Genomic DNA, 69,914 nt, shown 5'->3' with positions numbered 1-69,914 from the left:
ATCACTTGCAATGGTCAGAATCGTGTCTTTTCAAGCTTCCCCACCGTTTCCCAAGAATTATTCCTTCGCCCCATCATTATTTTATTCATCCATATTTCCTCCATGGCAACGTTACCTGGAAGCACAGTATTCATTTTCATATAGACGCCACTTCACCGCCATCTCCTCTACAGTTGCTAAATTTTCACGCGGCTATTCAGACATCCAGGACTGGATGAGCATAAATGTCCTCCAATTAAATATTGGAAAAGCTGAAGTCATTGTTTCTTACCCCTGCCCCATCTTTATCGGCATCCTCTCTCTTCCTAGGAACAATCTAGCATTATGGTAGTCTCATAAAAGCCTTGCTGTCACAGTTAGTCCTGAGATGATCACATAATCGGTGAGCTTTTAATCTTTTATGTGCAGCAAAACCATCTAATTCCATCCTCATAACTAAGAGTCATAGCATCAAAGAGATTTACAGCGTGGAAACAGGCCCTTCGGCCCAACTTGCCCATGCCACCCAGTTTTTACCATTAAGCTAGTCCCAATTGCCCGCGTTTGGCCCATATCTTACCCATGTAACTGTCTGAATGCTTTTTAAAAGACAAAGTTGTACTCGCCTCTACTACCATCTCTGGCAGCTCGTTCCAAACACTCACCACATTCTGTGTGAAAACGTCGCTCGAATTCGCCCCTGTCTCAGCTCATCTGCTGTTGCCACCCACACCCATGCCTTACTTTCCATTCGATTCGACTATTTCGACACATTCGTGGCTGGTCTTTGCTGTGGTTCTTTATCAGCTGCATTTAGAGAGGCATTTCATGCAACAACAACAACTGCACCCTTATCTAGTCTTTCTGTCATTACATCAAAGACTCAACCAAGTTAGTCAAATCTAATCTTTATAGATAGGTTCTATTCCTTGTGTATTAATGTAGGTCCCATCATAGAACCATTTAATAGTTGCAGCACAGAGGAGGCCATTCAACCCGTTAAGTCCGTGCTGCATCTCTGCAAGAGCAATTCCACAAATCTAATATTCCGTAATTTCCCTGTAATCCTGTATATTTTCTCTTCAACTGTTTGTTGAAGTGCCATTGCAAAGACAAGGTTGTACCTGCCTCCGTCACACTCCCAACTTGCCCTTTGCACGTTTCCATTCACATTAACTTCGTGTTCTCTGGTTCTTGACCCTTCCGCCAATCGTAATGGCTGTACACTATGGGGATGGAAGAGAGGAGGGGGCATTGCATTATTACTGAGAGAGACCCTGACTACATGAGGGAGGCTGTCTTAGAAGACTCTTCTAATGAGGGCAGATGAGTTTAGAAATAAAAAAGGGCGATTAATTTGCTGGGATTATACTACAGGCCTCCCGACCGTCAGAAGGAGGTTAGAGGAGCAGATATGCAGGTAAATCACAGGGAGGTGTGAGAAGAATAGGGTTATTGTAGTAGGGGATTTCAACTTCACGAGCGACTGGATAAATTGGGTTTGTTTTTCCTGGAGCAGAGGAGGTTGACGGGGGGATATGATAGAGGTCTACAAAACTATGAGAGGCATAGGTAGCGTCGTTCTTTTCCCCATTGCAGAGGTGTCTGAGAACAGAGGGCATAGATTTAAAGTGAGAAGTAAATGCTTTAGAGGGGATTTGAGGAAAAGCATTTCACCCTGACGGTGGTGGAAATATGGAACGCGCTGTCCGAGAGGGTGGGGGAGGCAGGTACCCTTGCAACATTTAAGAAGCATCTGGACGAGCACTTAAATCTCTAAGGCATAGTAGGCTATAGACCAAGTGCTGATAAATGGGATAGTTTGGATTGGAATTAGATGGTCGGTATAGACATGGTGGGTCAAATGGCCTGATTCTGTTCTCTATGACTCTATAAACAAAACCATACTCTGGCAAAATGTATAGATGTCGGCGTTGGACTGGGGTGGGCACAATAAGTATTCTCACAATGGCAGGTTAAAGTCCTGATGTGGAGATGCCGGCGTTGGACTGGCGTAAGCACAGTAAGAAGTCTCACAACACCAGGTTAAAGTCCAACAGGTTTATTTGGTAGCAAATTCCATAAGCTTTCGGAGCACAGCTCCTTCGTCAGATGGAGTGGATATCTGTTCTCAAACAGTGCAAACAGACACAGAAATCAAATTACAGAATACTGATTAGAATGCAAATCTCTACAGCCAGCCAGGTCTTAAATGTACAGACAATGTGGGTGGAGGGAGCATGCTCCCTCCACCCACATTGTCTGTACATTTAAGACCTGGCTGGCTGTAGAGATTTGCATTCTAATCAGTATTCTGTAATTTGATTTCTGTGTCTGTTTGCACTGTTTGAGAACAGATATCCACTCCATCTGACGAAGGAGCTGTGCTCTGAAAGCTTATGGCATTTGCTACCAAATAAACCTGTTGGACTTTAACCTGGTGTTGTGAGACTTCTTACTGAGGTTAAAGTCCAACAGGTTTATTTGAAGTCAACCTATTCCAAATAAGGTGATTCCAAATAAACTGTTGGACTTTAACCTGGTGTCGTGGGACGTCTTACTATACTCTGGCAAAGCAGTTGTCTCAACAAAATACATTGCTACGTGTCTGTTCAGCGAAGTTCCACAGGACGTGCTGGTACATATCGATCAAATAGTCCTTTGGACAGATGAATCCATGTTCCCCGTCACTGCAGACATAGAGCAGACATTGAAATCATTCTAGACGATTTTAAACACTGATTATGTCCATACCTTTAAATTCTATACACACACTGTATAACCTTTAAGTACTTCTCATTTTGTACTCCCCTTTTAAGGTTATAAACAACTTTATCACTCTATCCTTTGTTTTGGAAGTAAAACAACTCTGTGCGCATTCCAGAAGCATAGACAGGAATACATTTTTGCTGCAAATCGACTGTAAAATACTGTCAGATGGAGTTTAATTTAATGATGCAGTTACACCAAGTAAGAAACGTTTGAAACAATGGGTTCACTATATCATTCATGAGCGGATAACAGCACATTTCGCGTATACTGAAGTAGTGGGCAGGGAAGATACCATAAAACATTCTTTAATCTTAGCAAGAAGTTCTAAAAGTGACAAAAACTTTGATGAGAGGAATGGTCCCACGACCTTAGAGGGCCAGTCAGGGGACAAGAAAAAATACACCAACAGATGAACATCAAACTCGAGACACTATTCAGAAACTGATCGTGCGCCGTGCATACCAATCACAGATGGATCACGGGCCGCTCAAGCCAATTAGAAGCGACCCATGTCTCGTCTAAGCCAATCAGAATGCAATGATCGGGGCGGCACGGTGGCACAGTGGTTGGCACTGCTGCCTCAGAGTGCCGGGAACCCGAGTTCGATTCCTGGCTTGGGTCACTGTCTGTGTGGAGCTTGCAAGTTGTCCCCGTCTCTGCGTGGGTTTCCTCCGGGTGCTCTGGTTTCCTCCCACAGTCTGAAAGACGTGCTGGTTAGGGTGCATTGACCCGAACAGGTGCCAGAATGTGGCGACTCGGGGAATTTTACAGTAACTTCATTGCAATGTTAATGCAAGCCTTACCTGTGGCGAATAAATAAACTTTAACTTTATAATGTAATTACTCGCGCTGTGCGTTGTGTCTTGAAAAGAGTTAGTAAGGAACAGTTTTCACTCTTCAAGGAGGGTTCCAAGTTTGAAACAGGAGTTTTCAGTGCCTGCTGTCCACAGGGAAGCAGAAGTACTGGCGAGAGCACAGACCAAGTATCGACCTGCGCCTAAAGCTGAATCGGGAAGCAAGAACTGTAGTGCACCTGTGAAGTCGCTGCCCTATTTTCATAACTATTAGATTACAACTTATTTAAATTTACTGCGTTACTTCACGAACCTGTCTCATGATGATTGTATGGTTAAGTCTCAAGTGAACACAATTCGAATTTACATACGCTAAGTTACCTTAGCCAAGAACAGCATCATACGTGTTATCAATTTCGCCACGGGCGCAGTAACGAGTAGAGGCCCCTACGGCGGTTCTAGGGAGGGCCGGGCTGAAGTGTCACTCGAGTGTGACTCAACATGAAGAATCATGAAATAGCGCCTGCCACTGGAATATCAGAAGAACACGTTTTCTGTGGGATTAATCAGCAGTAGCCAGGAGTATCTCATCAATGTGGCCACATAGTCTGCAGTTATGTACAATAGCGCCATCGCGTGGGGAAGTTTAGAGCTGCTCGAAGCACTGCAATAGGTGCCAAAATCATTTGCACATGCAACCGGTACATGAGACTCAGGTCAGACCGAGATGGAATTTCTTGAGGCTTTGGCTGACAAGGTGGAGACTCGACGAATTTTGGCTTTTAGGTGCCTACTGAGGTATTGCGAGATCTGGAAGCTCCCAAAATTAAAGCAACCAGGCCGGTCACCAGAAACATAGGTCACGACAGCAACGAGGCATTAAAGGGGCAGACCAAATACGATATCCTGTCATCTTTCTGGACAAGAATACAGCTTTCCAGCAGTAAGCATTGAGTTGTCGCTATGTGTGAGACTGCGTGAGATCTCCACCCTAAGATGCGAGCAGTTAAACCTGGTTCAGAATTACACAGCAATCAGCAAGGACATACCAAAGTACCCCTACGCACCGGCCTGGAAGGTTTGCAGCAGGCAATATTTTCTGGGTTTACTGAGACACGCCGTGTTGGAGCATCTGAATGAGCGACTTGGGCAGGATTAGAGTTCAAATATCCAGACTCTTTCTTCTGAAAAAGTATGTTGTTTATTATGATTCATCCGACCGTTCATCCTTTTATCCATTCGTCCATCCAGCTGTCCATCCCTCTATTCGTCCATCCTTCTGTCTTTCCGTCCGTCCATCCGTCTGTCCAGCCGACCATCCGTCCCTCCATCCAATCATCCATCCGCCCATCTATCAATCCGTCCATCCATCCGTCCATCGGTCCATCAGTCCATCAATTTATCCATCTATTCATCTGATTGTCCTTTCATTCATCCATCTGTCCATACATCCATCTATCCATCCGTCCATCCATGTATTTGTTAGGTTTAGGCTGCACTCCAATATGGAGGTGGATTTACAGAGGAAGAAGTTTCAGTTCTGGCAGGTAGGACACTGTTTAAATAAAGTGGGCCTTGCTGTTCTTCGCTAATGGTCTTTTAGCTGCCTTTGCTGACTGTATTACATCCTGTTTTCAAGGTCAAAGTTAATTTCTAGGGAACGGAAGCGTTAAAATTTCAGCTCCCCAATATCAACAACGGACATTACACGAGCAGAAACCTTTTAGGTTGATTATAGTAGAATTTCCATTTTCAGTTCTGTAATGCTTAACCCCTATCCCGAAGCAGTTAAGTCTGACAATTTCATCTGCCTCATCAAAGCATCTTGTCCTTTCACTAAGGAGGATTACATGCTCATTGCCAATTACATGGGTGTCACTGGAGAGGGAGCAAGCGGAGCAATTGGCACCATCATGGCCTGACATGCTCCATGGGAACCGAGAGGTCTGGGCTGCATTGCCAACCCTCTTAATCATGTTACTTTAGCTTTCATTTATGATTTAATGTTTGTTTAATGTAGTATCCCTTTAAGGGACATTCACTTTAATTTGTCCCTCAGTTTATTTGGTTTCGTTTATTTGGTTATTTGATTTGCTGCAAAATAATAAACCACTTACCTCAAAAGTCACATTTAATCTCACCTTGGCAATTTCCCAAAAAGAGATAGCATTAATCTTACTTTCTGTTTGTTTCTCCATATTGCCATACACTATTGGAGTTTCAGATTAATTGCAACGCTTGATGGCAGAGTGGCACAATGGTTAGCACTGCTGCCTCACAACGCCAGGGACCCGGGTTCGTTTCCCGGCCTCGGGTTACTGTGTGGAGTTTGCACATCCTCCCCGTGTTTGCGTGGGTTTCCTCCGGGTGCTCCGGTTTCCTCCCATATTCCAAAGATGTGCGTACTACATGGATTGGCCATACGTCAGGGGGACTAGCTAGGCTAAATGCATGGGGTTGAGCGGATAGGGCCTGGGTGGTATTCTGGCTGGTGCAGATTCGATGGACCGAATGGCCCCCTTCTGCACTTTCGGGCTCTATGACCCAAATGCATTATGTATGGCATGGAGGACGGTGGGGTCAAAAATCACCATATTGCTTCAACCACTGAACGATTTCCATGCTTATTGTCCAATGCGAACCTCTAGCTCCTTTTACACTAGTCTTCCCAGCTCTTTATTTCCCACATCAAACTACTTTTCTGAATAGAGCGAATTGATGATTATTCCTCATTAAGACTGCAAGATTCGCTTGCTAATGCATTCGGTTTGACTTGGTTGAGCGTTATTGTTCGCACGTTTTCCCTGGCTACGGAACTCCCTCTAAATTAACTATTGGGGGATGTTTTATAGTATGTTTCTAAGCATAGCAGACATGGAGCGGTAAGTGACAATTTATGATTATTTCACTCTTTGTAGGTTTTAGTCAAGAAAGTGCGTGCAGATTCATTGATGGAGTTTTACTTGATAGTCATCTATCTAAAGTAAGAATGATCAGTATTGTTGATGTCTGAGTAGAAATCAGACCATTTCCTTCCCTATATCTGGGTCATCACTTGCCGACTGCTTTCCACATTCCACTAGAAATTTATTTAGCCCAGCTATGCCTACTTGCTTATCCAATAACTGCTTCCTGCAACAACATGGGCTCATTACCCTAAAGGATACTTCGCAGCTTAATAAGTTAACGTTGTTTTACTTAACCTGTCAGTGTGTTGTGGTGATAAACTGTTAGTTTTAACTACCCGATTTTAGTTGCCCGTGGTGATGTTTTAACAACAAAAGAAATTTCATTCTTCCGTGTCTGATTTGCCTTGCAGGTGTCTAACTCATTGACATTTGTTTTTGCCTTTGGATACTTGCTCCCCTTTGCGATTACAATGGCACTGTGGCATTGCCGCTGGATTAGTAATCTAGAGACCCAGGGCAATTCTCTGAGGACCCGGGTTCGAATCCCACCACGACAGATGGTGAAATTTGAATTGAATAAAACTCTGGAATTCAAAGTCCAATGATGACCATGAGATCATTGTTTATTGTTGGAAAAACCCATCTGGTACACTAATGTCTTTTGGGGAAGGAAATCTGCCGTCCTTACCTGGTCTCAGTAAAAAGTTTCACAACAAAGTCCAACAGGTTTATTTGGTACCATGAGCTTACAGAGCGCTGCTCCTTCATCAGGTGAGTGGCTTACCTGGTCTGGCCTACATATGACTCCAGCCCACAACAATGTAGTTGACACTTAAATGCCCTCAGTGATGGGCAATAAATGCTGGCCCAGCCGGCGACGCCCATGTCCTATAAACGAACGAATATTAAAAAATGCAGGAAATAGAGGGGAGAGTTCTCAACTATTTTCAAATATAAAGCTCCCTTGGTGATGTGAGTGCAACTTAAGGAGAGCGTTTATACGCTTTTGCTTTTGAAGTTTCTTTCCCTTGTTAAAGAAATCAAAAACGCTTGTATTGTAACACATGTATTTTTCTTCGGCATAAAAATGAGTTATACAACCAGACATGTACAGATAGTTTTGCTTCAGGTGCGCAATATGATCCTTGTTGCAAGTCCTGGGCAATAATTCAATCAAAATTTGGGCATCTAATCCACTCGAAATTTCATCTCCTTGGGGCCACGGCAATGGCTCAGGAGGAGCGATCCCCTCAGAGGCCGATCCCTGATCTGCCTACACGGTGTTCGCCGGCTTCTAGGTCAATCCTGTGGTCTAAGCTAAAAAGTTCTATAGTTCACTATCCCTGCAGCCGCCGCTCGAGTCCCATCGGTTGTCTGGGAAATCCGACAGCGGCTGATGGTGCTCCAACCCCTCAGGGCACCTTCCATGTTGTTATTGTTAACCGAGATAGGAAGATGTCAAACCTAAACAACTCCTGATTGACGCTCACTCGAAGCTTAGGCAGATGAAAAGAGGAGGTGATTGGAGAAGGCAACGAAACGAGAATAGATCTTGGACTTAATGTATAAAGAGAGGGAAGAAAGAATATCGAAAGAACTATCTGATCGAAGTAAAAGTTAATTTATTATTTGGTTTACATTAACACTGCAATGAAGTTGCTGTGAAAGTCCCCTAGGCACCACACCCCGACGGCTGTTCAGGTATACTGAGGGAGAATTTAGCATGGCTAATGCACCCAACCAGCACGTCTTTCGGACTGTGGGAGGAAGCCAGTGCACCCGGGGGAAACCCACACAGACATGGGGAGAACGTGCAGAGTCCGCACAGAGAGTAACCCAAGCCGGGAATCGAACCTGGATCCCTGCCGCTGGCAGGCAGCAGTGCTAACTGTGCCACCGCGCCGCCCCATGCGAAGCAAAGACAACGAAGGAATCTCCACCAAAACCTGCTCGCCCAGAGATCGCAGGCTGAGGTGATCTACCTGGCCTTGAAGCAGTTTGAATCAATTTTGAGAAAATGCTTCACCAGCAGAGAAACGTCTAGCAGGGAATGAACTTGCATTCAATAAATATTAAATTTTCCTTCAAACAAACCATAGCAGGGTTGTCTCTACACACTTTGCCAGATCCACGTCGCAGTCATGAGGCTGTTTCAGTGAAAGAAGGAAACTCCATTCACGGGGATGGGGATGGTAGGGGGTGGAGGAGGTGGAGGTCTCTACCTACCCGCCAATCCCCAAGCTCAGCTCCATACAGAGAGCAGAAGGATTCGATTGTGTACCTAAAGCTCCAGCCCGGCACATCAAAATGACAATTTATGAGTCATTCAGTTTTGTTGTCAAGATATACCTGTGAGGTAAGTACAGAGCCTTCAAACTGTTCAACCTCACAATATGTTTGTGTGGTAAGCCAGGCGGGTGGAGATTGTTTTTGGAGGATTTCTGTAGTAGTGGGGTGGGTGGAATGTCGAGGCAACAGGGACAGCAACGTATAGCTGTCTGCAATAATTTATTAATGTTTACTTAGTAGTGTCACAAGCAGACTTACATTAATACTGCAATGAAGTTATTGTGAAAATTCCCCAGTCGCTACACTCGGGTATACTGAGGGAGAATTTAGCACATCCAATGCACCGAACCAGCACATCTTTTGAACTGTGGGAGGAAACCGGGGCACCCGGGGGAAACGCACGCAGACACGAAGAGAACCTGCAAACTCCGCACACCCGAGGCTGGTATCGAACCTGCGTCTCTGGCGCTGTGAGACAGCCGTGCAGCCACTAGACCACCATGCCTCCCACACCGAGTGGTTGTCTATCGAACTTGGCTGTGCGTTTGCGTATGAATAAACATGAAAATTATTGGCCTCCCGGCTCCTTTTGCAACATTTTAATTCTTCACAGCAATAGATGAGAGAATAACATTATCAGCCTTATCAGCCAACCATACAAATCCGCGAATATTATTTAGAGAAAAGACTTCGTTTAAAGGAAAATAGCTAAGCCAACATCACGAACCCTAAACGAATCACGGACATACTCAACCACCTTCTTACCCGCGAGAGCAACGTATCTGGAGAAAATCTATTCCTCAATATCTCCAGGAAAACTTACGATAGTTAAAGGATTCCTTCATTGGAAAATGATTACGATGACAGGTGTCAAATAGTGAAGACCGTACAAAAAAAGGCAAGCTATCATAATTCGTAGCAGGTTACAATGATCAAAATCAAAATAAAAAGTAAAAGAATAAAAATAAATCGCGTGTTCATGAACTTTTGAGGATAAAAATAACCGCAATATATTGCAAAAATGCGGCTCTCTTTAATTTACAGGAACGGTCTACTGCACCCTACATTTTGTACCAAAGATCATGTTCATTGAAATCTCAACCCTGAACTCACTATTGATGTACTAATTTTCAGCCCTTTCTCTGTCGATCCCATGCCTGAGACATCATTGGCCTACTGGAGGCCGAACCATTCCGTACACTACCGGTTCTTCCATCTGGTTTCGAGATCTCACTGGCGCCCGATTCTTGTTCTTTTTATCAAGACCTGGCCCCACTGCCGCGTACACAACATTGTCTTCGCCTCGGTGAGGCGGGGATCCCGCGACATGATTGTTCGTGCGGTTCCCCGGTCTCTGTGTTTTGGGTTTGGCGATGCGCAGGTCAGCATAAACAACATTGTTTGACGTGTCTCCCTCAAATGAAACAAAATTTAAAAAGAAAGAAACGGAGATGTTAACGCTGCAGTTGCTCAGCATAATAGTGCCATTCCTGACCTAATGTAAAACCGCAGGAAGATGTGTTGAGAAGTTGTGCTCAGAGGTTAGAAGTGCAAGCAGATAGAGTGGCAAAAAATGAAACATTTGTATCAAAGAAAAAGAACAAAGAAAATTACAGCGCAGGAACAGGCCCTTCGACCCTCCAAGCCTGCACCGACCATGCTGCTTGACTTAATTAAAACCCCCTACCCTTCTGGGGACCATATCCCTCTATTCCCATCCTATTCATGTACATGTCAAGACGCCCCTTAAAAGTGACTACCGTATCCGCTTCCACTACCTCCCCCGGCAACGAGTTCCAGGCACCCACTACTCTCTGTGTAAACAATCTGCCTCGTACATCTCCTTTAAACCTGGCCCCTCGCACCTTAAACCTATGCGCCCTAGTAATTGACTCTTCCACCCTGGGAAAAAACTTCTGATTATCCACTCTGTCCATGCCTCTCATAATCTTGTAGACTTCTATCAGGTCTCCCCTCAACCTCCACCACTCCAGTGAGAACAAACCAAGTTTCTCCAACCTCTCTTCATAGCTAATGCCCTCCATAACAGGTAACATCCTGATAAATCTTTTCTGCACCCTCTCCAAAGCCTCCACATCCTTCTGGTAGAGTGGCGACCAGAATTGAACACTATATTCCAAGTGCGGCCTAACTAAGTTTCTATAAAGCTGCAACATGACTTACCAATTTTTAAATTCAATACCCCAGCTGATGAAGGCAAGCATGCCGTATGCCTTCTTGACTACCTTCTCCACCTGCATTGCCACTTTCAGTGACCTGTGTACCAGTACACCCAGATCCCTTTGCCTATCAATACTCTTAAGGGTTCTGCCATTTACTGTATCGAAAGGCCAAACAACAGGGTTACCAAGGCAACAGACTTTCAGGCGTTTGAATCTTTTTGAACCCAGCCAATCAATTTGAATTAGGCAATTAGATGCCAGCAACCTATTAAATTTAAATCTGATGATTTTGGCAACTTAGGACCAATTCCATTGTGAGGGATATTGATATGTCATCACAGGTATAAAAGAAGAGAGCAGCGGGACAAAAGGCAGAGATCAACTGCCGCCTGCTACAGCTCATAGCTCTTAGCTCAACGCCTCATCTCGATAGTAAAAGTACCAAAGAAGAAAGAAGAATAGACAGAGAAGGCCCAGAATTTTCCAAAAGACACAAAAGCTGGTTGTAATTTAGAGAGTGACTAAAATTCTATTTTTTGTTAATGATTGGGAATTGTATTTGATGGAACAATATTCCATTAGCGTCGTGTTTTATTCGGTTTGTTAATTATTTAGCTAATTTGTTCACTGTTATTTGGATAATAAATTGTTACCTGTTGACTTTAGAGAGAGTGTCAGGGAGTTATTTTGACTTAACCACTAAAGGTTGCTGAAGAGCAGGTCACACCACTTCACACCGACTTCGAGTGGTTAGGTGTTAAATTCTCAGATGGGGGCTAAACTTCTGCTTTATAACAGATGTCTTTTGCATCCACTGTTCTCCTGTGTATGGCAGAACAGGAATTCAGAAATAGCTTGAAATCTCAGTAATGAATATTGAAGGGAAGTTCCTTCAAGTTTGCAACTTGCAGTTAAAACGGTTAGTTTTATTGCTATTCTAACGAGGCAGACAGTGGTATTATCCTCGGACTATTAATCCAAAAATACAGCTAATGTTCTGTAGACTATGGTACAAACTTTGTCATCGCAGATGGTGGAATTTGAATTCAATAAAAATAATTATGGAATTAAGAATCTACAGATGACCATGAAAGCATTGTCAATTGTCCGAAAAAGCTATCTGGTTCACTCATGTCTTTTATGGAAGGAAATCTGCCATCCTTACCCGGTCTGGTCTACATGTGACTGCAGAGCCACAGTAGTGTGGTTCACTCTCAGCTGCCCTCAGCAAGCCACCCAGTTGTTCAAGAAGGCAGCTCACCACCACCTTCTCAAGGGGAGCAAGGGATGGGCAATAAATGTTGGCTGGCAAGCGATGCTCATGTCTCACGAGTGAATTAAAAAAATGGCAGTGAGAGAGATCGAGAATATTTTGGATTTTTTAGTCCATCAGTTAGTTGGCCGTGAACGGATTTCTATTGGTTACAAGTATTGTTAAAAGTGCATAGAAACTTTTGACAGTTCTTTATTGATCCCAACCTCTCTTAAATGAGGCCATATATAACCTCTCAGAATTTTTTCGAGTAATCTGTTAGCCAGCGAACTTAGGGTTAGTTTTCTTGAAATAGGGTTTGCTCTTTCGAAACAGAAGGACATGCTACCAGTGCTCCTGTCCTGCAGCATCGCTTCTGCAGCGATTGAAGGTTGGAAAATGAATGTTAGAGCTGATATTTGTTCCTGGCACCCGTTAGAACCCAGGTATACATCTCACCTGGGTCTGGAGACTTATCCACTTACAAGGACTGTAAACAGCTTACTATTTTCTCCCTTACTACGTTTATCTTATCAAATATTTTAGCTCTGTCTCCCTAATTACTTTTTCTGCTCTGTTCCTCTGAGGAAAACAAATGGAAAGTATCCATTTAGAGGCTTGTCCGTGTCACGTCCTTCCAGATGCATTTTAACTTTTTGATCTCTAATTGGCCTTGCTCTTTACTTCGTTGTCCATTTGTTCTTTATGAATAGATAAAACATATTGGGATTTTCCCAGATTCTACTTGCCAATGTTTTGCCGGATCGTTGTTTACCTAAGGTTCATAGAAATCATAGAATCCCGACAGTGCAGAAGGAGGCCACTCGGCCCATCGAGTCTGTATCGACAACAATCCCACCCAGGTCCTATCCCCATCACCCCACACAGTTATCCCACTAATCTCTCTAACCTTGGCATCCCGTGACACTAAGAGTCAATTTAGCATGGCCAATCAACCTGGCCTGCACATCTTTGGAGTGTGGGAGGAAACCAGAGCACACAGAGGAAACTCACGCAGACACAGGGGGAATGTGCAGATTGCACACCTTCAGTGACCCAAGCCAGGAATTGAACCCAGGCCCCTGAAGCTGTGAGGCAGCAGTGCTAACCACTGTGCCACCGTGCCACCCCAAGAGTGTGCAAACGCAGTCCCCTACTACCAGAAATTTTGCAGTCGGGTATCCCGCATTTGGGGACATCACAGGCGTCAGCACACCCGAAGTGCAATGGGCTAACTCGTCCTGGGCGAACCACCTGCTTGATCATAGTTTCACCCCGTCAGGTAAGTATTCTTAAGCATAATCATAGAACTACGGAGTCAATACCGTAAGGAGACAGCCATTAGGCCCATCGAGTCCATGCCTACTCTCTGTAGTGGCATCCAACCATAGGGTTTCTATGATTTCTATGATTTCTATGAGTCCATGCCTACTCTCTGTAGTGGCATCCAACCATTCCCATTCGCCCACTTAAGCCTTGTAGGTTTATTCCCTTCATATTCCTATCCCATTTCCTTTTGAAATCCTTTATCAGCTTTGCTTTCACTTCCCTCCATCTCCCTTAGAGGCTGTGAGTTCCAGGTCATCGTCACTCGCTGCATTAGGAAGTTCTGCCTCATATCCCCTCCCCCTTTCCTGCTCAAGAACTTACATATTCCCTGCAACTTCAGTTGACAGGAACAGCCTTTATTTTCCTCCTTATCTAAATCTGGCAACTCGTGTGCACCTCCATCAAATAGCCCTCTTCAATCACCATGGCTCCAAGGAGAACAACCCCAAATTCTCCAATCTAACCTTGTAACTAAAACCTTTCAACCCTGGAACCATTCCGGTAAATCTCCTTTCTGCATTTCCAAATATCATTTCCGTTCTTGTGAACTATGGTGACCAAAATTGGACACAATTATTATTTATTAGTGTCACAAGTAGGCTTACAATAACACTGAAATGAAGTTACTGTGAGAATCCTCTAGTCGCCACACTCCTGCGCCTGTTCGGGTACACTGAGGGAGAATTATGCATGACCAATGCACCTAACCAGCACGTCTTTCGGACTGTGGAAAGAAACCCATGCAGACATGGGGAGAATATGCAAACTCTGCACAGATAGTGACCCAAGCCGGAAATCGAACCTGGTGCTGTGAGGCAGCAGTGGTAGCCACTGTGCCACCATACTCTAGCATAATCAGAGTGCTATAAAGCTTGACTTCCCTGCTCTCGTATTCAACGCAGCGATACAAGAAGGCCAAAGTCCGATTGCCTTGTCAGTTTCCTCTCAACTTTAACTGCTTATACACATAAACCTGCAATTCTCATTATTTATACTTAATCTCACCCTTGCACTTTCCATGCTCCTGTTTGATTTGTGCAGTACTGGTTTATTGACATCTGAAATTAGCCTTCTTTTTTGCTTCGTCCTACTCTGTATGCTGTGTGTTACACCACTTCAATTTAACTCCCTGTATTCAACGTATCTATTGACAATACTCAATATTGTGTATGCCGTAACAACTGCCCTTTCAACATTTTACACTCCAGTCAAACACCTTTAATATATGTTCTTGTGAAATAGGAGCAGGAATAGGCCATTCGTCCCCTCGAGCCTGATGCGACATTCAATTAGGTCATGGCTGATCTACCTCAGTGCTATTTTCCCGCACGATCCCCACAGCCCTTCGTTTTCTCCAATATACAGACTCTAACCACCTCTGCTGTGCACATACTGAATGACTGAGCCTCCACATTCTTCTGGGGTAGAGAATTGCAAAGTGCAACGCAGTCTGAGGAAAGAAATTCCACCTCATTTTAGTTCGACATGCCCTGCTCCTTACCGCGTACCCTCTGAAACTGAACGATTTAGCTGTAGGCCTCTGCTCAAATTTCTAACCGTAGAGCACCAACTCACTCTTCCACTGGATTGAATTCTATCTGCCTGTGTCCACCCAGTCCACCAGTCTGTTTATGTCCCCTTGAAATCTGAGAACAATCTCTTTCCTGCTCATGTCACCTCTTGTTCTGCAATTTTACCATCGTCATCAATTTGTTTAAAATAATGGTATCAAATAGCAATCAGAAGGATATGTGAGTACCGATTGAATACATTTGCTAATTTTGCTAAATATAATACTCACAAGTGTGATGATGCTGTGCCTTTAAGAAATGTATTTTAATCATGTTCCTAGTAGCATTTTACTGGCACCGTGTTGTCTGCAACCAGTGTCCTTTATTTCTGCTGAGGCAGAATAATAGACATCATGCTAATTTTAATCTGGACCAATGCAGAGTTCTGTGGTTTAGTGGGTCATTTGGGGACTGCTGAGCTTGATTTGAGATTGATCGACAATATATATAATGTGATTAGGGAAAGATATGTTTCAGAAAAAAGTGCAGTTTCAGTTTCGTTTTAGTTGCTGCTCGAAAGAAGGCAATGTCTCTGTCTCTGTCTCTCCCCAGATGCTTGCTGAAAGTTCCAGGACTGGGAAGCCTCAGAGATTTAATCCCACATTTGAAGGACAAATTCACAGTCGGTGTAAAAAGCTTAAAGTCCACTGTTTTTGTGCCAAGTCTAGAGAAATGTGTATGTCTGTGGGGTGATGTTTGACTTGGATCAATATAGATAGCTAGTTGTAAACGTTCATATTGTGCTGTGTTTAACTATTATAATTGGTAAAATTTATGCCAAATATTTTTGTTATATTTTAACTGTGTACTTAAATAAACTTTATTTGACAAAAGCTTCCTAGTGCGTCACTTGAATCATGCCTGGGTTGAAACATCTTATGCTCACCCCACGCCAAAATCAAACGTAAAATTTATTTTCGGGGCTAACTTCATAAAATACTTCGCAGATTCTTGCCTGGGTCTTAACGCAAGAAAGAGACGTCATTCTGGGCATTATGGAGCGGATCCTGCATTTTTCAGAATCAATGTTGTCTTAAAGTTAAGTAGACTTATAAGTCAGATGACTGTGTGATGGAGCTGATAATCTACGGTTTTGATGCAATACTTTCGTCTATGGGCGGCACAGTGGCACAATGGTTAGCACTGCTACCTCACAGTGCCAGGGACCAAGGTTCGATTCCTGGCGTGGGTCACTGCCTGTGTGGAGTTTGCAAATTCTCCCCGTGTCTGCACGGGTTTCCTGTGGGTGCTCTGGTTTCCTCCCACAGTCCAAAGATATGCGGGTTAGGTGGATTTGCCAGGCTAAATTGCCCCTTAGTGTCAGGGGGAGTAGCTAGGGTAAATGCATGGGGTTATGGGGATACGGCGTGGGTGGGATTGTGGTCGGTGCAGACTCGATGGGACGAATAGCCTCCTTCTGTACTGACGGATTCTATGATTCTATGCTGAGATTTCATCCCTGACCTCAATCGAAAGCAAAAGTCTATTAAAAATCTAAATGCTTCTATAATTCTAATGTGGTACATCTTTCTTACCTGTGCTTTATTTCGAGTTCTTGGTGTTCGCTCTGCAAAACGTTTGAAATAAACATATTACATTTATGCGGCGAAGAAGGCAAGTAGAATGAATAGATCAGTTTTTTTCCGGTGAATCAAATAATCGCTCAATAAGGATACGAAGCCAAAATAAAGTTCTACAGTCGGACTTGAATCCTTAACCTTTCACTGCGCAAGCGCGTGTACCATAACGTGAGCTATCGGCTAACTTGAACTGGAGTCCTGAAAATTTTACTGGTCAAGTAATACACAGGCAGAGTTTATTAGCCTGGGAATATGAGTCCACATGTCAATGTGAAATTTAAATTCAGTTAATAAATGGCTATTAAATTGAAAGCTTGTCTCAATAATGATAACCGTGAAACCATCGATTGTGGTAAAAAAAACTCATCTGGTTTGATCATGTCTCTTAGCAATCGTTCTTAGTTCATGTTGTCTTGATGACACCAGACCCACAGCAATGTGTTTGACTCTGAACTGCCACCTGAAATGGCTCGCTGCACTATTCAGATGTACCAAACCGCTGCCAGAAAGTTAATGGACTGCAGTGGTTCACCACCGCCTTCGCAAGGACAATTAGGATGGCCACATGCTGGCCTTACCAGCGACAGCCACATCCCGTGAAAGTATATAAATATATAAAGGAAATAAAACATAATTGCAAGTGCATCTTGATGTTAAACATAAAGTAATCAGTTACAATCTACTTCTTAGCTCGAAAGGCATTGTGGCGCTTTACTGTGCATGCCATGCTACAAACTGGAAACAAATAAACTAGTAGCAGGAATAGGCCATTCGGCCCTTCGAGCCTATTCCACAATTCAATATGATCATGGCTGACCTTCTATCTCAATATTCCTGTTTCTTCCCTACACCTCTTCATCTTCAGCTTCATGCATGTGAACCGTAGCACCGATAGTGCTCTCATAAGCCTATGCCCAAGCATAGAGCATAGTTGTAAACTCATTAATTGTTGCTGATTTTGGAGGTTGTCCTCAAGGTTAGCACTGCCGTCAGCTGCTGTAATATTCAGCAATGAGCAACTGCCCTCTCTCGACAATTTCTCAATGCCAACCGCATTAGAAGGTTGTGAGCTCACGCCCCACTCCACAACTTTCAACACAAAATCTGACACTGCAGAAGGAGCGCTCCAGTGTCGGAGGTGCCGTATTTGGGGATGTGAGGTGAATTGAAGTCTAGGATGACCCTCTTGCTCCAGGATCTTTTAATATGAATGTAAACGATCATTGCCGACGGGCAGAGGAGTTACCACCACCGCTCCCCCACCATCAAACTCACCTCCCACTCCCATTCAGTCCCGCAGCCAATATTGATTACTGAAGCAAAAGCCCATGGCCAAAGTATCTGATCATGATCACATTCTTGTAGTTAACAGCCTGCCTTGTCGACTTCCCCACAGTACATTGTGCAAGATATAGTTCTTGGGGCTAAAGGGACCAAGGGATATGGGGGGGAGGGCGGGGTGAGGATATTAATTTTGATGATCAGCCGTGATCAAAATGAATGGCGGAGCGGGTTCTGAGGGCCGAATGGCCTACTTCAGCTTCTATTTCATTATTATGAAACTATTTCATTAGTTGTAAGGTGCTCATCAGTTCCAGAAATGCTTTGCACGTGAAGATGTCGCTGGCATGGTCACAGGCCATTCGGCCCAAAACGATGCAAGCTCTCTTTTTCTTTGTGAAATTGTGCAATCGATGTGTAGTAGCACCCTCGCATCTCCAGCCAAGGCTGCTTTCAATCCCTAAATATGCCCAATCACTATTCGCCACGATAAGACATATATGAATTACCTTGACACTTGTTGCGGCTCAAGAAGATAAGGATGGCGATTAGGAGAAGCACCAATGTAGTGACCACCAACGCTGAAGACAAAGCGATCAACTTTTGCTTTGAAGCTTCTTCCTTGCTCTCGGCCTGACCTGGGGAATATGAAAGGATTACTAACAATAACATCCTAGTTAGCTTTTCAATGTACTGAGCAACATGTTTGGCTCACTGTAAAGTCAGTTTTTAAAAAGTAAATCATATGTTTTAACTGTTTAGTTCCCTTTTCAATGACAATGTATTTGTTTGATTTGATTTGATTTATCATTGTCACATGTTTTGGGGCACAGTGAAAACTGTTGATTCTTGCACGCTATGGACAAAACATACGTTCATAGGGTGCATAGGGGAGAAGGAAAGGAGAGAGTGCAGAATGTAGTATTACAGTCATAGCTAGGGTGTAGAGAAAGATCAGGTGCCCCTTTGCGTTCTGCCGAGTTATATAAGAACAAAGAACAAAGAACAAAACAGCACAGGATCAGGCCCTTCGGCCCTCCAAGCCCGTGCCGCTCCCTGGTCCAAACTAGACCATTATTTTGTATCCCTCCATTCCCACTCCGTTCATATGGCTGTCTAGATAAGTCTTAAACGTTCCCAGTGTGTCCGCCTCCACCACCATGCCTGGCAGCGCATTCCAGGCCCCCACCACCCTCTGTGTAAAATATGTCCTTCTGATATCTGTGTTAAGCCTCCCCCCCTTCACCTTGAACCTATGACCCCTCGTGAACGTCACCACCGACCTGGGGGAAAGCTTCCCACCGTTCACCTTATCTATGCCTTTCATAATTTTATACACCTCTATTATGTCTCCCCTCATCCTCCGTCTTTCCAGGGAGAACAACCCTAACAAGCCCAAGATTATATGAATAAATCTACCTGTGAGTGTGTGTGAGATGTAGGATCTACAATGTTGTACCAACACGAAGCTAGCCCGAATCCAATTAACTTTGGATAACTGAGTATGCCCCTTGGCGAAGAAGCTGTGATATAGAATACAAATTCATGCACATGCAATGACTGTCCGATATAACTATGGATGAAGAGGTACCTGTGCATGCATGTTTGCGTTTCAACACCAAGTCAAGGTTGTACTATTTGTCGTAATCGGTTTGAAATGGAACAGGGAATTCACATAAACTTTGACCAGTCTGAACAAGAACAATGCTAACAAAAAACATTTCTCTCATTTTGATTCGTGCCAATGCAGGAAACATAGAAAATAGGACCAGGAGTAGGCCATTCAGTTCGGTGAGCCTGCCCTGCTATGAAGTAAGATAATGGCTGACTTTCTATCTCAACGCCTTACTCCAGTGCTCTCCCCATACCCCTGACATCCTTAGAGTCTTGAAATCTATTTCCTTTCTAACGTTTCTCGGTCTCCACTGACCTTCTGTTGTAAAGAGCTCCACAGGTTCATCACCCTCTGAGCGAAGACACTTCTATTCACCTCAGTCCTAAATGACCTATCTCAAATCCTGAGACTGAGATCCCTGCAGCCATAAGAATTATCAAACCTGCAGCCAATCTGTCCAGCCCTGTCAAAATGTTGTACATTTCAATGAGAGCCCCTCTCATTCTTTTCAATTTCAGTGAATACGGGCGCAATTGACCAAATCTTTCCTCATGCGCCAATCCTGTCATCTGAAGAATCAGTCTGATGACCTTTCACTGCACTCCCTCTAAGGCAATTGTATCATTTCTTAAATAAGTACTCATAAACTGCACACAATACTGCAAGTGTGGACTCATTGAGGTCTTGTAAAGCAGCAATACGACATCCTTGCTCCTGTACTCAAAACCTTTTGCAATGAAGGCCAACATGCCATTTGCCTTCATAACCCGTTGCTGTACCTGCAAGCTAGCTTTCAATGGGTGGTGAACTAGGTCGCCCAGGTCTCTGTCATCAACGTTTGCCAATCAGTCACCATTTGAATAATATTCTGCCATTCTGTTTCTTCTTTCGAAGTGAACAACTTCATATTTACGCACGTAATACTGCATTTGCCATGTATTTTCCAATTCACACAACTTGATTAAGTTACCACTAAGCCTCCTAACATCCTCGTCACTACTCAACTTCCCACTACACCTCTCTTTATCAACAAATTATGGAAAGATTACTTTAAGTTTCCGCATTCATACCATTGGTTCCTTCATCCAAATCATTGGTGTACCTAGAGAATAGTTAGGGCCTATGAATTGATCTCGGTGAGTCTTCACTAGTTACTGCCCGCTACATCGAAAAAGACCCATTTATTCCTATTTTCTGTTTCCTTTCTGCGAACGAATTCTCAACAATCCCGTTTCCCCCAATCCCATATGTTTCAATTTTGTACACTAATCCCCTTTGTGGGACTTTACCAGAAGCTTTCTGAAATTTCCTTTTCATAAATCCATATAGAACATAGAACATAGAACATAGAACATTACAGCGCAGAACAGGCCCTTCGGCCCACGATGTTGCACCGACCAGTTAAAAAAAAAAACTGTGACCCTCCAACCTAAACCAATTTCTTTTCGTCCATGAACCTATCTACGGATCTCTTAAACGCCCCCAAACTAGGCGCATTTACTACTGATGCTGGCAGGGCATTCCAATCCCTCACCACCCTCTGGGTAAAGAACCTACCCCTGACATCGGTTCTATAACTACCCCCCCTCAATTTAAAGCCATGCCCCCTCGTGCTGGATTTCTCCATCAGAGGAAAATATTGACATTGTCTAATCCCTTTTATATTCTCCAGCCGTTCTGTTATTGCGTCCTTCATAATAGACTCCAGCATCTTCCCAGTTTCGTACCTGAAACTAACTTGTGTATTTTCTCCCTCGCTCATTTTGTAAATAACAAGGTTACATGTGGGACCCTTCAATCTGCCAGGATTGTCCAGAATCTGCAGAATTTTGGTGATGACAACCAACACATGCATCATTCCCATAGCCAGCACCTTTGTTACCCTAGCATGTAGATTATCAGGTCCTAGGGATTTTTTGGTTTTCTTCCCATTAATTGCTCTGACACTAAATGTTCTAGTATTGCTAATTCCCTCAATGTCTTCCTTCTCACTACAATCTAGATTCCTTAGCATTTCTGGAAGTTTATTTGTGTCTTCCCCCAAGGAGACAAGAAAAATGTACTTGTTTGATTGCTCTACTGTTTCCTTCTTCTCTGTTATAAGTTCTACTCTTTCTGACTGTAAGGGACCTACATTTGTCTTCATTATTCTCTTTCTTTTTATATGCTTGCAGAAGCTTTGAGTGTCCACTTTTATGTTGTCTGCAGGTTTACTTTCATACTCCATTCCCCCTTAGTCAAACTCTTAGACGTCTTTGCGGAATATTGAATTTTTCCTAATCCTCCAGCTTGCTACTTTTTCTAGCAAAGTAATAGGACTCCTGTTTGGATCTAATATTATCCTTGGCAGTGGCATATTTTGGCCACTTTTCTTGTTTTGTTTTTGCACCAGAAAGAGATATATAACGGCTGCAATGCATACCTTATTTCCTTAAGTATTAGCCATTGCCTAGCCACGATCATGTCTTTTAATGAAGTTCCACAATCTACCGAGCCAACTCATAGGAACGATAGAAACCATAGAATCCCTACAGTGCAGAAGGAAGCCATTCGGCCCATCGAATTTGCACCAGCCACAATTGCACATAGCCCCTATCTGCACAGCTTCACTCATTTAGCCTGCTAGTCCCCCTGAAACTGAGAGTCAATTTAGCTTGGCCAATCAACCTAACTCGCACATCTTTCCACCTTAATGAAGAATTCTGTCATGGTACCGATACTGTTCGCTAAATGACCACTCACAAGAAAATGATTAATTAACCGATTGTCACTGTATAATTACAAATCTATGATGACATGTTTCCTTGGTGCTTCCTAGTTGAACATACTGGTCAACAAAACTCGTACACACTCCAGGAATTCATATGCCACAGTATTGTAGCTGATTTGCTTTGCCCAATCAAAGTGTAGATTATTAACATTCGTCCATGTGGTGTAGGCTTCCATCTCATTGCCCTTCTCACATTGCCCTTCAACAGTGTGGTCTGCGGAACCATCTAGAATCATAGAATCCTGGAGAAGGAGGTCATTCGGCCCAGCGAGTCTGCACTGACCATAATCCCACACAGGCCCTCTCCACATAAATCTACTCTAGCTAGTCTCCCTGACGCGAAAGGGAAATTTACCGTGGCCAATCCATCTAACCTGCAAGGGAGGACTATGGCTGGAAACCGGAGCACCCGGAGGAAACCCGTGCAGACACGGGCCGAATGTGCAAACTCCACACAGACAATGACCCAAGCTGGGAATCGAACCCGGGTCCCTGGCGCTGTGAGGCAGCAGCGCTAACCACTGTGCCACCGTCTCGTGTCTTTAGACTTGTCTTTTTAACATTTCTACACATTTTCTGTACCTTCATCTCATGGACTTAGGGAATGGGGTCCAGAAACCTATCAGCCATGATCAAATGGCGGTGCAGACTCGATGGGTCGAATGGCCTAATTCTGCTCCTATACCTTATGGTAATATGGCGCTCTATCTCAGATGCTGCAGGGCCGCAATGGTCAACATCGATAGGGAGGCAGTAAACCATGGAGGAATTTGAATACAGGAATGAAGATTTCAAAATGCTCATGAAGGGCCGTCAATCAAATTTAGCAAGGATAGGAATGAATGGTGAATGGGGTTGTGAGCAAGTTAAGTTAGGAAACGAAATCTATAGGTAACGATGCATGGACGAGGATTTCCGCAGCACGGAGGCTAAGGTAGAGTTAGGGCGTGGGATATAAGGCAGATAGATATGTGCAATCTTCGTGATGGTACGAAAGGATGGTCAGAAACCAAATATGAGGTCCAACACGGCACCCAAGTTGGGAAATGTCTGACTCAGTTTGAGAGAATTACCCCCAATTGAGACAGTGGATATGAAGATGAGATTGTGGCGGGGAGAGAAAACGATGGCATCAACCTTCCCAATGGTCCGTTGCCGAAAATGTCTGGTCATCCAATTTCAGTGATAAGAAACAACTCGCTTGAATAGTAGAAGAAGCGATGACATGTTGCTCCCACCCCGCACACCACCTGGATGGAAAGACGACTGGCTCCACGCCGACCATCCCAACAGCCATAATGCACTGCTGGGCTCTTTACCCAGGGCTGAGTGGGCCACCCGTTCATCATTGTACCCAATACATCCAATTACATTGGCCCTGAGCTCTATCAGTCTCGACAAAGCCAGGAAGGCGTGAATCGCAGCTACCTGGACTGCAGATACGCACACAAACCCCAGTGCCTTCGGAGAAAGTAATTCCAGGGTCTTGGTTCAAAAGGGTTTGGTAGTGTTCGGGGCAGGGGTCACTGTGCGGTAGGGGGGTGGGGGCGGGGGGGAGGGTGGATTTCAGAGAGGGAGCGGGTAGGAGGAAGATGGGCGCAATGTTCAATCTAGGAGGCCGCCCCTGTATTGGCCTTTAGTCCATTTCAGGGTAAAAACCGGACTTTCAGTTCCCGCCCTTCTGCCCACGCCAAACGCATTATTACATAGAACAGTACAGCACAGGACAGGCCCTTCGGCCCACGATGTTGTGCCGACCTTCATCTGAAACCAAGATCAAGCTATCCCACTCCCTATCATCCTGGTGTGCTCCATGTGCCTATCCAATAACCGCTTAAATGTTCCTAAAGTGTCTGACTCCACTATCACTGCAGGCAGTCCATTCCACACCCCAACCACTCTCTGCGTGAAGAACCTACCTCTGATATCCTTCCTATATCTCCCACCATGAACCCTATAGTTATGCCCCCTTGTAATAGCTCCATCCACCCGAGGAAATAGTCTTTGAACGTTCACTCGATCTATCCCCTTCATCATTTTATAAACCTCTATTAAGTCTCCCCTCAGCCTCCTCCGCTCCAGAGAGAACAGCCCCAGCTCCCTCAACCTTTCCTCATAAGACCGACACTCCAAACCAGGCAGCATCCTGGTAAATCTCCTCTGCACTCTTTCCAGCGCTTCCACATCCTTCTTATAGTGAGGTGACCAGAACTGCACGCAATATTCCAAATGCGGTCTCACCAAGGTCCTGTACAGTTGCAGCATAACCCCACGGCTCTTAAACTCCAACCCCCTGTTAATAAAAGCTAACACACTATATGCCTTCTTCACAGCTCTATCCACTTGAGTGGCAACCTTTAGAGATCTGTGGATATGGACCCCATGATCTCTCTGTTCCTCCACAGTCTTCAGAACCCTACCTTTGACCCTGTAATCCACATTTAAATTAGTCCTACCAAAATGAATCACCTCACATTTATCAGGGTTAAACTCCATTTGCCATTTTTCAGCCCAGCTTTGCATCCTATCTATGTCTCTTTGCAGCCTACAACACCCCTCCACCTCATCCACTACTCCACCAATCTTGGTGTCATCAGCAAATTTACTGATCCACCCTTCAGCCCCCTCCTCTAAGTCATTAATAAAAATCACAAAGAGCAGAGGACCAAGCACCGATCCCTGCGGCACTCCGCTAGCAACCTGCCTCCAGTCCGAAAATTTTCCATCCACCACCACCCTCTGTCTTCGATCAGACAGCCAGTTACCTATCCAATCGGCCAACTTTCCCTCTATCCCACACCTCCTTACTTTCATCATAAGCCGACCATGGGGGACCTTATCAAACGCCTTACTAAAATCCATGTATATGACATCAACCGCCCTACCTTCATCAACACACCTAGTTACCTCCTCAAAAAATTCTATCAAATTTGTGAGGCACGATTTGCCCTTCACAAATCCGTGCTGACTATCCCGGATTAATCCGCATCTTTCTAAATGGTCGTAAATCCCATCCCTAAGGACCTTTTCCATCAATTTACCAACCACCGAAGTCAGACTAACCGGTCTATAATTACCAGGGTCATTTCTATTCCCTTTCTTAAACAGAGGAACAACATTTGCCACTCTCCAGTCCTCTGGCACCATCCCCGTGGACAGCGAGGACCCAAAGATCAAAGCCAAAGGCTCTGCAATCTCATCCCTCGCCTCCCAAAGAATCCTAGGATACATTTCATCAGGCCCAGGGGACTTTTCGACCTTCAGTTTATTCAAAACTGCCAATACATCCTCCCTCCGAACATCTATTTCCTCCAGCCTATTAGCCTGTAACACCTTCTCTTCCTGAAAAACATGGCCCCTCTCCTTGGTGAACACTGAAGAAAAGTATTCATTCATCACCTCGCCTATCTCTACTGATTCCATACACAAGTTCCCACCACTGTCCTTGACCGGCCCTAACCTCACCCTGGTCATTCTTTTATTCCTCACATAAGAGTAAAAAGCCTTGGGGTTTTCCTTGATCCGACCCGCCAAGGACTTCTCATGTCCCCTCCTAGCTCTCCTCAGCCCCTTTTTCAGCTCGTTCCTTGCTAACTTGTAACCCTCAGTCGAGCCATCTGAACCTTGTTTCCTCATCCCTACATAAGCTTCCCTCTTCCTTTTCACAAGACATTCCACCTCTTTTGTGAACCACGGTTCCCTCACTCGGCCATTTCCTCCCTGCCTGACAGGGACATACCTATCAAGGACACCCAGTATTTGTTCCTTGAAAAAGTTCCACTTTTCATCAGTGCCTTTCCCTGACAGTTTCTGTTCCCATCTTATGCCCCCTAATTCTTGCCTAATCGCATCATAATTACCTCTCCCCCAATTGTAAGCCTTGCCCTGCCGTCCGGCCCTATCCCTCTCCATTGCAATAACAAAAGACACCGAATTGTGGTCACCATCTCCAAAGTTCTCTCCCACAACCAAATCTAACACTTGGCCCGGTTCATTTCCCAGTACCAAATCCAATGTGGCCTCACCCCTTGTCGGACTATCCACATATTGTGTCAGGAAACCCTCCTGCACACACTGCACAAAAAGTGCCCCATCCAAACTATTTGACCTACAAAGGTTCCAATCAATATTTGGAAAGTTAAAGTCCCCCATGACAGAAAGAAAAATCAGACACTCTCACATACAATTTGCACATTTAACTCTATGCCCCAGGTTAATGTGGAAATAACTTTGAAATATATGCTTTAATGGAGTACAAGTCAAACAAATAATTAATATGGAATTGGATAAATGAGCATTAATCTCCATGTATTCAAAATGAACACATTCCTCATGACTATTATCTCAGAATTACAGAGTGGATATTGTAGGAATAATTAGTTTTATCTGTTATTGAAAAGAATAAATGTAAAGAAAGGCGGATGGGAGCACATAGGAACGTACCTTTAACAGTTACCTGTGTGCCCATTCCGGCTCCTTTGCCAAATTCCGGCGAATCCACTTCACAATAATATATCCCGGAATCATTCCGATTTGCCTCCATGACTGTAATTTGGCTGATGTTTAAAAATTGTCCGTGTTTCTTCAAAACTCGGCCTACAAATTCTTCAGATGTGTTCGTAACGCAACTCTTTTCATGACCTGATGCTTGCTTGTACCAGCTGAATCCAAAGACTGGTGACACGTTTGACGCAGTAAATGTGCAGGACATTTGAAATTGCCCTCCTTCTATTACGTCGATAATACCTGGGCTTTGAGTTACTTTGACGTCGGCAACAGCAACAGCTGTAATGCAGAGACTCCAGTTTTACTTGTTAGACAAACCTACTCCTCTCCTCAAACTACTGTCCTGCCACCTTGCCAATAATTCATCTGCGGCTAATGGCAAAATCAAACAAAGAATCCTTACTCACATCCCTTGACTTTCAGCAGGAAGATGACCATTGAATTTTCTATCATGAACCATTTTGGTGGGAACAATTCATTATTCCTCTGCAGCCTTTAACCCTGAGCAATTTCGTGGGATCAAAATCACATCCAAGTTCGCGTCTGAGCATGCGCATTCTAGATGTTGTCATCTCCTTGATGCCCATTGAGCCAGTCTGAGACTGTTAAAGGCTAATACAAGTACAATACTGCGATTTCTGGAAATCTGACATAAAAGCACAAATGCTGAATAAACTCGGCAGATCTGGCAGCATCTCCGGGGAGGGAAACAGGAGGCATCGTTGCGAGTCCAACGACGCCCCCTACAATGGACTAGAAACGCTTAATGTGTCCATAACCACAGATGCGACCAGACCTGCTCAGTTTATCCAGAGTTTTCTGTTTTTATTTGTGTTACAGGTCAATGTTAAAAGTCCTGTTCGCAGAGACCTCCCGGCACTTCTCTACTCATTTCATGAGAAGTGGTGGTGAACATGTTACGAACAGCACCAGACAACTCTAAATGTCAGGTGCCAACCTGGTGTCGAAACAACACAGGCAAGCTAAACGATAGAAGCAGCATGTTATGAATACTGATCTATCCAAAACTAACGGATCACATCCAACCTCTGCAGAGTTGCCCCAACCACTCGTGAATGGCTGTGAGTGATTAAATAATTAACAGGGGAAGGAGGTTCTCTAAACGTCCCCCATCCTCAATAACAGGGAATCCGGCGAGCGAGTGAGTACAAAGGAAATGGTGGAAGCATTTGTAACCATCTTTAATCAGGCGGCACGGTAGCACAGGGTTAGCACTGCTGCTTCACAGCGCTAGGGACCCGGGTTGGATTCCCGGCGTGGGTCACTGTCTGTGTGGAGTCTGCACATTCTCCCCGCGTCTGCGTGGGTTTGCACCGTGTACTCCGGTTTTATCCCATAGTCTGAAAGGCGTGCTGGTTAGATGCATTGACCTGAGCAGGTGCCGGACTGTGGCGACTAGCTGAATTTCACAGTAACTTCATTGCAGTGTTAATGTAAGCCTTACTTGTGACTAACAAATAAATAAAGTTTAATGAGCTGTTCAGAGTGGATGATCCATCCCGGCTTGTTCCTGACGTTCACGAAATCGGAGATTTTGCTTCAAATTACTCGATTCACTTCACATAACAAGAAATTGCCGAAAGCCCTGAATATGGCACAAGATGTGGGACCTGATCACATTCAGACCGCAGTTCTGTTGAATTGTGTTCCAGAACTGATCATACTACAAGAACACAGGAATCGTGAGCAGGAGTACGCCACTCGGTCTCTTGAACCTTCTCCATCATTCAATAATATCATGGCTAATCTAAGTGTGGACTGAACAGCACGTTATTGTCTGTCCATCGTAGCACTTGACTCACTTAGTGATCAACAATGTGTCAACGTGAGCCTAGAACATAATCAATGACACATACTCTGGAGGGTAGAATTTCACAGATTAGAGGCCCACTGAGAGAAAATGATGTTCCCCTTACTCTTATCGTAGAATCGTAGAATCCCTACAATGCAGAGGAGGCCATTCGGCCCATCGAGTCTACACCGACTCTCCTGCAGAGCATCTTACCCTAGCCCTCCCTCCTGCCCCATCTCCGTAACCCCCCACATTTCCCTTGGCTAATTCATCCTTAAAAGAAAAGGGCATCAGGCGCCTGGTAATTCCAGTACCTTTATATCCCCACCCTGGCTTGGACGTATATACCCATTGTGCTGCTTTGAAAGCCTGGAACACCTTCCTAACAACACAGTGGGTGTTACTAAACTACAAAGAACTGTAGCAGTTCAACTTAACGGTTCGCCAACAACGTCTCAAGGACAATTGGTATGCAATAAATGTTGGCCTTTTTGGTGAAGCCCACTTCCCATTAACAAATGTAACAAGAAATGCAACTAAGTTCAAGACTTACCAGAAATTAGCAGTACACCCATAACTGGATACATGTTTCAATTTTGCCTGTGAATGCAATAAAGAAGACAAGAGTTGCAACAATTTTTATTTGCATTCAGTTTTGCTGCCATAATTAAACGTTCTTTACACGTGACAATGCATGCCTTTGCTCAACGCTTTATCTCCAATTTGGTCGTTCATTTGTTTACAAATTTAGTTTTGCATTTATGGAGGAGACATTTTGCGACGTTCCCGTACTCGTCCGCTTTAGATTAGAGCAAAAGCTGCACAAACCCAGGGAGGAAATGGAAACACGCCAGGAGGGGCACAATCAAACACGAGCTGGATCGGCCCAATGGTTCGTTTCCTAATCATAATATGTACATATTTAGACAAGAAGCTGCCATTCCTAGGATTTCCATCACAGTTAGGATGATGAAAAGAGCACGCAAACTTAACTTTATACCCATATGTTTTTCATGATATTGTATTATCAGATTCTCGACCTGAATGCTCAGTAGTATAATCATAGAATCCCTACAGCACAGAAAGAGGCCATTTGGCCCACCGTGTCTGCACCGACCACAATCCCACCCAGGCCCTACCCCCACACATTTACCCGCTAATCCCTCTAACCTACGCATCTCAGTACAGGAAGGGGCAATTTTAGCATGGCCAATCAACCTAACCCGCACATTTTTGGACTGTGGGAGGAAACCGGAGCACCCGGAGGAAACCCATGCAGACACGAGGAGAATGTGCAAACTCCACACAGACAGTGAGCCAAGCCGGGAATCGAACCCAGGTCCCTGGAACTGTGAAGCAGCAGTACTAACCACTGTGCTACCGTGCCGTATCTATAAGGATGGACAGTTTGAGCCTACACGTAGTGGAGAATGAGAGTTGATCTTCTTGAAACATATACGATCCTGAGGCACCATAATAGGCCACAAAACGGGAAGATGTTTTCACTTCTGGGAGAAACTAGTACTAAAGGACGCAGTTTAAGGATAAAGTGATGTTTGAGACGGAGATACTGAGCATCGCAGCCCCCCCCCCAAAGTATATGAAATTCGCTTGCCAAAGCACAGTGGAGGCTGGGTCGTTGAATCCAATCAAGACACAGTTAGAGGGGTTTTAGATAGATAAGGGAGTCAAGAGCTATGAGGGAAGGTCGGCAATGATAGGGAGTGGGATAGATTGATCTTGGCTTCGGAAAAGGTTCGGCACAACATCGTGGGCAGAAGGGTCTGTACTGTGCTGTACTGTTCTATGTTCTCTGTGGAGTTGAGATCCCTATCAAGATTAGACACGATTTATTGAATGGTGGAGCAGTTTCGAATGACTGAATAGTGTATTTCTGCTCTTGGATCTTATCATAGAATGCCTACAGAGCAGAAGGAGGCCCATTCAGCATACACTGCTTCTCTCACAGGGTATCCTACCAAGGAACTCTCCCCCGCCTATCACCGTAACTCCACACATTTACCATGGCGAATCCACCTAACCTGCACATCTTTGGACTGTGGGAGGAACCCGGAGCACCGAACGGAAACCTACTCAGAAGCACGCACGCTCCACTCAGTCACCCAAGGCCAGAATTGAACCTGGATTCCTAGCGCTGTGAGGCAGCAGTGCAAACCACTGTGCCACTGTGCTAACCGTGTTCTTATGCTTAGTTAACTGGACGAACATTTCATATAGAGCGGTGTTTTCAACATCCAGATCTAGCGTCAGGACAGCAGAAATTGTTCCCCTTGTTATTCTTCCGATAACTTTTTAGCATTCCTCACATTCACCTGAAAGTGCGAATTAGCCGCACATTTAAAAAAAAGGGCACCTTTTTTGATGTGGACATCGCTGGCTGGGCCAGCATTCATTGTCCTTCCCTAACTGTCCAGAATTTCAGGGGACATTTGAGAGTCAACAACATTGCTCTGGGTCTGGAGTGACATGTAGGCCAGACCGGGTAAGGATGGCAGATTTCCTTCCCTAAAGGACATTAGTGAGCCAGATGGGTTGTGGCGACAATGGATATTGGTTTCTCGATCAATATTAGAGTTTTAATTCCAGATTAGTGAATTCAAGTTTCACCATCTAACGTGGTGGGATCTGAGCCCGGGCCCACAAATATCATCCTGAGTTACGAGTCGAGTGACGATACCACTACGCCACTTCCCCCCCCCCCCCCCTACCCCCGACACACGTTCCTGCCTTAGAGTATTTGCCTTGAATTTTGTGGCCAAGTAGGACTTCAACCCATCACCTTCTCATTCAGCGGTGAAAGGTTTCGAAACCATAACTTGTGGCGAATATTCGATTCTAGCGACTTCAGTAGGCCCGACTATCCGGCATGTGGTATATAAGTGAACTTATGTAATTCCGTGTGTTCTGAGTCTCAGATAGTCGTTTATTTCCTTTATTGTAGGTTCGAGTCCAAGGGCGCATTGGAGAAGCTTGGTGAGATGGACGCGAAACCCGGAACTCTTGTAAGACATGTTTTAACAGAGGTCTAAAAGAGAGTCACAACGCTAGAAAGGCGGAAGTGTTTCAGACAGGGAATTTAAAGCCAAGGAGAAAGACACCAACAACTGTGTCCTCGTGCTGAGTTGGGGGCGAAGTGTGGTGCAAATTAGAGACAAGGAAATGATGAGATGGCCACGTAGAGCTAAAGGATCACTTTGGGTTATGGGCAGACTTAGAAATAGGGTGACGAATTTCTGATTCGAGTTATTGGTGAACCGAGGTGCAGTAAAAGTCAATACAGAACGGAACCCGAACAGTCCCTGTCAAAACTGCTGCATAAATGTATGTGTGTGCGCGTACATCTATTCATTTACGGGATATGGGTGACTCTGGCAAGACCAATATTTCTTACCCACTCCTAAATGCCTTTGAGAGGGTGGTAGGATTAATCTGCTCATATACGCATGAGCATTCAGCGTTGACTTAAAACACTAATTAACAGTGTATTAAATGAAAGCACGAACAGTAGAAACACATCAATTAAGGAAGTGGCTGAGTATGAAGGTGACTAGACAAAACATTTCGGAGAAAGCAGCTAATGCTCTGAAGAGGAGGCACACAGACTCGATACGTTAACTGTATTTTTCTCTCTCCACAGATGATGCCACACCCGCTGAATTTTTTCCTGCACTTTCCGTTTCTATTTTATATTTTCAGCATCCGCAGTGTATTGCTTTAATTGTAATGCTCTGGGAACATAGTTACAGCTTATATTCAATAAATTAATTCGAACATTCTGGAATGTAATGTTTTTTCAGTGATGATGACCATGAGTCTATCGTCGTATTGTCGTTAAAATCCATCTACATCACTAATGTCCGTTCGGGAAGAAAATCCACCATCTTTACCCGTTCTGATCTACATGTTGGCCGAAACCCTTCGGGTTTTGGTTGACTCTTAAGTTCCCTTTGACATGGCCTCGTGAGCCTCTCACTCCAACGGAAATTACCGAAGGGCAACAAATGCTCGCCTTACCTTCCATTTCCCCCCATTTTAAAATCGATTTTAACGATAAGAACAGTAAAAAGACATGCAGTTAAATTCTGAACATGACTTCTGCTTTACTAAGGAACAGAACGATAAAAATCTACTTACTGTAACTTGACAGAGAAATGTACAGTCGACTTCTGCAAATATTTTCCCCCTGTACTGTAAAAGAATTACTTGTGGTACAAATACGGGAAGCATGACGTCTTACAGCAATTAAAGAGGCGTGTCAGCATTTTCTTGAAGAACAAGAAAGGAGGATTCGGAACTGAAATTCACGGCAAGTGCAGACAACATGGCACAATAACTCCATATGGAGTATCAATGAACAGAATAGAATAGGATCGGGATCCCCTAGAGCGATTAAGATTATTCCAAGCAATAAATGACACTGACAGTATAACGGAGTACAACGTTGGCAAATGCGAAGTTATTCACTTTGGAAGAAATAATAGCAAATTGGATTATTATTTAAATGGAAAAAAATTACAACATGCTCCTGTGCAAAGGGACCTGGGGGTCCTTGTGCATGAGTCGCAAAAACTCAGTCTGCAAGTACAGCAGGTGATCAAGAAGGCAAATGGGATGTTGGCATTTATCGCGAGGGGGATAGAATATAAAAGCAGATAAGTCTTGCTGCATCTGTACAAGGCATTGGTGAGGCCGCAGCTGGAATACTGTGTGCAGGTTTGGTCCCCTTACTTGCTAAAGGATATATTGGCCTTGGAGGGAGTGCAGAGAAGGTTCACCAGGTTGATACCGGAGATGAGGGGTGTAGATTATGAGGAGAGATTGAGCAGATTAGGTTTGTACTCGTTGGAGTTTAGAAGGCTGAGGGGTGATCTTATAGAGGCATATAAGATAATGAAGGGGCTGGATAGGGTAGAAGTGGAGAGATTCTTTCCACTTAGAAAGGAAACCAGAACTAGAGGGCACAGCCTCAAAATAAAGGGGGGTCAGTTTAGGACAGAGTTGAGGAGGAACTTCTTCTCTCAGAGGGTGGTGAATCTCTGGAATTCTCTGCCCACTGAAGTGGTGGAGGCTACCACGTTGAATATGTTTAAGTCACGGATAGATGGATTTCTGATCGGTAAGGGAATTAAGGGTTATGGGGAGTAGGCGTATAAGTGGAACTGATTCACTTCACATCAGCCATGATCTTACTGAATGGCGGGGTAGGCTCGAGGGGCTAGATGGCCTACTCCTGCTCCTATTTCTTATGTTCTTATGTTCTTATGACACTGACACTGGTTAGGTGCATTGGCCATGCTAAATTGTCCCTCAGTATACTCGAACAGGCTCTGGAGGATGGCGACTAGCGGATTTTCACAATCACTTCATTGCTGATTTTGTCCATATGATCATTTGTTTAATTCATGTTGTTGCTGGATACATATGTATCCATCTACTTGACTATTTAACTACAGTAACAATATAGACTCCCACTCTTAATGACATTTCAAATATTTGTCAATATGTCGTTGCAAGTTTCATTGCTTTGATAGTTCAAGAGTTGACTGAATCCTCGCGGAATGGTCAACGTAGCCAGATACGGAATCAGAAACTGCAGTTACCATGAGAAACAGAGATAGTGCAGATCCTTGTTTAAATTTCATGAAAAGCTGTGCTGTAAAATGGGTAAGCTTAAAACCTCGCCCTCTACAAGCGTACGAATGAAGAGCAGGAGTAGGCCATTCGGTCCCCTTGAGCCTGCTCCATGATTATCTACCTGTAGCCTCAGCTCCACATTCCACCTACAACCGTTAACACTGGTCTGCTTCGTTAACATCGACCTAAATTAGGCTTAAGATTATCCATTACCTCTACCTTCACTGCTCTCCAAGGAAAACAGTTCTAAAGACTGATGAACCTCTGAGAGAATACAAAATCTTCTCCTCCCCAACTGGAATGCGAGACCATTTATTTTTAAACTCTATCCCCTAATTCTGGTCTCTCCCACAAGCAAAACCATCCTTTCAGTCTCCATTTGCTCAAGTCCCCGCATGATCTTATGTGTTTCAATCGGGGCACATTGAAATTGCCACATAGTCTTCTGAATTCGAACTGTCACAGCACTGACACAGTGGATAGTGACAGGGACGCGGGTTCAATTCCGGCCTCGGGTCACCGCCGGTGGCGAGTTTACACGTTCTCTCCCTGTCGGCATGGGTTTCCTCCGGGTGCTCCAGTTTCTTCCCACAGTCCAAAGATGTGCGGGTTAGGTGGATTGGCCATGCTAAATTGCCCCTTGGTGTCAGGGTACTAGCTGGGCAAACGCTTGGTGTTAGCGGGATAGGGCCTGGGTGGGATTGTTGTCGCTGCAGGCTCGATGGGCCGAATGGCCTCCTTCTGCACAGCAGAGATTCTATGGTTCTATGAATAGAGTTCTATTATCCTACACTTTCGTTCCAGAGAACTTCCTTTGCTTTCTATACAACATTAGATTTAGACATGCAGAAAGTCCCGTTCACTCAACCTCAGTCCTGTTCATAAATAGTGCAGAGGTATTTTGCAAACATATGGGATTTCGTTTTCGGGAATCCCATGAAGAGTAAGTAGTTCCCATAAAAAGACAGTCTTGTCTGCAATGTAGTTTTAATACTGTACGCAGAAAAGTTTCACTCAACAGTTCTGGTGTCATTTCCTATTGCTTCATCAAATTGCTTAAAGGGGAATAGAATTAAATCGTGAGGACAAAATGAATCACCATTTCGTGTTGTCGGTAATGTCGTGTTTTCTGATAAGTCATTGCCTAATAAAACACGCGGAAAGATACCACAGAAATCTAGTGAACTGGGTAGAGATTGCAATTCAACCGTACTTGGTTTATACAGATAGCGTTAATAAAAGCGGATGAAAACAAATTGTTGTGATTCTTCTCGCGTCTTTTCCAACCATTACGACTAAATTTTATTACCAGTAACGATGTCTGCATATCTTGCATTGCATGCTTGAGAAAAAAAAAGAAGCAATACGGGGTTCACTTTGATGAACGGTGCTTACAGAGCAAAATGCAGTGCTGGTTGCATGTTGCAGTTCTAGGCCGAGGCGTATCTTGCTAAATTTGGATTATCTTCAAAGTAATTGAACGCGGCAATATGCAATTGCGTTTCATGTTCACAGAGGTCCAATTTCCGTCGCCCTGCACGTAGAGAAGACTCATAGGGTGCATTCACCTTCAGCAGCCAAGGTGAGGAAGTTTAGTTATGCCTCCCAAACAGATAGGGCAGCCGAGAGGCAGCTGTACAATGGGCTATTCTGTACAATTGAACTGGCAAAGACAGCCTTTTTATGAGAACTACTTCAAGGTTCACAAGACCCATCATAAGATGTGGTGGACTGCATGAATGAAGGTTCACGAAGTCACAGGTCTGATATGTTTAAAAACACGAATCTTACTCAATGAATAACATCAGCACAATTGTCCGATATTTATATCAGCTGCTTGGTATATGATGGCAACATTAGATTGGGGTATGATTAGTTTGCTTTAAGTTGACTGTTCTTCTGTATACTTAATCAACAAACTATGCACTGATAATAATAGAAGGCTGCTAATGTTCTTTTCTAAGTCTTCATTGCCGAGGCTGACATAGAAAGGAGCTGATTGTTCATATTTATTACGAGACCTAATCCGGAAATGATCATCACTCACTTATAATCCAGGTTAGAAACTCCAAGGGGTCTTAAAAAGTCATCCGAGATCATTGAAGTTTGGTACAGGTAAGATGTTTCATTCCACGTATGATTAACATGACCCACTGGGGAGCTTTTACCAAACAAAGTTTAGTTAAAAATACAGTCAACACATAGAAGGAAAATTAGCAATTACAATTACAAACAAGAAAAATACAACCATGATGTTGTATAAACCTTAACAGCTACGGATACGGTTCCAACACAACATTCTTACAAACATGCACCCCCGGTTTACGTTTAGCGCAGAAATTGCATATGCTCACGTGATGCTGGATCTTGTGGTTCTAGCAACAATAAAAGATGCCACTACAGGCTTCACAGTGCCAATTGCAAAATAAAAAAAAACAGGCTTGCTTTCAAACTGCACAAACATGTTTAAAAATACACTTCTTAAAGGTACAGCAGCGTGACATGTACCATCGGAATGTTGTCAGATATGGCTAACCTCTGTGTGGCTGCTGGTCCACCGAAACAGTAAACCACTTTTATTTTATGTAAGTTCTTCTGATTAACTTGAATGGAGAACTATAAATTCACTGGTGATGGACAGATTCCAGGAAAATATAGAGCATAGATAGATAGACAGGCAGACCGATTGACAGACAGACAGATTGACAGACAGACAGATTGACAGACAGACAAATAGATAGATAGATAGATAGATAGATAGATAGATAGATAGATAGATAGATAGATAGATAGATAGATAGATAGATAGATAGATAGATAGATAGATAGATAGATAGATAGATAGATAGATAGACAGGCAGTCAGCGAGACAAATAGATAGGTAGATAGATAGCTAGCTAGCTAGCTAGATAGATAGATAGATAGATAGATAGATAGATAGATAGATAGATATATATAGATAGATAGATAGATAGATAGATAGATAGATAGATAGATAGATAGACAGACTGACAGGTAGATAGATAGATAGATAGATAGATAGATAGATAGATAGATAGATAGATAGATAGATAGATAGATAGATAGATAGATAGATAGATGGATAGATAGATGGATAGGAAGGAAATAAAGGAGAGTATTAAAATAAAAACAGCTGCGTACAGAGTGGCCAAAAATAGTGGAGAAACAAGTGATTGGGAAAAATTTAAGAAACAACAAAGAGAGACTAAGAAAGCGATAAAGAAAGGAAGGATAGACTATGAAGCTAGGCTAGCAATTAATATAAAAAATGATAGTAAAAGTTTTTATAAATATATAAAAAGGAATAGAGTGGCTAGAGTGAATGTTGGACCCTTGGAGGACGAGAGGGGGGAGTTAATAGTGGGAAATGAGGATATGGCTGAGTCTTTAAATAAGTTTTTTGTGTCGGTCTTCACGGTGGAGGACACAAATAGTTTGCCAAATATTAACGATAGAGGGTTGGCAGCAGGAGAAATACTTAATACAATTAATGTTACCAGAGAGGCAGTGCTGGGTAGACTAATGGGACTGAAGGTGGACAAGTCCCCGGGTCCGGATGGAATGCATCCCAGGGTATTGAAAGAAATGTCAGAGGTAATAGTGGATGCGTTAGTGATTATTTATCAAAACTCGTTGCATTCTGGGGTAGTGCCGGTTGATTGGAAAACGGCTAATGTTACGCCGCTGTTTAAAAAAGGAAGGAGACAAAAGGCGGGTAACTATAGGCCGGTCAGCTTAACGTCTGTAGTAGGGAAAATGCTGGAATCCATTATTAAAGAGGAGATAGCAGGGCATCTGGATAGAAATGGTTCGATCAATCAGACGCAGCATGGATTCATGAGGGGAAAGTCGTGCTTGACGAACATGTTGGATTTTTATGAAGATGTGACGAGGGCGGTTGATGGAGGAGAACCGGTGGATGCGGTGTTTTTGGATTTCCAAAAGGCGTTTGATAAGGTCCCCCATAAAAGGCTGCTGAAGAAGATTAGGGCACATGGAGTTGGGGGTAGTGTGTTAAAGTGGATTGGGGACTGGCTATCCGACAGGAAGCAAAGAGTCGGAATAAATGGGTGTTTTTCCGGTTGGAGGAAGGTAACTAGTGGCGTGCCGCAGGGATCGGTACTCGGGCCGCAACTATTTACCATTTATATAGATGATCTGGAGGAGGGGACGGAGTGTAGGGTAACGAAGTTTGCAGACGACACAAAGATAAGTGGAAAAGTGAATCGTGTGGAGGACGGAGAAGATCTGCAGAGAGATTTGGACAGGCTGAGTGAGTGGGCGAGGATATGGCAAATGGAGTATAACGTTGATAAATGCGAGGTTATACACTTTGGAGGAAATAATAACAAATGGGATTACTATCTCAATGGAAACAAATTAAAACATGCTACCGTGCAAAGGGACCTGGGGGTCCTTGTGCATGAGACGCAAAAGCCCAGTCTGCAGGTACAACAGGTGATCAAGAAGGCAAATGGGATGTTGGCCTATATTGCGAGGGGGATAGAATATAAAAGCAGGGATGTCTTGATGCACCTGTACAGGGCATTGGTGAGGCCGCAGCTGGAATACTGTGTGCAGTATTGGTCCCCTTATATGAGGAGGGATATATTGGCATTGGAGGGAGTGCAGAGAAGGTTCACCAGGTTGATACCGGAGATGAGGGGTTTGGATTATGAGGAGAGACTGAGGAGATTGGGTTTGTACTCGGTGGAGTTTAGAAGGATGAGGGGGGATCTTATGGAGACTTATAAGATAATGCGGGGGCTGGATAGGGTGGAGGCGGAGTGATTCTTTCCACTTAGTAAGGAAGTTAAAACTAGAGGACACAGCCTCAAAATAAAGGGGGGTCGGTTTAAGACAGAGTTGAGGAGGAACTTCTTCTCCCAGAGGGTGGTGAATCTCTGGAATTCTCTGCCCACTGAGGTGGTGGAGGCTACCTCGCTGAATATGTTTAAAGCGCGGATGGATGGATTCCTGATCGGTAAGGGAATTAAGGGTTATGGAGATCAGGCGGGTAAGTGGTACTGATCCACGTCAGATCAGCCATGATCTTATTGAATGGCGGGGCAGGCTCGAGGGGCTAGATGGCCTACTCCTGCTCCTATTTCTTATGTTCTTATAGATGATTGACTTATTGAATAAACGTATCGCTTCCAATATATGGCGAAGAAAAAATGAATTAAGCATAATCCACAACAAAGCTCAGACAAACATTACAAAGTATGTCTAAGATAGTAAAAGTTACCTCGTGACGTGCAGACATCGTTACTTTATCGAATAGAAGCAAAGGTTGATCTGAACTATGTGCTTTATTTTCAAGTCCATAGTTCCTACATTGCCAGATTGAATTCATTCAGGTTTCAGTCTTTGATTGTAATGAGAGAGTCTGTGACAATACTCGGTCATTTCACTTTAAACGGATTTACTTTAAAAAGCTCCATGTGGCAGTATTCGTTACAATTAGAATTTTGCATATGGCCCAGTTATAATCAGTTTCATGTTGTTTAGTTTTGATTTAAGCTACAGTTTATATCTGTGTGCATATGGGTTAGCAGATCTTTAGAATCATAGAAACCCTACAGTATTCGGCCCCTCTGCATCGACTCTCTGAAAGAGCATCTCACCAAGGCCCAATCCCTATAAACCCGAGTATTTACCAATCCACCTAACCTCCACATCTATGTACATTAAGGGGCAATTTAGCATGACCAATCAACCTAACCTCCACATTTTTGGACTGTGGGAGGATAGCGTGCAAACTCCAGACTGTCACCCAAATTCGGATGACCATCGTGCCACCATGCCACCATGTCAGCATGTCTTTGATAAGTCAAAATGACAAGGGGTAGGGAGCGACAAGCACAACTATTACAAGGTGCTGATCCCGTATCAAATCGCATCAGGAAACATGGTGGCAATACATAAAAGGTTACCTACAAGACACCATTTGCTTCAAAAGGTGTTAAATCTCATTGTTGGCTAACGATAGGACTCCTGTTGCTCATAGACTCTGTCGAACCTCATATAAGGTTTCTTCACTTGCAGAGCGAGCGTGCAAAGCGGAGTAAGTTCAATGCTCATCAGAAAAGTCGACAACAAATACTTAGAGAAAAGGACAAGAAAAATCGAAAATAAATCCATGTTTCATTCTCTGCGATGAAGAGTCATGCTTTGCTAAGTTTGAATTCTCCTTGCTTTTTCTATGAAACTGAATGTCCCTCAATGAAGCATACCTCTTTCCTGTATTGCAGGCTAGCATCGGAATTTGGACTACAGAGCTGCATACATTGTATATTTTATAGCACATATTTACATTTAATGATAATGAAGGAGAAAATACAACAAATGTTCGCTTATAATGAGTGATAGATCTTCCGCTTGTTCCTTCATGTGGTTTTCTGTTCCTTATACGATTGTCATTGTATGACTCTTGTCATCTTTTCCCGTCTTCGCTGGGGGGAAAATACAACATGGTGTAAGAGCGTTAACATGTATCGATGTCAGTTTTTTTTCCAGCAATTAGGAGATAAAATTACTTAAAATGGGAACCCGAGACATATGAAATTGGCAATGACTGCGCCATCTAATGGACTATCGACAATAACACAGAATAGAATGTTTTATTAGTAAACCACTTAAATATAAAAGGGATTGGGGGGGTGGTGGCGGGAGAGATAATGAAGGGCATATGATCGTGCCCGCACACAAGTGACGTTGGGACAGACTGTACATGCTTCTCCACGTTTGCATTTAACAGCTAGAACCATGGGCAGCAGGGTGGCACAGTGGTTAGCACTGCTGCCTCACACAGCCAAGGTCCCGAGTTCGATTCCTGGCTTGGGTCACTGCCTGTGTGGAGCTTTCACGTCCTCCCCGTATCTGCGTGGGTTTTTCTGGGTATTCCAGTTGCCTCCCACAGTCCGAAAGACGCGTTGGTTAGGGGCATTAGCTAAGCTAAATTCGCCCTCAGTGTACCCGACCAGGCACTGGAGTGTGGCGACTAGGGGATTTTCACAGTGGCTTCAATGCAGTGGTGAACCTACTTGTGACGCTGATAAATAAACTAAAAAAGAAATCACTTCTGCTGCCACTTTATAATGAACTGCAAATACAATTTGTCCAAAGTGTCAATCGGTTCAGTTTAACTTTTTACCATGGGATGCCTGCCAGGTGTGGTAGCTTCTTCACGCTCTGTAGTAGGAGAACCTCGAAACTCGCAGCAATATACGAGAGATATCGTTATCATGATTAACACAGCAAACACTGCAAGTCTCACTCCCATCGCAATCAGCTGCCTTTGCAGCGAACATCCAGTGTTGTCGTGCTCCTCCCGGCCTGTAGGGAACGAACAGTCAAATATAGCAATTCTTTTATTCATTTCACTCGATTAACTTATCGAAATAGTCACGAATTGTGTTACCAATTTGGTGCGTATTGGTGCACCGCAGGTTGTTGATAGCTATTGTATTCAAATTTGGATGCCTCGGAAAAGCAGCCAGCACAATTAAGGAACCCAGACACCCCGAACATATTCTCTTCCACCTTCTTCCGTTGGGAGAAAGATTTTAAAAAGTCTAAGATCACGTACAGCAGACTCAAGAACAGTTTCTTCCCTGTTGCCATTGGACTTTTGACCGGAAACAGAAAATGCTGGAAAATATCAGCAGGTCAACGTTTTGAGTCTGGATATCCATTCATCAGAGCTGAAAGGGGAGCAATGAAAATCACACCAGATGTATACTATGAGGATGGGGGGAGGGGGGCTGTAGTTGGACAAAGGAAATGTAAATGATGATGACAAAGGCTGAGAAAGGTGCTAAAAGTGTCCATGAAGGGATTGGAATGTGTAAATGGCAGAACAGGATTAAAGAGATCTCACAGTCTGCGTTTGGTGCCTTCGATGTACTCTCCTGTCTAGTCTACATTAGAGAGATCAAACACGGACTGCGTGAACGCTTTGTAGAACATCTTTGGTCCATCTGCAAGCAGGACCCAGACCTTCCTGTCGCTTGCTATTTCAGCACACCACCCTGCTCTCATGTCCACGTGTCCATCCTCGGCCATTTGCAATGTTCTAGCGAACCCCAACGCAAACTGGAGGAACAGCAGCTCATCTTCCGATTGGGCACTTTATTGCCTTCCGGACTGAAGATTGAGTTCAACAACTTCAAGGCATGAACTTCCTCCTTCACATCCACCCCATTTCCATTTATTTTATTTCATTTTTTCTTTTCATCTCACTCACCCATTTTTATCAGCTTTCATTCGTACTTCTATTTTTCAATTTCTCAAATCCCGCTCCCCACCTTATCTCCAACACCCCCCACCCCTCCCCCACCTCCCTCTCCGCCTTCAGGGCAACTTCCATATTCCTCAAGTGGTCTTTAACAATCTGTGCCTAGTTCTGCCATTCATACATTTCGATTACTTGATGGAAACTTTGAGCATATTTCACCACTTACATTTGCTCCGTCCAACTACCTTCCCCACCTTCATAGTATAAATCTCGCCTGGTTTTCTTTGCTCTCAGCTCTGACGAATGGTCATCCAGACTCGAAACCATCTCGCCCGCTCCGGAATTGGGGCGGGTAAGGCTAGCAGAACGGAATTCTCCGTTGCCTCGGGCGGGACTTTACGAGCCTCGCCGAGCGAGGTCATAAAATCCCGGCCAGGCTCTATTCTGGCTCCACAGATGCCGTCAGACCAAGTGCGATTTTCTTGCATTTTCTATTTTGTTTCCAGTTCCAGCAACCGCAGCAGTTTGCCTTTAGACTTTTGAATGGACCTACCTTATATTAAGTTAATCTTTCTCTATACCCTAGCTATGACTATAACACTACATTCTAAACCCTCTTCTTTCCTTCGCCCCATGTACTATATGAACGACATGCGTTGTCTGTATTCCGCGCAAGAGCCAATACTCTTCACTATATAACCAATATATGTGATAATACAAATCAAATCAAAGCCAACTTTGCGGCAGTGATTCACCTGAGTCCTCCCACTTTGACCTGAACGCTGATGTTAACTTCCCCTCATTTACTCAGTCCTTTAGTGCTATGATCTGATTCAGAGGACTGAGCAATGTTTCCTTCGTCAATAAAGGGTGGTGGGAATTATGAGGTGCATAAGATTATTATAGCTTTGGGTCTGTAGCTTTAAACGTAAGTGAATTGGGTCATGTGACCTGTTCTGCAGTCTGCCCGAGAATCGGCTTCATTGGTTTCATTCTTACAGATCAAAGGGAGGCTTAGATTATAGAAATGAATAGCGAGTGCATTTCTTTTGGAGGAAATTATATCAGTCTCTGAGCTTACAGTCTGCACACTCCGAGACTTCCAATAGCCCAGAAAGGTACTGAAGCACCGAGTTGTAAACAGTTGCGCTGTAAACTGTCTATTTACCGCTAAGATGAAAGGAAGTTGCCGTCCAGAATGACAAGTTAGCATTTCTACCTCGGGACGAAGCTAATGCGTTCCACATTGTCACGGAGAAGAGGGCAGAAAAAATCAATCCTGACACCAATTTAAAGGCTTCCCTACAAATTATCGAATATCACAGGCAGACGGCAGTTCTGTGTGGTCAGCAAAAAAAAAGAGGCTGCTTGGCTTTGTGAGATACTCCAGACAAATGACAGAAGAGATGGTCATTGATTGAATAGACACTTCCTCTTGTCTGATCACCCGTAGTTGCTATTTTAGGACAACCCATTGGAAACAGGAAGCGACCGTGGACTGTGTTGAAGTTTATTTATGAGTCACGAGTAAGACTTACATTAACACTGCAATGAAGTTACGGTGAAATTCCCCGAGTCGCCACAGTCTGGCACCTGTTCGGGTCAATGCGCCTGACTAGCACGTCTTTCAAAATGTGGGAGGAAACCTGCGCACACGGAGGAAACCCACCCAGATACGGGGAGAACGTGCAAACTCCACACAGACAGTGACCCAAGCCGGGAATCGAACCCGGGACTCGGGCCACCAAAAATCCTGTAATTCATTGTAGAGTGTGATGAAGACAAAAAGGGAAACATCAGTTTCTGACATTTAAAGTGTAAGGAGCACACAAAAAGAATAGTGTTCAGTCAATAGTGATTTGTTACAGTCAAAGTTTTAAAACATGAGATGTTGACCTGTTGACCTTTCGGCAATTAACTGGAAATGCGGGATTGTTGGTAAGGATTATCAGCCTCCCCGGGGATCGCAGCAAGAGATAAATTTAGAGCTATGGCTAGGAATAGGATGAGGCAATTGATGTCCTTCTGCACCTTCCGTTTTTCAATGGAATCATGGCAGACATGTGACCGAGCTCCATATATGTGTCTTTGCTCGGTATAGCTGAGGTGAACTGAAATGTACCAAACGTGTGTGTCTGCTTATTCATATGTACCTAACGTATGGGGAAGGCAACCTCAGTTGGCTGGCCGTCCGGTATGTGTGTGTGTGTGCTAGCATAACGCCAAGTGCGTTGGGGTCGATTCTGGTTCCAGCTGAAGTGGGTTTGTGACCTGCCTCCTCTCTCTACTCCTTAGCAAAAATCCAAGGTCAGCCATGATTGTTGACTTTGGAAAAATGGAAGATGCTACTTGATTAGGAAGAATCAGCAATATCGAATACAAACACATGCCCATATTCCTATGGTTGAAGAGATGTATGTGTACACATATTTGCGTGTCAGCATCAAGTCAAGCTCATACTTATGGCCACAATTGATTTTAAATAAAACAGGGATACCCATGAACGTCAGGCTGAACAACAACAATACCAACTAAAGGTATTTCTACCATTTTTGACACGGACCCAACCAAGATGTCAAATAAAGTTGTTCAAAAGGGCGATCAAATATGTCGGTTTATTAAAGTGGAATAAAAGATAAGAGTGGGAGAGAGGGGTAGGAGGGACATAAATCCAGGACCGAGCGACCTTGCAGTGCAAGGCTTCCAATAGTGAAAGGATGTAAATCGGGAGGCCAGTGTTGCAGAATGATAGATACAATGGGGTGAATAATACAAGGGGCGATGACATCCTCCTCCCCGCACATGACGTAGGCCGGAAGCCGACTGGCTCCGCGCCAACCAGCCCCGCATCCATAAAGCATTGCGGGGCTCTTGAACGAGAGCTAAGTGCTCAGTGGGACACCCGTCTCACATTGGATCTGATCAATCCAATTGGAAGGCGTGAATGTTAGCTGCCTGGACTGCAGGTGAAGAGAGGAGTCCAAAGCCCATTATATCCGGGGAAAGTATTCCCGGGGTCTTGGGGCTAGAGGTTTTGGGAGTGTTCGGGGCAATCAGGAGGAATAGGGTCGCTTTAGGAGGGGGAGCGGTAGGAAGGGTGGGGGCTGGTGGTGTTCAGCTTAAGGGGCCCTGTTCCCCCGATCGGCCCTTTTTCCGTTTCAGATTAAAAATCGGGTTTCCTGCCGTTATGCCCACGGCATTATACCCAGAAAAAAATCAAATTGCCAGACACATTGAAATGCGATTCGTCGATTTACACATTTAACTGTATGCTCCGGGCTAATATAGAAACAACGTTGGAATGGATGCTTTGATGGAGTACATCTGAAGCAAATTATTTAGCTATATAATTAAGTAAATGAATGTTCATCTCCAAATGTTCTTCATAACCATTATCTCAGAATTAAAGGATCATAGATTCCCTACAGTGTAGTAGGAGGCCATTCGGCCCATTGCGTCTGCATCGACCACAATCCCACCCAGGCCCTATCCGCGTGACCTCATGCGTTTACCCTAGCTAATCCCCCGACACTAAGGGGCAATTTAGCATGGCCAATCCACCTAACGCGCACATCTTCTGGACTATGGGATGAAATCAGAGCACCCGGAGGAAACCCACCCAGACACCGGGAGAATGTGCAGTCTCCACACAGACAGCACGGCGGCACAGTAGTTTGAGCTGCTGCCTCGCAATGCCAGGAACCCGGTTTCAATTCCGGCCTCGGGTCACTATCTGTGTGGAGTTTGCATAATCTCCCCGTGTCTGTGTGGGTTTCCTCCGGGTGCTCCAGTTTCCTCCCACAGTCCAAATATGTGCAGGTTAGGTGGATTGGCCATGCTAAATTAACCCTTAGTATCAGGGGGATTAGCTAGGGTAAATGCATGGGGTTACAGGAATAGGGCCTGGGTGGGACTCTGGCCGGTGCAGACTCGATGGGCCGAATGGCCTCGTTCTGCACTGTAATGATTCTATGGGATTCTATGGGATAATTTTAGAGTGGATAGTGTAGGAATAATTAGTTTGATTTGTTATTGAAAAGAATAATTGTAAAGAAAGGCAGATGGTAGCACATAGAAACGTACCTTTAACAGTTACCCGTGTGCCCATTCCGGTTCCTCTGCCAACTGCCAGCAAATCCACTTCACAATAATATATGCCGGAATCATTCCGATTTGCCTTTATGACTGTAATTTGTTCGGTGTTTAAATATTGTTCACGTTTCCGCAAAACCCGACCAAAACATCCTTCAGATGTGTTCGAAACAAAACTGTTTTCACGATCTGATGTTTGCTTGTACCAGCTGAATCCAAAGACCGATGACACTTTAGACGCAGTAAATGTACAGGAGATTTGAAACTCCTCTCCTTCTATTACTTCGATAACCTCTGGGCTTTGAGTTACTTTGAAGTCGGCAATAGCAACAGCTGTAAAACAGAGACTCCAATTATCCTTGTTAGACAAACTTACTCCACACTCCAAACTGCTGTCCTGACCACTGGTAAAGAATTCAAATGCGGTTAATCACAAATTCAAACAAAGAACTCCCACTCACATCCCCCAACTTTCAGAGGCTACATGACAATCGAATTTCCTTCAATCGACGATGCGAATTCTCGGGTACATTCAAGTTCCTATCCAAGTGACATATTGTACATTGCCATCCCTTGACCCCCGCTGAGCCAGTGCCAAGAACATCAAACTGTTCACAGAGTGACGGCATTATTTTGCCAGTTCATTGAGGAGTTTAGGAGATCATTCCAGGAACAGTATCAGACAGACCCTATAAGGAGGTGTCAATCTGGCGAAGGTAGTACATCGGAGTACATACAAGCAGAATGTTATAAATAGCGCCAGGCGATCCAAAGCAAGCTGGTCAGCTCAGCTCTCTGCCGTGCTTCCCAGTCAGCAGCTTGAAGGAGGCGACACAGGCATCTCCCATGCTCCCTGGCTGAAGGAGGCTGCACAGGCATTTCCCATGCTCCCTGGCTGAATGTTCAGCCCTTCAGCGCACAGCAAGCTTGAAAGGTTTCTAACCATCTGGGCCTAGAATTGTGAACTGGAGGATCTATCTGGGATTCCTCTTCAGAGCTTCACCTTTACAGACGCCAGTCTTCAGGTAATCCGAATCATAGAATCATACAATCCCTATAATGCAGAAGGAGGCCATTTGGCCCATCGAGTCCAGACCGACCACAATCGCACCCAGCCCCTATCCTCATAACCACACTTATTTACCCTGCTAACACATAGACATTATGGGTCAATTTACGATTGCCATTCAACCTAACCCTCACACCTTCGGACTGTGGGAGGAAAGCAGAGTACCCGGAGCAAACCCACGCAGACACGGGGAGAACGTGCAGACTCCACACAGGCCGAAATCGAACCCAGGTTCCTGGAGCGGTGCGGCAGCAGTCCTAATCATTTTGCCACTGTGCCACCCTCATTTGAGGAACTGATAACATCTCAGCTGTTGGACTGATGGTTTATGCTCCCTAACAAACCATGCCGGAGTCAGACTGTGCTAGTCTAGCTGCAAAACTGGCAGACACCCAAAACGGTGGAATTTGCTTACCTAAGACCTGGTGGGATGCATGCAGATCCAGTTAATGTTGCCCCGAAATTCTAATCTAAACAAGCAGCAAATCGATAGAAGGTTTCGAAAATGTCATCAAGGGACGGTTTAATAACCTGCTCACCTGTGTTGGTTTGGATTTCATCAGGACCTGTTGGGCCCAGTTATCCCTGAGGCCTTTGTCCAGCAATGGTCAAAAGAGCAAATTCCCAGTGATGAGGTGAGAGAAGTTGCTCTTGATATTCAATCAGCATTTTTTAAAGTTTATTTATTGGTGTCACAAGTAGGCTTGCATTAACACCAGAAGGGAGTTACTGTAAAAATCCCCTGGAAACTTTGCTGGTATTCAGTCAAACTTTGACCAGGTGTGACATCGGACTGTACAGGAAAAAACTACTGAAATCTGTAGAAGCACATCATTGGTTGGTGTCACGTCTACTTCGAAAGAGGATGGGCCTAGTTGTGGAATGCCCAACCATTTGAGCCCAGGACAAGCAGCAATATTTACTCAATGCAATGCTGTGGGCCAAACTTTCATTTGCTTTATCACTACATCGTAAGGCCATAAAGAGAGATATGCGCAGATGACTGTTGAATGTTCAGTACCGCTCACAACTCTCAGATCTTGTAGTATTCTGTGTCCATAGTCAGCAAGACTTGACAATGTTTAGCCTTGGGCTGAGAAGTGATAGGCAACATTCGTTCTGAACAAGTGCTTGCCAATCATTATTTTCCCCTCCCCTACCTCTTAGCATTCAACAGCATTATCATCTTAAAGTCCCCACCAAAATATTCTGCTGGTTATCGTTGAGCAGAAATTTAACTGGAGGAGCCGCTTGAATGTTGTTGTTCTGTGGCACATTTCTCATTTCCTGACTCCAGCCTGTTCAGCACCTGCAATGTGCAAGTCAGCAGTGTGATAGAATATTTCCCGCTTGTCTAGTTGACTGTAACATCAGATATTTCCCACTATCTTGGAAACAGCAGCCCACCAGATCAGCAGCCTATTGATCACCTCAAACCTTGGGTCCACCTGCCATTGTTGCACACTGAAATCTACAAGATGCACTACAGCAACTATCCAAGCCTCCTTCTACTGCACTGTCCAAATTCCCAACCTTGGCCACCTCAGAAGAAAAAGACAAATAGCAACCCCAGCACTTTCATTTCACCCTGATTTAGAGCAATATTGGTGTTCCGTCACAACGATGGGTCTAAATCCTGGAACTTCCTCCCATCAGCACTGTGGGTGTAGTTTCATCACAAAGGTTGGGATGGATAAAGATGGCGCCTCACCACCAACTTCCAAAGGTGTGCAATAAATGCTGACCTTGCCAGTGATATCCACATCCCATTACCAAATGTAAAAAATGTGACAAATAAGTTCAACACTTACCAGCAATCAACAGTACACCAATTATAGCATCGGCAAACATTTTTTTCTATTTTTGTCTGTGAAGGCAAAGAAGAGATTTGTAACCACAATTTTAATTGGAGTGGATTTTCTTAACTTTTTGTGAAAGTTTTTAAACGTGATATTTTACCTTTCCAAGTTAGCGAACTGCTGCTCAGGGATAAATTTCGAAATCGGTCGCTCGATTCTGTACAGATTTTCTTTTTACATATATGTAAACGAAACACCGCCAGATCCCACTACTTGTCCTCCAACGTTTGGGGCAGAAAATGGCGGAAATCCAGGGTAAATGCAGAAACACAGCTCAAAGGCAATATCTAATATGAACTGGTTGGGCCGAATACACTGAGTCTTGATCGTAACCTCTAAGTATTTATCTTTAAGGAAAACAAAGACAGTTTTAAGGGGTTTGTATTGAAATTGATCAACATTAGAGATAAGGCATATCTTTAAGTGTGTTTAATTTAGTGTTTCTGTGCCTGGAACGGTAAACATGTAGTGTGATTCATGCTGGGCAAAGACATTTGTATATGTGGGGATTGCTTAAGTTCCAACTGTGCTTCTGGTATGTTTATAGAGGAATACGGCATGAAAAATAAATATAAATACTCATGTGACCATTGCTGAGCAACTGAAGGCACTTGTGAGCATTGCTGGCTCACAGCGCCAGGGACAGGGGTTCAATTCCGGCCTTGGATGGCTGTGTGGGGTTTGTACATTCTCCCTTTATGTACGTGGGTTTCTTCCGGGTCCTCCGGTTTCCTCCTACAGTTCAAAGATGTTAATATCAAGCAAGACGATGGAAGGTGGCTGGGCGCGTAATACAGCGATCGGGCTCATGCTCTGGAGACGTTGATAAGTCAGGAACTTAAAACTGGTCTCAGGAATGGTGATCATGAAACTATCATTGTTGAAAAAAAAACATCAAGGAAGAAATTCTGCGGTCCTTACCCGGTCTGGCCTACACGTGACTCCTGAACCACAGCATAGAACATAGAACATTACAGCGCAGTACAGACTCTTCGGCCCCCGATGTTGCGCCGACCAGTGAAACCAATCTAAAGCCCCTCTAATCTACACTATTCCAATATCATCCATATGTTTATCCAATAACCATTTGAATGCTCTTAATGTTGACGAGTCCACTACTGCTGCAGGCAGGGCGTTCCACGCCCTTACTACTCTCTGAGTAAAGAACCTACCTCTAACATCTGTCCTATATCTCTCACCCCTCAATTTAAAGCTATGTCCCCTCGTGTTAACAGCAGCGTAATCAACTCTGTGTCCTCTGAAATGACCTAGCACGCCATTCAGTTCAAGGGTAATTTGGGATGAGAAACAGGTCCTTGCTAGTAACACCAAGTTTAAATTCAATTAACAATAAAAAATCGGGATTTGAATTGTAGCCTGAGTTATGGTCATCTTGAAACGATCTTCAATTGTAAAACTCATCGGTTTCAGTTGGGGGTGGCACAGTGGTTAGCACTGCTGCCTCACAGGGATCTGGGTTCACTTCCCGGCTTGGGCCACTGTCTGTTTGGAGCTTGCACATTCTCCCTGTGTCTACGTGGGTTTCATCCGGGTGCTTCGGTTTCGTCCCACAGTCCAAAGATGTGCAGGTTAGATGCGTTGGCCATGTTAAATTCTCCCTGGTGTACCCGAACAGGCACCGGAGTGTGGTGACTAGGGGATTTTCACAACAACCTTATTGCAGTGTTAATGTAAGTTTATTTGTGACTAACAAATAAACTTTACTTTTATTTTAATGTCTTTTAGGGAAGGAATCCATGAGAGGTAGGAGCAGAGCTAGGCGGATCGAGTTTGCTCCAACATTCAGTGATATTATGATTGATCTGACGTGATAATCTCAACTCCACTTTCCCACTTTATCCCCATAAACCTTGATCCCCTTACTGGTTAAAAATCTATCTATCGCATCCTTGAATATACTAACGATCCAACCTCTACAGCACTCTGCAGGAAAGAATTCTACAAATTTACTACCCTTTGAGAGAAGAAATTCCTCCTCACCTCTGTTTTATACGGCGACCCCTTATTCTGAGATTATACCCTCTCGTCCTAGGCTCCCCACAAGAGAAAACAACCTTTCAGCATCTACGCTGCCAAGCCCTTTGGGAATCCTATATATCTTAATAAGATTGCCTCATTCTTCTAAACTCCAACGAGTACAGACTCAAAACCTATTCAATCTCTTCTTATAGGAAACTCCCACCATACCTGGGATCAACCTAGTGAACCGTCCCTGGCCTGTCTCCTTATCTGCCAAACTTACCGGTCTGCCCTACATGTGACTGCCGGTCCACAGCAGCGTGGTTATAATTAACTCTGAAATGGTTTAGCAAAGCAACAACAAATGTTCCCTTGCCCAACACCCAGGTCTCATCGATTTTCTTGTTAGACAAAAGCTTGACCTTCCATTTCTCCATACCCTGTCTGATTTGCGAATAAGAATAGTTAAATGTCAGCCAGGGGGACTCAGAAATGTCCGCTGCTTTACTAAAGGTAAAGCTTGACTTACCTTAACTTGGCAGCAACGTGCATTATTTGCATTGAGATCTCTGCATTTTCCTATTGCTTTTGCTGTAACAAAATCATTTATGGAACACGGTTGGAAAACCGGATGCTTCACAGAATCTAAAGGGATGTGTCAGCACTTCCTTGAAGGGCAGGGAAAGGGGGTGTGAAACTGAAGTGCTTTTCTCATGCACACAGAATAGTGTAATATCTCGCTATGAAAGACCAGTAAATATGTGAAAGTGGGAAGCGAATCCCGTTGAACTGCGAACAGTTTTCCAAGTATTCTTGCTTTGGGTGAATATGCAACCATCTGCTTCATTCCTGTCCTTGCAAGATTCGTTCCTAATGGATATTTATCAGCAGAATAACGAAATGGAGTGTCACTCCTGTCGAAATTGCAATCTCCAAATGCTTGCTCTTAAAGTGTTAGAAGTTTCAAGCTTTTGGTAAAACAAAGGTTTCAGAAGAATACTTGTGAAATGTCCACCATGGCCAGACACTCAATCTGAAACTGAAGTTATAATTGGAAGCAAATGTTCCGAGAATCATTGTTCCTAATTTCGCGAAAATTGTGCAAAGGTGGTTTCTGAAAAGGCTGCATTTATTTTCGCTGCAAACCTTTTCCTGCGCAAAATAGTATCAGTCGCAGTGAATCAGTATGTGATCGTATCGTCTGCAACAAGCAGACACCGGAAGCTAAGTCTTCCTGTACAGACTGAAACTTGTGAATTAAAACACAAGTTTGAAGTTCCCTAAAAGTTTTTCTTAATTTGTCAGGCACCATTTTTCAAATTCTCACTAGATATATATATATATATATATATATATATAATATATATATATTTATATATGTATATATAAGCATACGCTTTTGTTAGCAAATGTGTTTGTTCCTTTTGCGACAACTGAATGTTTCCTTTGTTAAATAAATAGTACATGAACAATATTATAAAATACCATCAGCCAGTGTGGGATTCGGGAGCTCCCTTAACTACCAACTGAGCAAATCGGAAATTGCCTCCACAAAGCTTTTCCAACTTGCTCCCGGAGTCTGTGACATAAGAACATAGGAAATAAGGGCAGCAGGAGGCCACTTGACCCATCGAGCCTACTCCTCGATTGAAACAGGTCATGGCTGATTATCTCTATGCCAGACTCCCCCATGATCCTCATGTCCCTTGATATCACTGGCACCCAGATGTTCTCACGATTTCTGTTTTGAACCTGCTCAATGGTTAGGTTTCCACAGCCCCCTGGGGTTGTGATTTCCAAAGAGTCGCCACCCTCCGAGTAAAGAACTTCCTCCACATCTCAATTTTAAATGGACTGCCCCTGATTCCGAGACAATGTCCCCTTGCTCCAGACTCACCAGGCAGGGGAAACATCCCATCCACATTTACCCTGTCATGAGAACATAAGCACTAGGAGCGGGAGTAGGCCATCTGGCCCTTCGAGCCCGCTCCGCCATTCAATAAGATCAGGGCTGATCTTTTTGTGGACTCAGCTCCACTTACCCACCCGCTCACCATGACCCTTAATTCCTTTACTGTTTAAAAATGTATGTATTCTTGCCTTAAAAACATTCAATGAAGTAGCCTCAACTGCTTCACTGGGCAGGGAATTCCACAGATTTACAACCCTTTGTGTGAAGAAGTTCCTCCTCAACTGAGTCCTAAATCTGCTTACCCTTATTTTGAGGCTATGCCCCCTAGTTCTAGTTTCACCCGCCAGTGGAAACAACTTCCCTGTTTCTATTTTGTCTATTCCCTTCATAATCTTATATGTTTTTATAAGATCTCTCCTCATTCTTCCGAATTCCAATGAGTATAGCCCCAGTCTACTCAGTCTCTCCTCATAAGCCAACCCTCTCAACTCTGGAATCAACCTCGTGAATCTCCTCTGCACCCCCCTCCATTGCCAGTATATCCTTTCTCAAGTAAGAGAGGACACAGGTTTAAGATGCTGGGGGTAGGTACAGGGGAGATGTTAGGGGTAAGTTTTTCACATAGAGGGTGGTGGGTGAGTGGAATCGGCTGCCGTCAGGGGTGGTGGAGGCGAACTCAATAGGGTCCTTTAAGAGACTCCTGGATGAGTACATGGAGCTTAATATGATGGAGGGTTATAGGTAAGTCTAGAAGGTAGGGATGTGTTCGGCACAACTTGTGGGCTGAAGGGCCTGTTTGTGCTGTAGTTTTTCTATGTTTCTATGTTTCTAAGTAAGGAGACCAAAACTCTACACAGTACTCCAGGTGTGGCCTCACCAGCACCTTATACAGCTGCAACATAATCTCGCTGTTTTTAAACTCCACCCCTCTAGCAATGAAGGACAAAATTCCATTTGACTTGTTAATTACCTGCTGCACCTGCAAACCAACTCCTTGAGATTCCTCAAGCTTGTCACAGCCTGTAAGAATTTTGTAAGTTCCAGCGATATCAACTCTCATTTCTTGAAAATGTATACAGAGACAATTTATGCAAACATTAATCACAAGGATTAGCCTGATAGGCCTCCGTTGCACTCCTGTGGCAACTATATCCCTCTTTAGATGAGGAGAGAAAAACTGCACTGAATACAATTTGGAAACTTGGTAGGACTGCATTTGCTGTCCACATCCACTTCATTTATATAGACTGAAACAACCTTAGCCCAATTGCGGCACACCAGTAATAGCAGACTGCCATGCTGATAATGATCTGTTTCTTGTTGCTCTCTGCTTTCTATCTGTTAGTCAATTTGTAATCCAGACCTGAAATATTTATTCACTGCATCATTTTGTACTTCTTTGGAGCATCATTTTTTAAATTTGGCTTTCGAACCTGGATATTGAACACCCTGTTTGAATTCAGGGCCAGGAAACAATGGCTGCTGATGTGATTCGATGTCATTGCAGACTATCGCATGAAGAACTAGAACTTATGCTCTGAAATCAGTGAAATATTGACTCCAATCTAGTTAGGGGTGTCAATGTTAAACGAATGCGAGTCACACTGAGTTTCATGATTTAAGATAAAGTTTTACTCCCACTAAAGACGTGAGAAAAATATATAATTTTGTTTCACTGTGCTTTCATTTTAACGGTTGAATAAGTCCTAAACATTTAGGATTTTTGAATCTTATAATCCCTACAGTGCTGAAGGAAGCCATTTGCCCCATCGAGCCTGCACCGACAACAATCCCAGGCAGACTCTATCCCGGTAGCCCCATGTATTTACCCTACTAATCGTCCTGACACTAAGGGGTAATTTAGCATGGCCGATCAACCTAACACACACATCCTTGGAATGTGGGAGGAAAACGAAGCACCTGGAGATAACCCGCACAGACATGGGTAAAAGGTGAAAACTCCACACAGTTACCCAAGATCGGAATTGAACCCAGGTCCCTGGCTCTGTCAGATGACAATGTGAACAACTGTGCCACGCTCACTTACACTCGAAAATTACTTTTCCAAGTGGAGGGTAAGACTCTATCTGCTTTTGATTATTGTTGAGTGCTTGAAAAAGTATTCTTTCCTTATTCTTTCTGCCTTTTGTCGCTGCCACATTAGTTCCATCCGCTTCTTTATTTCCTTTTCTCTGCCTGCTTTGGCTTCAGATTACGTAATCTACTTTAGGCCTCCTGTTTCAGACTCTTTGTACCCCAGTATGGGTTCTTCAAATTACTGGATTCAGAAGAATATACAATTGCCCTCCCTGTTTACAAAGGTCCTATATCCTTAGTTTGCCCCAAGAGGAAACTCAAAATGCAGTCTTACTTTCAGCAATGTTAGAAAAGCTTAATTATACCTCCTAGAGGGCAATTGTATAATGTCACTATAGGTAGCGTTGCACTGGAGAGCGTAGAGAAGAGATCCGCCAGAATGTTGCCTGAGATGGAGCAATTCAGCTACGAAGAGAGGCCGGTCAGGCTGGGATTGTTATCTCTAGCGCAGAGAAGGCGGGGGTGAGGTGGGGGGAGGGGGGGATTGGTGAGGAGAGGCATATTTAAGCTGTATAAGATTATGAGGGTATGGACAGATTGAGTAGGGAGTAGTTGTTCCCCTTTGTTGAGGGATCAATCAGGAGTGGGCATAGCTTTAGGGTAAGGATCAGGAGATTCATAGGGGATTTGAGAAAACAGTTTTTCATTCAAAAGGTTTTGGGAATCTGAAATGAGTTGCCTGGGAAGTGGGGGACCGAAATGTTACAACCTTCTAAGCGTATTTGGATGAGCTCTTGAAACATCATAACTTTCAAGGGTATGGGACAAGTGCTGGAAAATGGGATTAGTGCGAATTTAGTGCTATGTTTTGTCGGTTCATACTGGATGGGCAGAAAGGCCTTTTAATGCGCTGCATGACTTTGCCGATTCGATCGCCCCGCCCACCACGGAATTGGTGCGGGCGAGGGCTGAACAGTGGAAATGTCCCTTGACCTCGGGCGTCAACTTCCGGTCTCGCTCGAGCGAGGCCGTAAAATCCCGCCTATATGACTCTACCCTTTACATCGAACTGATTTGCTTTTCAAATTCTAATCACTGCAAGATTATGAGGGGCAGGGACAGAGTGGATAAGGAGAAGCTGTGCCCCTTAGTTGAAGGTACACAAGTTCACGGTGAGGGGCAGGATATTTAGGGGGGGCGGGGGAGGGGGTGGAGTGTGAGGAAGAACATTTTTATCCAGAGGGTTTTGACGATCTGGAATGCATTGCCTGGGAGGGTGGTAGAGGTGGGCCACCTCACAACCTTTAAAAAGCACCTGGATGAACACTTGTCACATCATAACATTCAAGGCTATGGGCCACGTGCTGGTGAATAGTACTGGCTGGGAACTCAAGGTGTTTCATACGTATTGGTGCAGACTAGATGGGCCGGAGGGCCTCCTCTTCACTGAATGCTTCTATGATTCGATGATAAATTCGAATACAAAGCCCCATAGAATGTGTGAGGACAGGCGTATGCGCAATAAAGCGTGAATTCACTTGGCGGTATTATGGCGCAGTAGGTTACATCCCCGCCTTTCATCTCGAAGTCGTCAGCTCCAGTCATCCGACCACTTATCTTGCGTCCTTTCCAACGCACCAGTGGCAGGCGGTGCCTGCTCTGCCCTGTTTGTGTGAAGCGCGACTCCCTCAAGCTTTGAGTTTCTTTGCAGTGATGAGTCCACAAGCTCGTGACCTCTTCCGGGGAAAACCTTGCCATGTGAACAGATACAGCGTCCACCACTAGGTGGGGCAAGAGCAGTTGATGTTTCGCTGCTGGTCACAAATCTGTGCAGTTTAATTAAAGTTCAAGAAATAACATATATTGATTTTAATTTAATATTGAAATTTAATTTATTGAAAATTATTGTATTGAGAGCAGCGTTACTCTAATTTGATGTGGAGATGCCGGCGTTGGACTGGGGTGGGCACAATAAGAAGTCTCACAACACCAGGTTAAAGTCCAACAGGTTTATTTGGAATCACGAGCTTTTGGAGCGCTGCTCCTTCGTCACCTGATTTTGTGAGACTTTTGTACTCTAAATTGATTACCATGATCTCGTATTTGTCAGAGCTGTCGGTGTCGAGGGAACACAATGGATCAACATTACCTTACAATGTAGCATTTGTAAGTGTTATAGCTTTTTCAAGGGCTCATTATGCATATTAGATATTTCATTTACCGGGGGAAATAGCAGATGAAAAATAACGGCCCATGTTAATGCAGAGAACATTTTGATCGATTTGTGGGAGAAACATAGACTGTGAAATGGTAAGGCAATGAGGTACGCTTCTGTTATTTAGCAGGAAGCAGGATCTGTACCAGAACACAAAATTGTGATTCATTTCGCATCGCCTGAACTTCCCCACCATGCAGTTTTACTACCCTTTAAGCAACTCGCTGCGGCAACATGATATAAGAACAAAACAGCTGAGCGGAACTTTCCTGGATGCTATATGAAAACGACACTGCGTCCAATAACTCTCCTTTTCTAAAAACTGCTAACTCTTAAACGCTTAAAGGGGCACAGCGCCAATTATAAGTTGTTGTGTACTGGATCCGGTTAACATGCCACGTGAAAAGAGCATTAACCATCGAGTCACAAGTGGAGTGTTTTGAACACCACTCATCTTTGTGGAGGAACAGTAAGGCTCAGCAGAATGGACTGCTTGTTACGCCAGATGGGTTATAATGCGAAATAAGTTTGACCCACGGTCATTTTGTTTTACATTGACTGTCCTGTTTACTGGTCCATCACAAATTGGTGCTGTAATAATGAAGAGGCCTGTTGAGAGATTTTTGTCAATCTTTCTATAGGTTAGGCTGACTTAGAAAGATGCTGATTGCCCATATCTGTTAATAAGCCTAACATCGACTAATATTCTCTGACCCAAGGACAAGCTTCCTGATATGTACAAGCTGCCCCAAGGAGCCAGGTTCGAGGTTCTATCAGTCGTTGATATTTATAGCTACAAATACAGCTGATTAATAAAAGCAAAACAGAAGTGCTTTGTCAATCAGAAGTGAACAGTTATCTTAATTATTCGGCAGCTTCCCACTGCAACCCTGGATTTGTAATCTAGACATAGATAATTGGTTTGGATAGAAATCAGCACAGCGGCAGGAGTCGAATGGTGCTGATTATCACAAGATCCTGATCCCAGCAGGCGAAACTTTGAAACTGGAAGGAATGAATCAGACAATTTCCGTGATGTTATGGGGAAAATAAGAGTATGGAAGCTTTCATGTTCGTCGCAATGGGCGTGCAAACAGCTACAATGCGTATGTCGGGACGCAGCGTGGCTCGGATCCCACGTGGATAATAACAGTAAAAACACATTTCATGGCTCAAGACAACCCTGACGGATGATGGATGGTTGACCACATCCCAGGAAGAAAGGCAAAAGTCATAAAACGATGATGCGCAACTGAGACACTCGTTGTTTCTCAATTCTTCTCAACCATTTAAAATAAAACATTATGTTTTAGATAGATTGATGGTTAGTTTAATGAGAAATACTCATGGCGCCAGATGCCGTTTTGTGACGACAATACAAATAGAGCATAAAATCATTAATTCAGCACAGCTTCAAACGATGATTTTTTTGAAAAACATTGTACAAGTACACAAGTGTAAAAAGATTTCATACTTATTTTAGCGAATGCAAATAAAATTACACCACGTTGCAAAATGCAAGTCGCCTTAAATTATAGAATAGAAATAAAAAGTCGGCATTCTATTTTACAGCCATTGTTCACACATTGTCAGGTTGAATTCATTGAGCTTTCAGTTTTTGACTAAAAGTAGGGTGGCACGGTACCACAGTGGTTAGCACTGCTGCTTCACAGCGCCAGGGACCCAGGTTTGATTCCCGGCTTCGGTCACCGCCTGTGTGGAGTTCACACGTTCTCCTCGTGTTGGCATGGATTTTCTCCCACAGTCCAAAAGATGTGCTGGTTAGGTGGATTGGCCATGCTTAATTCTCCCTCAGTGCACCCGAACAGGTGTCGGAGTGTGGCCGACTAGGGGATTTTCACAGAATCTTGCTGTGTGAATGTAAGCCTACTTGTGACTAATACATAAACTTTAAACTTTCAAGTCATTTGCATTGTTTCATTTCAAGGTTGGTTTACTTAAAAAAACTTATATGCTGCGATATTGTTGAAAATCAAATTTTTGAGAAGGAGCAGGAATAGGCAACTGAGCCTCTCACTGTGCACAATCCACCATTCACCTCAACCCCACATTCCTGCCTACGGCCAATGACCTTTTGCCCTTTGCCAATCAAGCTGTTCAAGTCTATATCGGCCATTTATGCCTTGATTTAAGCGACTGATTTCGCTTGCTTTCCAACAAAGTACCTTGCTGACTTTGGAAGTGATTTGCCAGCAGTGCCCTTTGCAAAAGTCAAAAGAATAAGAGGTAGGGAGTAACAGGCAAAAATGTTACAAAGTCGCGAGACAGTATCGAATCACATCATCAGGAATGGACAAAGAACTAAGGACAAAGAACAGTCCAGCACAGGAACAGGCCCTTCGGTACACTAGGCCTGCGTCGACAGATGAGGTCTGACTAAACTTTCTAAACTGAAGGCCTTTTGCCAATATGCAGTCTTTATCCGTCAATTCCCCGTCTATCCATGTATCTGTCAAGCTGTCTCTGAAACGTTGCTATTGTATCTGGGTATCTTTTTCTACCACCTCCTCTGCCAGCGCACTTACCATCCTTTGTAAAAATACTTGCCTCTCACATCTCCTTTATACGTTCCCCCTTCATAGCTTTAAATTGAGGGGCGAGAGATATAGGACAGATGTTAGAGGTAGGTTCTTTACTCAGAGAGTAGTAAGGGCGTGGAATGTTCTGCCTGCAGCAGTAGTGGACTCGTCAACATTAAGAGCATTCAAATGGTTATTGGATATGGTGATGTTGGAATAGTGTAGATTAGAGGGGCATTAGATTGGTTCCACTGGTCGGCACAACATCGAGGGCCGAAGGGCCTGTACTGCGCTGTAATGTTCTATGTTTATCTTAAACCTTTGTCCCCTAGTAATTGACATTCCTACTCTGGGAAAAAGACTCCGATTATCCATTCTATCAAGGGTGACAACATATAAAAGGCTACGGTTAGTTTTGAAGGCGGTGTTAGGTCACATTGTTGCTTCACTATATCGGGTCTTTGTTGTTGCCCATAGGTTGTGCTGCACCTCACATACGATTATTTTAATTGAAGAATGAGTGTATAAAGCTGAGTAACATTTCAATGCCGAACTGCATCTGCCGGAAACACATAATTGACGAAGAGGCATGGAAATAAGTGCAAAATAATTACATTGATTCGCATCTGCAGAGAATAGTCAGACTTCTCTGCTAAATCAACATTGTTCTGTCAGACTGTGATTTGAATTTAAGGGAAGTTTTGCCAATGAATTGAATGTTTCTTACGAAGCAAAACCGTCCCTATATTGCAAACTAGAATCTGAACTTGAACTCCAGAGGAGCATACGTGTAAATTATGCAGCACGCGTTAATATTTAATGGTTACGAAGGAGACAGCATAAGAAACGACCGCTTATAATGGTAAATCATAGAATCGTAGAAACCCTACAGTGAAGAAGGAGGCCATTCGGCCCATCGAATCTGCATCGACAGCAATCCCATCCAGGCCCTACCTCCACAACTCCATACATTTACCCCGCCAATCCCTCTTACCTACACATCCAGGGACACCATGGGGGACAATTTAGTATGGCCAACCAACCTAACCGCACATCTTTGGAGGAAACCGGAGCACCCGGATGAAACCCACGGAGACACGGGGAGAATGTGCAAACTCCACACAGACAGTCACCCAAGCCGGGAATTGAACTGGAGCTGTGAGACACTGTAACCACTATGCTACCGTGCCGCCCATACACGCTCACAATGTTCTACTTGCGTGTGCATGCACAGTGTTTAAAAAATGTTTTTTAAGACATTAATGTTATATTCCACCTTGGAGCATCTATCCAGCTCCTCTATCTCCCAGGGGAAAAAAGGCATGGGAATATCTTAGCATGTTGACATGGGTTTTGTTGATTCACTAGGTAAAATCATTTAAAGTCGCACGTGGAATATATGCAACTTCCTATAAAGCACACTTCAACGAACGGGTTTCATCAGTTTAAGAGCACAGAATGCACATTTGAATATTAAAACACTCTCATATGAAACTGCATGAAGAAAAAGAGGGACTACGAACATATTTGAACTCAAGTTACGTTCTGACGTATGGCATAATTTGCGTTTGCATTTAACAGCTACAGTGATTGCAGTTGTAATTTCACTTCAGAATCAACTGTAAATACACACGGTCCAAAATATCAATCGGTTCATTTTAACCGTTTTCCATGTAACATTTCCAGGATGAATTAATCTCCTCTCGACTTGAATTAAATGACGCAGGAGAATCTCGAGAATCGCAGGAATGCACGAGAGATATTGTTATAATGATGAACACAGCAAACACTGCAAGTTTCACTCCCATCACAATCAACTCCCGAATTAACGAACCTCCGCTGTTATTGGGTTGCTTCTTGTCTATAGAGAAGGTAGCAATTAAATTCAGCAAATAGTTTCTTTGATTCATTCCGGCAGCTCACCGCGATATTCACTCAGCTTGTTCCCCATTCTCTTCGACACTCGTGCGGGAAGGTTTTCGAGAGATGGTACCTGAGCATTCAGAGTGGTACTCCACACAACTTACTGTATACTAATGATCCTGCTTCTTAGACCATCTAGTTCGACTTTAATCCTGGTGTTGACTTTCTTCTTACTCAATAATTTGCCCATTCCTTAATGCCATTGTTACATCATCTAAAACATTGAACAATGTTTCTTTCTGCTTGAATAAAGGGGCTTTTTTTTACAATTTGTTCGGGATGCCATTGGACTAGTAAATTAATTGCATGTTACATATTCTCTATCGTGTGTGTGGTAATATCATGAGGCTTTCGTTGCACTGATTATTTTGCTTGTTCTTTGGCTACCCATTGCACTTAATACATGTCAGCTGTGTGCCTTGTGGCATGCATATCTGCATCCACTCACTCAATCCCATAATGTGAGGCTGGGAAATGTGTTTTCGAGATAGTCATCCTCATATATTGCTGAAATATTATAACGGTTACGCATTTTGGAGTAAATATGGAATGAAAATATTCGACCAATCAATCAGTCTCTATCTATCTATCTATCTATCTATCTATCTATCTATCTATCTATCTATCTATCTATCTATCTATCTATATGTATATATCTATCTATCCATCTACCTACCTACTTATGTCTGTCTATCTATCTGTCTGTCCGTCTGTCTAATCGTCTGTCAGTCTTTCTACCTGTCTTTCTTTCTGTCTGTCCATAAATCTAGTCTATCGTTCTATCTATCCACCTGTCTACCTGTGTAAGTGTTAACGTGCCTGTCTATCTATCTGCCTTTCAATTTCTGAGTCCATGATATGTCTCGACCTCTGTCCATCTGCCGACAGTCACACACACACACACACACACACACAAACACACACACACGGATTCCTATTCTCGTACCAACCATATAAACTTACGTTCAACTGTTAGTATTGTTCCTGGTCCAAACTCTTTCTCGCCGAAAAATATCTCGACCTGACAATAATAGGTGCCTGAGTCATCCTGCTTCACGTTTCTGATCGCGATAGAAGCGTTTCGATTGGCTTTGAAAGATGGTCTGTCCACCTCGAAAATCCTACCCGAGTATTTTTCGGATTTATTTGTCACTCTGGTATCTTCGGTTCCATTTTTGATGTTTTTGTGCCAGGAGAAAGCTCCGTTCTGTTGAGTGTGAGATGTGTTGTAAGTGCAGAGAAGGTAGACTGTCTTTCCCTCCGTTGTCACAATGGAGGGTGGTTTTTGAAACACTTTGATCTTGCTAGCAGTTGTTGCTGGAAGACAAATGCCGAAGCCAGTTAATGTACAAACTGAGGGAACTCTTCCTTGTATGATTTGCGACAACAGTCGGATCATCAAACATTATATAGTTAATTATATCAAATGATTCTCCACTTCATCGTTTGCTGGTCACAGTTCAAAAATAATGGGTCGCCCATTTCAGGCACAGGTGAGGAAAAGTTTATTTTCTCTGAGAGGGTCTTGAATCTCTGACATTCAATTCCTTAAGAGGCAGTGGAAGCAAAGGCTTTGAATGTTTTTAAGGCAGAGCTAGATAGATTCTTGATTAACATGGGGGTGAAAGGTTATCAGTGATAGGGAGGAATGTGGGGTTGAGGTTACAATCAAATCAGCCATGAATTTATTGACTGGCGGGCAGGCTCGAGGGGTCTACTGACCTGCACTTGCTCCTAATTCGTATGCCCATATACTTCTAGAGTCTGGTTACGCAACTTTGCCGGACAGCACAATAGGTACGTGTAGTACTAAAAGAAAATCTTACTAAAGAATAGTAACATCGAGGTCCACAGCAGGTCAGCGGGTTTCATTGCTTCACAGTGGTCTGGAAATCATAAAAAGTATTTTGAAATAGGCAACATAGTGGCACATTCCCCTTCTCCATGTGTGGCCGCTCCTGTACACACCACACAATCTTGCTACGGCAAACTCTCCAAGACGTGCCGGACCATCGACATGGGTACCACCATCACACATGAGAATACCACCCACATATACTCATACTCATGCCACTCGGCCAACGTTGTCTATCTCACGCTGCAGGAAAGGATGCCCAGAGGCATGGTACATCGGCAAGACGGTGCAGACCTACGACAACGGATGAATAGACACTGTGCGACAATCGCCAGGCAGGAATGTTCCCTTTTAGTCGGGGAACACTTCAGCAGTTAGGGGCATTCAGCCTCCGATCTTCGGGGAGGCAATAGCTAGTGGTATTATCGCTAGACTATTAATCTAGAAACGCAGCTAATGTTCTGTGGACCCGGGTTCGAATCCCGCCACGGCAGTTGGCAGAATTTGAATTCAATAAATAAAATCTGGAATTAAGAATCTACTGATTACCATGGAATCATCATTTATTGTCGGAAAACCCTATCTGCTCAACACGTGACTCCAGATCCGCAGCAATATGGTTGACTCTCAAGTGCCCTCCCAGGACAACTAGGGATGGGCAACAAAAGCTGGTCAGCCAGCGACGCCGATGTCCAATGAATGAATAATAAAAAAAAGAATCCCTTGATTCCACTTAGAAAACAAGGCCTGCAGTTTCACCTGTTAACTTAGGGGGGGGGGGTGGCACAGTGGTTAGCACTGCCGCCTCACTGCGCCAGGGCCCTGGGTTTAATTCCGGCTCGGGTGACTGTGCGGAGTTTATACGTTCTCCTCTTGTCTGTGTGGATTTGCTCCGGTTTCCTCCCACACTCCAAAGATGTGCGGGTTCGGTGGATTGGCCATGACAACTTGCCCCTTAGTGTCAGAGGGATTATCAGGGTAAATACATGGGGCTACTGTGATAGGGCCTGGATGGGATTGTTGTCCGTGCAGACTCGATGGTCCGAATAGCCTCCTTCTGCACTGTAGGGATTCTATGATTTATTCCATGACATAACATTGATGAGTTTCTAATGTATTAGTTTCTCCCTTGTGCCCATCCAACTAATGACGACTCCCCTGCTGTGTCTCCCTCAGTGATGGAGGAACACTTCTGCTGATTCTCCATTTACCCCATCTAGAACATCTATTGCAGACATAGTGAGGAACATTTGTATATTCCATGCACTTTTCCCCGCAGAGAGATTGAGACACACTAATAATTATATTGAAATATGTATGTTTCAAGCAATAATATACACAAAACATGCCTTCAATTGATAATATAGAATTTATCTGAAGCGTACTTTTAACGAACATTGAATTTTAAATCAAAAGCGAATACAACTGAAACCACAACACACTGATTCTACATTCAAAATGGTTCGGAGGTCGCAGAGGTAACTTTCCGTCTCAGGTGTTTCCACTTCTTCCAATCGTATTAAATAAAGGAGAATCGCTAATCAAATGGACTTACCTTCAGAGATATAAAAATAATTGTCTGTCACTCGCCTTTCCAAAGATAGACCGGGCAGCATGCATTCTCTCCACCAACATTGTTCACACTGAATAATGTTAGTCGCCTGCAGTCAAAAGGTGAACAGGTCACTTTCAACCAGGTCAAATCGAAAGCTTCATGAAGCGGATGCAGGAACCTCGCAGGGAAATGCTCATCCAATCATCTTCATTGATTCCTTGCGGAGGCGTAGGTGGTGGGGGGTGGGAGTAGGTCACACGTTGCAAGAATAAAGAACAGTGCAGCAGAGGAACAGGCCCTTTGACCCTCCAAGCCTGCACCGATCGCGTTATTCTATCTAGACCAACCGCTTATATCCCTCTCTTCCCCGTCTGTTCATGTACTTATCCAGATAAGTCTTAAATGTCGCTCACGTATCTGTCTCGACCACCTCACTGGCAGTGCATTCCAGGCTCCCACTACCCTCTGTGTAAAAAACTTCCGCCGCACATCTCCACTGAAACTTTCCCCCCTTACCTTGAACTTGCGCCACCTTGTGATTGTCATTTCTGCACAGCGAAAAAGTTCCCAACTGTTCACCTTATCTATGCTCCTCATAATTTTATAACCTTCCATTAGCCTCCGTCTTTCAAGGGAGACCAAGCCCAGTTTATTGAACTTCTCGATCAATCTGCCACACGAAATGTACGGTCAACCAGCATGCGAATTACGCGGCTGCAAACCAATGCAGTGAAGGTAAGGGGGAATTACTCCGTTAATGGGGAAAATACAGCTATAAATACTATAATGAGGAAGTAGATATCCAAATGCAGCCAATGAGTTGCGGTTAAATTGAAGATGCAGGTTGTAATTACTTCAACAAATGACTCTGACCTAATTTGGGAAATCCGGTGTGCAAAGCTGGAAGAATGCTTCCGCATTCTGGTAATGCACAATCTCTAAAAGGGAAATCGAGCACAGAATCACAGAAATATTACGGCGCAAAAGCAGGCCATTTGGGCCATCGTATCTACATCGGCTCTTTGCATGAATAATTCGCCTAACTCAGTTTTCCCGTCTTAACGCTGTATACTTGAAGATTCTTCCTTTTCTGATAGCTGCCTGGTTTGAATGCTCCCTCCACCCAACTCGCTTAAGCGCTTCCAGTTCTATCCCCATTGATCTGGTATTTAAAAGAGGATTGATAATCTAGGTCCCATATGCATGGAATTGCTGATGTGAGAAATTGAAATAGAAATGGGAAAGTTCCTGTGTTTGTATAGCGCCTTCCGACCTCAGGACGTCCCAAGGAACTCTGCCGCCAATTCTGTACTTTCCTCAGTTGTTCTGTGTAATGTAGGAAACACGTCTTCGAGTTATCTGCCAATGATTTTAGAGTCTTGTAGCTTTGGAAGAGGCCCTTCCCTCCATCATACCATCAAACGTCTAGCTATTGGAATCCCATTTTCCAGCACTTGCTCCCTAGCCTCGTATGCTATGGCGTTTCAAGTGTTCATCTAAATACTTTTTAAACACTTATTTATTTATTAGTCACAAGTAAGAATATTGTGAGATTGCCCGCAGCAACCACTGTTTCAGGCAGTGAATTCTAGATTTCCACCACCCTCTGGGTGAACAAGCTTTTCTTCAGATCCCCTTTTAGTCTCCTTCCCTGAACTCATTTCTGAAGAATTAGGCCCAGAGGAAGATTGTAATAAAGAGCAGGTGACCTACTGTCAGAAAATTCGTTGAACAATGCGGATTTCAGGGAGAACTCACCCACACTTCTCGAGCCGGAGAGAGATTAAGTGAGGTTTGTAAATATTTGTTATTTCACATGTAATCTATTTTGTTCAATTTCTTTCCAGGTACTTAGTTTAGTATAATGGACAAAGGGACAGGAGTCGACTCAAATTCACTTACAGAAACTCTAGTTAATTTGATACATTAGGTACCAAAGCTCGAAACGTACAACGTTAACCCTTTCAATTCTCTAACATTAACTCTGTAAGTTTTAACTTTAACTCTTTAATTTTAACTCTTTAATTGAAAATGAATACGACCCTGATTTTTGAGAGAGCAGCCCAGGTCAGTTCCTGGTGTAAATTCTTCCTCGGAGTTGTCAACTCCGAAGATGTTCTTCAGGGCGCACTTGCGATGGTGGGACTCGAGTTGTCACTGGAGGCAAAGGCGGAAACACTGTTCTTTATCCCCAAGCTCTCCCAAGCTTCCAGAAGGTTCTCTGGGACTCAGCCAGCTAGATCATCTGAAACCGATCACAATGTTTGGTCACGGCCAATGGAGTTATTTGTACACAACTCCATAATGTTTATCCCAAACTGCACGTAGCTCACATAGCCTTAAACATATATGGACATTGCGGGAAGCCTTGGTGACAAGAAGTCTAGCATAACCCAAACGACTTCCCTTATTTGGTCAACACAGAAAGTATCAGGTCACAGTCCACAGAACAGGTCAGACTTACAGCAGCCTTCCAAGCTGCATCTGTTTAATTATAATTTGGTCAAAGTTCCCAGCATGCTTGACTCTCATTGTCACAATTGCTCTTACGACGAATATTGACGTTGTTGTTGTAGTAGTCGTTGTTGTAGTTGTCCCTCTGGGCACACATGGGATGTGGGCATCAATGGCGAGCCCAGTCTTTATTCCTCATCCCAAAATTCCTTTCAGAATATAATGATGAGCCGCCTTGTTGAACTGCTGTAGTCCATGTTGTGTGCATATACCGACCGTGATGACAGTGAGGGAGTTCTGGGTCATCATGCCAGCAAACGTGGAAGAATAATGCCATTGTTTCAAAGCGGATTGTGTTTGGGAACTAGAACGTGGTTATGTTTCCATGCATCTGCTGTCCTTGTACTTCGAGGTGGTGGTGGCCGTGGGCTTGGAATATCCTGTTGAAGAAGCGTCAGGGAATTGTTACAGCGCATCTTCTAGATGCTACACATTGTTGGCCCTGTGCTTCGAAGGTGAAGGGATGGAAGACAAGGAAGTCGAGCCATAATTGTATAGAGGTTTGGCAGGAGCATGTTGAACAGTGCAGTATGTTGGTCTCTGTGTCTAAAGGTTGATGCACGTGCTTTGGAAAAGATACAGCGAAGATTCAATAGATTATTTCCTGGAATGAGCGAGTTGTTCTGTAATGAGACGCTCGGTAAATTTGTCCTGTATTCTTTAGAATTTAGAAGATTGTGAGGTAATTTGATAAAAAAATGCAATATTCAAAAGAAGGTTCTTAGGGTAGGCACACAGAGGCTGTTTCTCTTGCTGGGGAAGCTAGAAGTGGGGGGCAGTCTCAGGATAGAGGGGGGATTATTAAGACAGGAAATGAGGATATCTTGTCGCTCAGCTGGATGGGTATCTTTGGGATTCTCTGTCGCCACCTCTCGGTGGTACAAAGGTAATCAAAGGATATGAGGATGGGCATGAAACTGGAGTTGAGGCCGAGCAATCATAGTCATTTTCAATAGCAGAGTAGGCTTGAGGGGCCATATTGTCTGCAGCGGCTCCTATTCCTTATGCTCTTATGTTGGTTATCAGAGTGTCCTAGTGTCCCAGAGTGTCCCAGCGTGTCCTGGTACAAAGGACCCAGAGAATCAACATACAGCTACTGCAAGCAATTAGAAAGACAAACGGCATGTTTGACTTTATTGCATTTGGGACTAGAGCAGAGAACTGTTGGTTTGGCGAGAACACAGTTGCAGCAATGTGTTTACATAAAGGTTTAACAAATGGGATATGCTAATGTATGATGATGCAGTGGTGACTCTAGTTAGCCATGGGCGAGACACTCGAAAGCGAAGTTGTAATCATGCCAAAACATGACATGTGTACTCCATAATTTGTTTAAATGTAGTATCAATAAACAAGAGATCAGCAGGTAATAGAGGATGTCTACACACTGTCTAAGCAGCAAGTCCCACGCCTTGAGTCCAAGACAGAAGGACCAATCTCAAAACATGGTAGCAACCATGGATACATCAATGTAAAGTAAAAACACATCGGTGCTACTAAACGAACGTCAGAGTGAAGGGAGCTTTGAAATCAGCTGGATCTGTTTGTGCAGTAGAAGGAGGCACTATGGAGAGAGGTAACGATGACAGTAACCACCGAGCACCCTTTCTTGGGGAAGTATGTCGTGTTCATTCAAATTGTTGGTTAGTGACAGATCAAATTCAAGGCTTCAACAAAACTTTACAACATTGATGCTGGAGCGGCTGTTAACATACGAGCAGTTGAATTCGACTGGCTTCAGTTGGTGACACCAATCCCTCAGACCTAATTTACAAGGTCCAGGCAGTACTGATCTTCCAATAAAG

The 69,914-nt window shown here is 43.8% G+C and overlaps 1 protein-coding gene and 1 non-coding gene across 2 annotated transcripts; both read right to left on the bottom strand.

Annotated features, from left to right (window-relative positions):
- Positions 1-9,334: 9,334 nt before the first annotated feature.
- LOC144497825 (uncharacterized) lies at positions 9,335-32,856 on the bottom strand. The gene is made up of 6 exons (XM_078219263.1): positions 32,799-32,856; positions 29,197-29,243; positions 26,768-27,109; positions 18,449-18,577; positions 16,614-16,645; positions 9,335-10,157 (listed from the first exon to the last, which is right to left on the bottom strand). Exons 2-6 carry the CDS (start codon positions 29,228-29,230, stop codon positions 9,909-9,911), a joined length of 786 nt encoding a protein of 261 aa, XP_078075389.1. The 5' UTR covers positions 29,231-29,243; positions 32,799-32,856; the 3' UTR covers positions 9,335-9,908.
- LOC144497999 (U1 spliceosomal RNA) lies at positions 13,309-13,468 on the bottom strand. The gene has a single exon (XR_013498594.1). It is a non-coding gene; the product is annotated as a U1 spliceosomal RNA (small nuclear RNA).
- Positions 32,857-69,914: the final 37,058 nt, after the last annotated feature.

This window comes from Mustelus asterias, chromosome 8 (assembly GCF_964213995.1).
Source record: "Mustelus asterias chromosome 8, sMusAst1.hap1.1, whole genome shotgun sequence".
NCBI lineage: Eukaryota > Metazoa > Chordata > Chondrichthyes > Carcharhiniformes > Triakidae > Mustelus > Mustelus asterias.
The sequence above is the reverse complement of the archived record's forward strand: the minus strand, read 5'-3'. Positions and strand labels throughout refer to the sequence as shown.

Bases quoted from the DNA above. Each gene is read 5' to 3' on its own strand.
- LOC144497825 (XM_078219263.1), bottom strand. From the start codon at position 29,230: ATGTATCCAGTTATGGGTGTACTGCTAATTTCTG. The intron at 27,110-29,196 runs GTAAGTCTTGAA...TCTGCATTACAG, and splicing joins GGGTGTACTGCTAATTTCTG to CTGTTGCTGTTGCCGACGTC. The intron at 18,578-26,767 runs GTACGTTCCTAT...CATATTCCCCAG, and splicing joins CACACAGGTAACTGTTAAAG to GTCAGGCCGAGAGCAAGGAA.